This window comes from Xyrauchen texanus, chromosome 47 (genome assembly GCF_025860055.1).
Source record: "Xyrauchen texanus isolate HMW12.3.18 chromosome 47, RBS_HiC_50CHRs, whole genome shotgun sequence".
NCBI classification, from domain to species: Eukaryota; Metazoa; Chordata; class Actinopteri; order Cypriniformes; family Catostomidae; genus Xyrauchen; species Xyrauchen texanus.
The window spans coordinates 12018032-12090120 of NC_068322.1; the positions used below are offsets into that span (position 1 = coordinate 12018032).

A 72089-nucleotide genomic window follows, 5' to 3' on the forward strand; every position below is an offset into this window, starting at 1 on the left:
GTCACATCCTGTGCCACCACCATCTTCATTAAATAATGACGTTGCACAGGATGTGTGTGTGTGTGTGTGTGTGTGGGCGGGTTTGGGTGGTCTACGAGGATTTCTTTTTAGGTTACAAACAGGTAATTACAAAGGTATTATACTATAAATATGGTCTATTAGGGCATTTCTAGTGTCCCATAATTCAAATCGCTTAAAAAACAGTTGTTTTTTTTTTAAATGTAAAAATGCAAAAAGTTTTTTATGAGGGTTAGGTTTAGGGGTTGGGGTAGGGTTAGGGGATAGAATCTATAGTTCGTACAGTATAACACGTGTGTGTGTGTGTGTGTGAGTAAAGTAATCCATAATGGCTGGTGGAAATGGACATTTATATAAAAATGACTTAAATATTGATCTGTTTCTCACTCACATCTCTCATATCGTTTCTGCAGATATGGATTTAACAACTGGAGTCGTATGGATTACTTTAATGCTGCCTTTATGTGCTTTTTGGAGCTTCAAATTTCTGTTCGCTATTCACTTGTATTGAATGGACCAACAGACCTGAGATGTTTTTCTAAAAATATTTGTTTATTTTCAGCAGGAGCAAGTAAGTCACGCATATCTGGGATGGCATGAGGGTGAGTAAATGATGATACATTTTTTGCATGAACTACCTCTTTAACACATTTACTTAATTTCACATTATAACAGTTTCATTCTGTTCTGTTTGATTTCTAAAGACTGGTCGGAACAATTTCAAACCATTCAGGGCTGCAATTCCAAAAAGCATCGTAAGCCTGAGTAGATCGTAGAAACCACTGGCGCCAAAGGTCTCACACACAAGAGTTAAAGTTTGGTGTATGTGCAAGTGTGTTGTGGTGTCAACTGGACTGCAGAGGTGTGTCATAATGCAGCTGTCCTGTTTCAGGTGCTCAATGCAGTATTGCATATTGCAGTACAAATCCTTTTGCTGCAGTCAGAGGTGTGTGTGGGGGTGTTTTGGTGAATGAACATATGGGAATCACAAACTTACAGCCACTGTTATCTCATTCATGAAGCTGCTTTGCCCTAACTACATTATCAGGGGTACTTTACTGTATGTTTTAAAATCTTGCAGTTCATTTTAACAACAGATTGTTCGTAATTTACCATTCCTGTGCAAAAACACATATCGTAGAACCTTGTGGGAGTCATTGTGTTCCTGTAATGTCTGAACTCATAATAAAGTATCTGTTTAATTACAATTTATTCATGCAGAATGTTGTCTTCTATTGTTAGTTTGAAGAGAAAGATTTCTTATTTTGTTACTGCTCATTATATTCATGAGGTGGGCCTTTATAATGGCAGCTTACAGATAAATATTTGTCTGAAAATCTGGTCCTTGAAAAACAGCAAAAAATGAAATAATATCAGGTTGGACAGGGATGTACACACACACAGTTTCCTGACAAACAATCACAATAATAATGTGACATGTAGTAATAATGCGCTACCTGAATACATCCAAATCACAGGCGTGCTGATATTCAGTACTACAGCACTCTTGCTTGTGTGCTACTGTTTATATGCATACACCATTTCTGTGCAAAAGCTAATATCAACAAACTAATGTTTCCCAAAATTTGGCCAGTTTGTATTTTTTTTTCTCAGCCAGTACAAATAGCTCCAAAAGAAACCAAATCATCAAGCTTTGCATGTCGCCAAGCAGTGTACTGTCTGACAGATTCTGGAACGACACAAACACAGACAAGTGGAGGGATATAAAGATTAAATCATCCCAGTGCTGTTGTACTAAATATAAGCACTCTTGCACTGTTTGTCCAATAACATTTGTGGATCAGAACTGTTTCTTAAAATGCATAACATCACACTTACAGAAACAACTGAGAAGAAAATGAAAAAAATCCTTCTTACATCAATAATCAAGGTTAGCATTGATTGCCTTTTCATCACAGATTCTATTCTGTTTTGCCTTTTTCTTTTCAATTGAATTTTCAGCAATTTACATGACCTTTCTCATGCTTGAATTAATATTCTGGGTTCAAGACATATTAAGCTCAATCTATTGCATTTGTGGCATAATAGTGATTTATACAAAAAATGACTATGACTTGTCCCTCCTTTTCTATAAAACAAGAAAAAAATAGAGGTTACAGTGCGGCACATACAACAGAAGTAAATGGGGCAAATTTTTGGAGGGTTTAAAAAGGCAGACATTTTTAACTTGTAATTTTATAAAAGCACAAACGTTAATTCTTTTGTTAAAACTTGTGTATTATTTAAGCTGTAAAAGTCCCAGAAAACGTTAGTAAGTAAGGGATAATGTACAGTCAGCCTGTTGTTATCACACAATAAACCCCAAAAGGGTGATCAGAAATCCAACGTGAAGAGGAGGGGTCTTGTATCACCCTGAAGGGGTTTATTTTGCGATAACAACCGGCTGACTATACATTATCCCACTTATTACACAGCTTCTTACCAAATAAATAAGTACATGGACATAAAATATAAATTTGCATTAAAATTATGTAATTTGAGAAGAATGAAATCAACCTCTGGTTTGCGTCGGAGATCTGTTGGTGTTTATTTTGTGAAAATGACCATCTGACACCTCATTATTTAGCCTATTAGAAGACTACTTGCCAAATAAACAAATAATTGGACATGAAACATTGATTTGCGCTGAAATTCTGTAATTCTGTGAGACGAAAGAAATTGCTGAACAGCTGAAATCCACCATTGGTTTGTGTTGGAGTTATGTTGGTGTTTACTTTGTAAAAATTACCGTCTGACTCCTCAATACTCAGACTACTTAACAATTTAATAAAAAAATAAATGCAGATAAAACATTGATTTGAGTTTAAATTATTTTATTAGCTTATTTGTAAAGATTGCACAGTGAGCTTAGACGCAGGAAAGACTGTTCGCAGAACACAGATGAGCGGTCTGATATGCCTTAATTCCTAGTTGTGCGGTTGTTACAGAGCAATATCTGACCGCTGGATGGCGCCATTGACCAATCAAAATCGAGTATTCCAGACAGCTGCGTAATAAGCAATTTTATCATACTAATATTAACAGTTTGTATACTATTTACGTCTTGTTTCTATACTTTTGAAACACTGTGTATTTTAGAGTTCACGAATTGGTTCTAGTTTTTGCTTTTTTAAAGAAAAGGAGGGACAAGTCGAAAGTACTTTTTGTGGTAATCAACCATATGCCACAAATGCTTGATTGAGCTTAACTTGTTTTATACAAATGATTAGTTCCGGTCCTTGAATCTGATTGGACAAGAGAGGTTCCAAGAGTGCTGATGTCTCAGAACAGCTGCAGTCAGACGCTTTACTGTTTGTTGCACTCCACTTGTGTTTATGGCGTTCTAAACTAAAGTGTAAGAGCAGTGCAGATGTGTAAAAGCTGGTAGTTGTGTCTTTTTATTTATTACTGTGACATTAAAGATTTTAGCTTTGCCACAAAAGACCATTTTTATGTGTTATGAGCCAATTGAATTATTGAGTGAGTGCTGCCAGTCAGCGACCAAGCGGTTTCTTTGAAGTCATCAGCAATGTCTCTCACTTCATGAGCGCTCAAATTCTTACAACACTACAGCTGGGAAATACAGTTAAACTAACAGCTTCAGTATTAAGGCTTATCACAGCTGAGAGACACAACATTCTGAGTAATCACACATACTCAAGGCACTCATTTTACCAGAGTTTCCATGTTGAGAGAAGATGTAAACATGGCTTTCTATTGTAAATGACTCTTGTGTACCAACTACCGCAAAATAACCAGGGAAGACTCCTGCTTGGATGGCTATTGTTACATAGAGAAAATAGGATGTATTTGAACATCTCCCTCAAGGTGACTAACACTACATTACAGCTGAGAATAGAGTTAAACAGCTATAGCTTTTCTATTCATCACTGCGGTTATTACACACATTCAATCATGCTCTCTCTCAAACACACAAAGACACACACACACAAACACACACAGTCTTGATTCTCCAATAACTTGTTAGAAACAACCCAAGCCATCGGTAATCATTCAAAAGAGACAGTTTTGAATTAGTAATGCAGGCTTGGGTGCATCTTTTAGATCCTGATCTGTGGCGAAGAAAGTAGTTCCATGCACAAGTGCATTTTTTTGTTGTTGTTTTTTGTGTGACAGTCCATAGTTTTTCCCCTTTTTTTTCTTTTTTACTTGTTCATTGAACTGTGGTATAAAAGCAATATCGTGATGTATGGTCGTATATCAGCACGGCTGTGATTCGGCCGCAGGACATTTAAGGTTCTTTATATATTCCAGCTTCAAACATAGATCAATCAGAATGTCACTTATGGTTTACAACTGAAGGGATAGAATGTTGATCTTCGATGATTGTATTATTATTGGGTTTAATTGCAAGTATAAAGCAGTATTTTCCCTTATGAAGAGGTTCATAATTTTTTAAGTAATGCTTGGAAAGTTAAAAGAGGGACAGTGTTCATCTCACTCTCTCAGGCCCTGTTTACACCTGGTATTTTATATATCATATATACAGTATATACCGTATGTATATACTACTGTATAAATACACTACTGAGTCCTTCACTGTTGTCTGAATCAAGACATATTGTTTACATGACAAATATGACGTGATCATGTATTTACTTCTGAATGTGGATTAAGTGATTGTCTCAGTAGCTTTTGTACCCTCGTTACACCAGTATTTAGTTGTTCACTTGTGAATGGATCACCCAGGAGGGATTTTAATACAGGTGTAAATGCGGACTCTGTCCATCAGTCTGTCTGTTTCTCTCATTATTCTATTATGAAGGGGAGATCCTTATCCATGGAAGCCAGCTGATCTGAACTATATTAAGGACAGAATGAGTGCAAGAGAGAGAGAACAACTGGTTGATTGAGCTCAAGCCAGCTGTCAAAATCTCATCCAGACCATCCCTCATTAGTGAGCCAACACTGACCTTGTGCCTTCAACTAAAGTAATATTTCAAGATTCTACAACACATGTTGGCAGAGCACACCCACTCATGCTGTATGCGCACTCACAAATTCAGCAACATTTACCCACTTACAAATACATTTCGGCACACACGTTTGCTTTTCTATGGTATTGGCTTGGCATTGACTTCTATATTGTTTTTATACTGAGATAATAATATTTTACATCCCTTAACTCTACCCATAAAACTAACCCTCACAAAAACCTTTCTACATTTTTACTTTTACTTCATGAAGACATATTTAGTTTATTATTATGTATTTATCATCTGCGGACCTTTGGCTTGTCCCAGCAATGTAGGTGATTTCAGCCTTAACTAACTTGCAGATATTTTGGCAAAACCAATCACGTTTACTGTACCAAGGTATCTTAATGAGGACATACAATAGACATATAGACTGTTTTATATACTGTATGTAGAGCTTTTATATAAAAAATTATTATTACAGACTAACCCTAAGTCAAACTCTTACCCTACCCCTAAAAGAAAACACTGAGCACTTATAGAACTTCACTGCGTGAATTGTATGACTGTATGATTTTAAGTACGAATAATTTTTCCATTTAATAATGTCCTCATATGCACCCAAGGGAGGTTTTGTCAGATTTAACACACTTTTGTCAGACTTCATAAACACTGTATTGTCATACACACACACACACACCCTCCCATCATCTTTCCCTCTCTCTATCTCTCTCTCTCCCTCTCTCTCTCTCTCTCTCTCTCTCTCTCTCTCTCTCTCTCTCTCTCTCGCTCACATGCTGTCTGCACGCAGTTTAAGCGCATGGAAGGTAGAGCACAGAACTGCGGGTTTCCTCTCCTCCTCTTTACCTCCGTTCATCATCTCTCTCAGATGACAGCCTGTGACTGTTCACTCACTGGAACAGCAGGATGAGTGTGTACCTGTGTATGTGTGGCAAACTCTACTAGCGCTCATGCAGCAACATTAGGCAAACTGACTCAAGAAATAAAGACAAACAGAAAGAGGTAAGAGCAACTCTCTGCTTCTAATTAACCATAAATGTTTTTCTTCTGTTCAGCCAAATTCCCTGTTTAACTTACGTGTGCTGAAGTTTGACTGGAACAGACCACTGTTTTTTACACTTGCAGGCTGTTATTGATATTTCTGAGCTAACTGAAAAGCATATTGTTAGGGTGAAGAGGTGGAATGAATTGTATTTAGCTTACATGAGAGGCTAATGTGGAGTATTCTTGTGACTTTTTGTGTGGTTAGATGATATCAGAACATCTGAGCTTGAAGCCTTATATAGTTAGACAGGTGAAAGGTGAACTGCTGATGATGTGGGAGCCTGACAGTATTCAGAGTTTGTGTGGCATTAATGAACTGGTTTTAGGCAGAGCTTTAACTGGTATTAGGCAGAGCTTGCATGTCTGAATTTTTCTTCTGCTCTGCAGTCTAAGGGGATGGCGGTAACTTTGAAACAGACAAATCTTCTGTGTGTTAGATCCATGTTCAGATTCATTGTAGCTCTCTCTCTCCATTAGGAAACATATTATTTTTTGTCTGATATTCAAAGGCAGAGGCAGATGCAGGGGAAGAGCGTGAGGGGATGAAATGAAGATAATAAATGAGCAGAGTTTATTGAACAACCTTGGTTGCATTTTTATTTTGTATTTTTTACAGTGTTTTAAGCCTTGAAACCCTTGAATGAAGACAAGCCCTTGAGTCTCTAACTTGAGTCTTGGTTCCTCCCAAGGTTTGTCCCTCAACCACTTTAAACATATAAAGAAGTTTTTCGTTCTACTCAGTGTAGCGTTTCTTAAGCACTTCTCTTTGTAAAGCTGTTATGGAACATGTATTGTGAAAAGCGCTATATAGATCAATTTAATTGAACTAAATGCATTGCATTGAATTGAACAGAAGTTTTACAGCACTAGAAAAACATAGCAAGAAACAATATAAAATAAAAAGTAAAAATGACGACAAAGACATGGACGGACGGATGGACAGACAGATAGATGGGATAGAGAAGCGAAAATGTAATGAACTTCTCAAAGTCTAAAGTAGATGAGCATCCATTCAGCTTCTGTGTGTATTAGTGCTAGCAGCAGCTCAGCAGCAGCTCACTAACTACTAATTGGGTTCACCACCTCTGTTATTTCTCAGACTATGTGCAAGTGAGCATATGTGTTTGAAAGGAGTCTTTTATCTCTGTGAGTGGTTGCGATGTCAGTTGTCAAGCATACTTCAGTCAGTCAAAATACGTCCACAGCTAAACAGTGATGAATGATTCAGGACGGAACCCTCAAGCAATTTGTATGGAGTACCACAGTATGCTGTCAGGACTCTCTCACAGCTAGATCTAGGTGTCAAGCTGTTTAAGAGCATTTCAAATTTCAGGTGTTTTAAAGAGATAGTTCACACAAAAATTCAAGTCATCATTGACATTCTGATCCTTTCTTATGTAGAACGCAAAAAAATTGTTATCTAGCCGAATGTCCTAGCTGATTTTTTTTTTTCTATATAATAATAGTGAATGGTCACCATGGCATTTCTTGGTCCTTAAGCCTATTCACATTATTTTTATGGAAAAGTGCAACTTGGACATTCTGCTAAACATCTTGTTTTGTGTTCCACGTAAGAAAGAGTAATTCAAAACAGAATTATTATTTTTGGGTGAACTACAGTTTACCGAATTGACTAATGAATTGCATATTATCAGCTATGTCTAATTTAACAGGGACTATTGTTGATCTTTAATAGCATGAGGAACAGTTGATGCCTATGTACCCAGAGGAACAGCTCCAGACAAAATTAATGCATTTCCCTCAGGGCTATATTAGATTTTTTTGTGATTTAGAACCTGCACTGCCAACATGGGTCTAATTAGCTCCAGTTCCATTGTTTAATCTCAATTGGCCATATTTATTTAGTATCAGGTCTTTTGGAAATACCATCCATAAAATGTGGTCCCTCTGAATCAGAAGCCAAATTTAGGCTCCTAATTTTAGTCTCGACACATCATCTCTCTAAGGTGAGAAATACATTTGGGAGGAGAACAAAGGGGCTGGTATTAATGAGGGTCATATTTCAGCCCCTTTTGTCCCAACGGCGCTGGTTATCTGCCTTTCACACAGAGAAAGAGAGATACTTTCCTCTCAACTGAAAACCACCGCTGAAAGGACCAGCATGAATTAGCGTTGGTCTGGTGCTTGTCTAGCAAGTGTATCTGCATAGCAATGATGATCACAGCAAAGCAAGTAAAGCTGGTTGACCAAGGAAGTCTTCCTGGTTAATGAAGTTAGGAAGCCTCGTGGGAACATGATCTTTAAGAGCTCAGGAGATTTAATGAGATCTATATGTTTCTTTAATGAATCAACTCTGTCAACTTTCTCCTAAAATCCCATAGGAAACAAAAATCACATATGAGATTTCATTAATACCTCAGTTATTTCTCCTGGAAAGCAATGAGACTGACTTTTGTCAGTTTTTTTCTCCTAAAAGTTCCCAGTAATCTCATATGTTTCTCCTCTAGAGTTTCAGAGGAGATCTCAACAGTGTCTCATACTGTGCTTAGATTTGCCAAGACACAAGTAATTTTATTGTTCTATAGTCTTAATTATTTTAACTAATGCTTCATTTTACTTTTTTAATTCCCCTAAGGGTACCTCTGACCTGTTTGATTTGAACGCATTTATTTAAAAGGCCCACCCATAGTCTATCCAAGTATAATCTAAACCTGATAAAGGTGATTTGAGTGTACACAGAGGGGCATCTCAGTCAGTAAAAGAGAATGTGCGTTAATGTATATATTGAATAAACTGTTCTCCATCATTCTTACATTACAGGGGGAAACTGACACTGAGGAGCCATAAAAAATGTTCTTTAGAGAGATAGCAACCATCGAGAGAGAGAGAGAGAGAGAGAGAGAGAGAGAGAGAGAGAGAGAGAGAGAGAGAGAGAGAGAGAGAGAGAGAGAGAGTGAATTAGGCATAAATGGACAGAAGAAAGGGGGATATAAAAGCTATTTGCAGCTTTTATCTCACATTTAATAAGACATTTAATGCAGTTACCATATTTGAGAAGAAGCAAAAGTGACTTTTTACAGAATATGGTCATTCACAAGCAGTGGGTTACACAGGGCTTGCTGTGAACAGAGGGGCTCAAGCACAAGACTTTCATGAAATTTAAAGTTCAATCCCAGAACTAATAATGGAAAGAAAAGGTGAATTTAGAGAAAGAGTGCTGTTAGAATCATTGAAAGTAGTGTGGAGTACATGTAGTTAAACCAGCACTGACATTTAGGTTCAACTGAAACTTTACAGTCCAAAGACAGCCTGCTGTTTAAAATCAGCAATCAAATGAAACTGTTGCCATTCACGTTTCATGTTTACAACCATAAGACAAAGTGTTGCTATGGTGAATCATCACAATTTCGCTGACTGCACTGAGTGACTCAGACATATTCTGTACACACATAGAAAGGTACTGTAATTTAGGGTGAGAATTGGTGGGATTAAATGGAAATACTCATGCCAAACTTTAATTTTATTGGAGATGTCAGCAACGACAGTCTGTCACCTGGAAACTTTATGATGACCCTTTGTGATCCACATTTGTGACAAGGAGGAGGGTGTGGCGGGGCTGTGATGGAGCACGGCTGGCGCTGAATTAGCTGATCAGCAGGAGAACCAGCTAAGGGGAGGCCGGAGGCGCCAGTTCGAGAGAGTGAGAGTTGCACTCGGCAGTGCTGCACGTTTGTTTATGTTGGTTTTAAGTTAATTTATATAATTACAATTTTCCTTGCTCATCCTTATACTGTTACAACAACAAATAAGAATTATGACTTGCACATTTTAGTTTTTCTATTTTTGTCTAGCAATGCTAATGGTGTTGGTGGACTAGTGGAAACTGATCTTCTGTAAGCAGAGGACTCATTTTATAAAAGCTGTTTTTCCCCAGAACACAATAAAGGCTGTAATCTGATAGGATGTGTTTGTATCCCTGGGCTATTCGGTCTGATTTAAGCTAAGGGGTATTGATAGTAACTATGGGGATGAGCAGAGAACAGATTGTACTAGGAACTGCAGTGCTGATGACGTTAGTTTATGTTATCTAGTGTAAATTAACTCTTATTTATTATATATGCATCAAAATTCCAGTTCTTACAAAAATACATACATAAAATATAAAATATGAAGTAGAGATCCATGTGTTTAGTGCTTGCATTTACATCTTATACTGTTTCTTTCTCTTCTCCACAAATTTCTACAATTAATTCAGCCTGAATCAGTTAACATACAGACTCCATTCAAACGTAATTTTGTGGATAGGTGCGTTATGTTTGGTTTTTATTAAATAATTACATTTTGAAAATCTCTCATTGACTTGCACTGATAGAATGTTCAGTATTCAAAATGATTCTGTCATCGTAATATTTGTATACCGGTACTGAATTCTAATTGACCATCTTTCTGACATCAATTTGCATTACAAATTGCAATTAGTCTTTACATTCTTGCATCTATTTAACTACCTATAGCTGACTATATACTTAAAAGGAGAATACATTTTTAGCAGTTTTTGCCTGAATTGTACAGCCAGGTGAAAGGATGGCAAAAGACCAATAACTGAGGGACATTATTGAAATTTAGAGACACTTTGCATTTGGCCCTGCGGCTGTTTTGAATCTGACCACTGCGGTTGGGTAGTGAGTCTTTGGGCTCTCTGTAAGAAGTTGCTAATTTTCTCTGTGTCGGCTCACTTTCAGAAACCTCAGAGAATATCAGTCAGACTTAATGAGCAAAACCATCCAAAATTATAATACAGGTACTCTGTATTATAGATGGGAACAATGTTTTTATACTGTTCACTGTTAGGAGTTGATTAATTGGTTGATTAATTAAATATATACGTTTTGTCAATTATATATTTTTTTGTTTTATTTTAGGTCTTTTGATAATGAGCCAATCAATTTGTGGACCACTTGGAATTCTGCAGTTTAGTAACATCTGAGTTAGATGCTTGTATGTGTATAAATGTGTCTGTGAGAGATTACCTACATTACCCAATTCTGGAAAAAGTCATTTCACAACCAAATCAACTGAATGCCTCTTGTTCAAACAACATCCATAAATCTCTGAGGATGATGTTTCCTCCTGCAATCTGGCATTTTTTCCCTCTAAACGGACACATTAACTAACAAAGCTTACGGTATTAAATAATTAACAAGCAAAACTCCACAATCAAAAGCAATTAGTAAGTAGCTACTCCATTATTCAATAGTAAGAGGCAGGGGGTATGTGAATGCCTACTGAGCATAGGCATATACAGTATGTTTTAATTGATCTTAGGAGAGGAACAATGATTTAACTGAAGCTCAAACAGAATTTTGGGATTTCTCTTTTGCTCAGAGGCAACAGGGGTGTCTCATAATCTCTCTCGCTTTGTCAGATACACACACAGGCACACGTTCACAAATGCATATTGGTTCAGAGGGAATAGATAAACACACTCTGTAGTGTAGCCTTGGGATAAGACAGTTCTTCACACTTTCTCTGCTTCTGTGAAGCACTATGTGATGTAGTGCCAGGAGTGGCACTGCTGATGGATTCAGGCACATAAGTCTGTGAAATGCAAGCTATATTCGACACAGTTGTGTGTCAGAGCATGCTCCTCGCAGTGTTAGTACATGGTTGTCCTTGTTTTTCACTGTTAACAATGGCTTCAGTCTTCTATAGTTTCTTTCTGAAAATATGTTTCTTTCTTTGATACATAACTGTCTTGTCTCGTCTGGACCTAAATTGAGAGAGCTTACTTGCAAACCAGCTGTAGAATAAAGAGCAGTTTAACTATTAAACAGCTACATTTCTTTCCAAGAAATTTCACTTGACAAAAAACTCATCAAAAATTCACAAAAACATTTGCTGCTGGAAATTAGATGTGATATAGGAGTTACATACAGCACATGCCATTTACGAACCTATACATCTGTCCCTCACAGTAACAGCATCATATTCATTCATGTCAAAAATTTAATATGGCACTACTATGAGGTCAGTAATGGTCTATGATGAAAGAATTTAAATTTTTGGGTGAACTGTACTTTTAAAGATGCTCTCCATACCTGTAGTCCAGGACATTTGTAGTCTGTTTGTGTAGTATTGTGTTTATGGCGTTGTGGGTTTGGAAAGCCATGTGTTTGCAAAGTAGTCTTACTAATGTTATTGGGGGGCCATGGTATTCTTGTTCAAGTATTTTTTTTATTATTATTCATATATTTTTGAGTATTTGTAAATGGTAAAATAATTAATTAGGTAGTCATTCAGTAGCAGTGTATAACCATCGGTTATTATCACTGTACATTGTACAGCCACATTTATGTAAGGGTTGCATAAAGTGTGTGTGTTTTTAAATGTATTCAAATATGCAGAACTTGGGTACGTGAAGCTGCAGATCCCTACAGTTCTGTATGTGTAAATGGTTTATTTGGAGGTGCATAATGCTTGTGCTCAATTTAATGTTTATTGTTCACCCACTTTCTGAATGTCTCTGAGTTTCCAAGGTAACATTGAAGCTGTTTGCATGTGCGTAGGACAGTGTTGTTTGTCATATGCTTTTTGCTTTCTGGTTTTAGCATATAAATGTGCAGCGTTGGTATACATCTGAGACAAGCAGCATATGTTCAGTATAAAAACAGATCACACAATAAACATAATGATGAAGATATAAAGATATAAAATCTAACTTATGGGCAATGAGCAAACAGCCATTACCTCATTTGGACTTAAGAGAAAGTGGTACAGGAATAAGATTTGAATGTTGATTCTCAAAGGCTTTTTTGTTTTTCCACAGTATTTTTCAGCATGAGCGCAAGTGTAACAGCATAGTATGATTATATATGAGTCAATTAAAATTATGAGGTAACGGATAATCAATAGGGTTTAGGTTCTCTGGTTATGCTGATTGTTTTTAATGCTGGATACAGCCAAACTTGTGCAGGGCAAGGGCGTAGGTTTGGTTTGAAAGTTGGTAGGGACATATAGCAGGATAATAGTAAAAATGTTAGTGTTAAGAAAATGCGAGAAAGTCACTCTGGTAATATACGCAAATTAAAATGATTTCCTCATATAACAAGTCTCATCTCTTATTTCTCTGCCCCATCATATTAAATATTAGCCTTTTTTTATATAATTTCTAAAGAATAAAAAAATAAGAACTGAGCACTAGGGCTGCACGGTTAGAAGAAAAACATTTTATTTCCGATAAACTTGGATAATATGCAGTGATATGTGATGCAAAAAACCTAAGATGCTGTAAATGGGAAAATATTACATCGAGAAATTAATATCCAAGGGACATAAACTGACATCCTGTAAAATGTATTATCCACCATTAAACAAATGGAAATCTAAACAAAGGCTAAATTAACAATTTGCATGTGCAAAATGGCATCACAACATAAACCAATTATGAGGAGAATGGAACATTGACATTTTCCCCCACTTTCTGCTTTTCAACTCCCCTCACTCCCACATAATCTTTTCTCATATTTCTTATTTATCTGTACTTACATTTATAGCTTAGCATACAATTAATTACTTTTCTTTATCAAAAGTACCTTATTTTATTGGAAAAAAAAACATTATTTTTAATCCTGATGCTCTTCTCCAATGTGCAAAATGAAACACGTATTGGGAATTACACCAGCATCTTAAAATTCTGCACCTCTGGCATGATCTTTCAAATTTTAAAGTGCCTACCTCAAGAGGGCACTTACCAGCCGAAAAAGCCAAATTCTCCATTGGGCTGCATGCAAAACTAATGAAATTTTTGGCATTTTGACAGGAAACATTTTAGTATGTTTGTTTAAATCTGCTAATTTCAAGGATTGGACATAAGATACAAATGGAAAATTGCCGCCGTAACCAACAAAAAAAATATATTTTTAAATCTTACATATGACTGTGACTGGTGCAAGGGCCAAAGAACTGACAAAAGTAAACAGGTGCCAAGTGACAACAACGTTTATGCACCGCTTCAGAAGAGGTATGGCAATAATTTACATTACAATAATTTATAATTTACAATAATTTAATTAATAATTAACTAAAGACATTTAACATTTGTTCAAAATAAAATAAAAACATAGTATAAAGTATTTTCTGTGTGGTAAAATTGCCAAGTGTTGGTCGGGACACTTTCGGGATTTTCTGAAAGTTTATAGGGACATGTGCTCTCATCCCTACCTAAATTTACACCTATGGTGCAGGGGGACACCCCACACCTTTTGCACGTGGCACCTGGTTGCCAGTATAATTTAGAATAGAATTTCCATAATAATGGTTCTTATTTATTAATGACTCCCTATAAGTGTTCTTTAATATTATATTTTATTTTACATGTAAACAATAATAAATAATCTGATAAATCATGATTTATGAAAAAGTTAAAATGTTTGCACACAGGTTTTATACATAAATATGTGTGTATGCATGGTTAGTAAATGATACACATTACATTTCCATCTGTAAAATACTTTGGGTATGTTTACAAGCATCTAATATTTTAATCAGTGTTTATCTGTGCCATAGGCACATGTGTATGGAATGTGTACTGTATGTGTTTGCCTACTTGGCTTCTGTTGTGTTTCGTGCATGTGTGTGTGTGTGTGTGTGTGTACAGTATAACGTATATGCATATATGTTTGTCTCTATGTATGTGTAACTGTGTGTGGTGTGTTTCCTCTCTGCTGGCAAAGGGGAGTGTTTGTGACTGACAATAAGTCATTCAAAAGACCGCAAGGGTGAGGGAGACAGATTGGCATGGTGGCGTGTTATGACAGACGGCCAGCTCAGAGCGACCAGGCTGTATAGCTGTAAACCATACATAGACACGCTGACTGCTAGGTAAACACAGAGAAAGATAAGAAAGATGATATAAATATATTTATAGAGAGAAAGAGAGGTGTTCTCAGAGTAACATCTCAGTCAGAAGTAGTTTCTCTCACAAAAGAGAACTCCTGTCACAGGGTACACACACAAGCGCATGCTCTCAGAAAACCCTTTAGCACAAAACATGTATAATGCAAAGCAGTTCCATTTAACCAATAGTGGATTGCCCTTCAGGACCATATGTTTCCTCTCCCTGCCTGAAGATCTCAGTCTTATTTATTCAGCATAGGTAGGTCACATGCATCTGTTCCATGTGCTTCTCTTGCCAGTCCCTTTCACCATCCTCTGAGACTCTCGAGGTATGTTCAGAATAGCATAGAATCTACTCTATTTTTGCGTTATGCTCGGAAGGCCTACAACATTTGCAAAACATTTGCAGAATATAACCCAAGCATACAGCATGGGATGCTGTTTTCCACAATACAATGCACTCATTAAAACAATGACAAATATATCAGGAATTATACCATCCATGATTTTTAACGTCTCTTTGTGAATGACTGGACTGACAAAAGTTAAATTAAATTAATAATGCTAATTTATCATATTTCTAAATAGATAACTGTTTGCCTATTGCCGATTAAGCATGCCATTTAGTGAGATTGTGTGGAAAAACAATATGGCATTTAAACAATTTTTTAAATATTGTTGCATTTTATTTCACAAACAATTTTTGGCCTTTTTGCCACTTTTGTTGACAAGAAGAGCAGGGAATGGTATAGGGAAATGAAGCAAGCCAGATTTAAACTTATTTTTATATCGAGTGCCATGGCTCAACATGTTGAGGATACAGCTCCAACCACATAATTTAAAAAACTGTTTGTTGTTCCTTCTATGTTCACATTTAAATGTATTCCGACAATTGTGCCGGTTGTCTAACGAGGATATAAAGGCTTTGAAAAGGCTTCATACAAAGAGCTTTGATGTGATGTGTGGGGACTGGAGACATCAGAGACAGAACATGTAGAGACAGGCAAGGATGGAATTATCAATAAGGAATTATCACATACAATTAAGGTGACCAGATTCCTGCTTGTGTAAAACGGGACAGCCTCCTCCCAGCAAAAATGAAATTGACATATCCTTACCTAGGAGCAGATCAATGCAAAGTAGAGGGTGCATCCGCATCTGTAACTGTTGTCACCTTGTACTTTTTGCTAGCAGCCATTTTTCTCAGTGTGTGCTTGTCTTTCAAGAGTTTTTCATAAAACACAGAGCAGTCGAGTCCAAAATTAAGTCAATATTTGTCCATGCTGCGTTCGTTAATGAGAACACATGCTCCACAGATGCAGATGTCCCAGGCAGGCATAAAACATACTCCACGACCTTGGCTAAGACTCCGAAGTTGATGTCTTGCTCTCCAGCTCACGAAAATGTCTGTCCATCACTCAGACATGGCCATCTTGTTCATGTTCCAACCAGTGATGCGACGAGTGACAATGTTTTTCATGCAAGCCCACTCATCAAAGGGCGTGGCTTTGTCAATCAAACTGAGAGCGGGATTCTGGAGTAGAAGTGTTCGAGGCTGCTCTGAATGTCTTGCCACTCTGGGATGTCTCTCAGTAGGGCCCACTCAAGTTTTTCTGTGTTCTCCAATGAGCAGCTCCATTTTTGGTGGTAATCCAATGATACTGAATAAAATTCTCACAGCACAAAAGAAATCATCCGCTCGCATGTCACCAGATTCAACCAGGGCATCCAACTGCTTTTTAATGTCAAAGGGTATGAATGATTCCTCCAGCCTGGCCAGCAAAACTTTTCTCAGGCCATGAATGTGAAAAACTATGGCCATGCACAACAGAATGATAAGCAAAAGTCCTTCACTTGTGTGCACCATGTGAGATTCTGATCTTTGCTTCACAAAAAAATCACTAACACTTGGTTTGGCACACTTACTTTTAGCAGCATCCACATGCTTTTTTGGATTGTGCGATATCAGTGCGGCCTCCGTGGGCAATGGAAAAACTAGCTCCACAAATCTCACACCTCACTTTACTAGGCTCTGTATGTGACTCCTTTTTTAGAAATGTAATCTCTTTTTGAAGATCCTCACTAAATGTACATGCTCTAGGTACAGTAGATAAGAGAAAATATCACACAATATACACTCATAAAATATAGATGCTACATTTGGCTAAGGATTATATGTAGGGTGGCCAGATGTACTGTTTTTCCCAGGACAGTCCCAGGACCCTTCCTTGCCACAATTCCATCTGTGTGCTCTTTCAAACTGACTCTTCAATCAGTTCACTAACTGGACATCTATTAATTGGGGATTGTGATTGGATAGTTTTATCCAATCATGTACTAACACGGTGTGATTTTATTGGTTTTACAAGCCGTATCCTTGGCTACCTTTGATTAGAATACTCACGTGACTGAGAAAGCCGCATAGACAATAAATACATTTTAGAAGAGGGGAATATTTTTTTTTTTCAGAATAAATTGGGACACTAGAAAAAGTGCTTGAATGTGGGACTTTCCTGGGAAAAGCAGTACATCTGGCCACCCTACATATAATCCTTAGCCACATGTAGCATCTATATTTTATGACTGTATATTGCGTGATATTTTCTCTTATCTACTGTACCTAGAGTCCTCTCATCAAAAAGCTGGCCTCTCCTATGTTTATCATCAACCTAGTAATTTTCCTTTGACAGTCATGATGAAAGATTGCTGTTTGAACAGCTGTAGCTGTATCTTATCTGTAAAGCGGCCTGATATTAAATGGTAGGCACAGAAAGGACAGCTATGATGATGGGTTTGTTTGGCTCAAAGGAGTCTCTTTGGAAGAGAACCATTACAGACCTTCATATTGAGGCTCTGATCATGCCACAGGTCTCTTACTATACAGCTCTCATGAAATGGACTACTTATCTCTCAGTGCTGTGTTTCAAATGCAACAGCAATAGACTGAATGCTATCATGGTTTTGTCATGAGTTCTAGTCTTATTTGTAAAATTTCCATCCAATGGAAGTTAATCTTGGAAGATGCTATATTTAATTTGACAGGAATGAAAAAGAGGATGTGTGGGATAAGGGATCTGTTCAATGGGTTGTACTGTTGTGGCTTAGTGTTGATCGTTCAGCCGAAGAAACATTGACAACAGTGATTGGATTGTATATTTAATTGTCTAGCACATGTTTGCTCATGTGTATTTACACACATTGTTCCAAGTATTTGACATTGTTGTACCTACAACAATGACACCAGCCTTGCTTTGTGGCAATAAAAGCTTCTATTCTATTAAATTTTATTCTTTGTAGTTTAAACACTGTTATATTTGTTTTTGTAGTCTCTTTCAGAGCTTGCAGAATAGATATTATGACAACCTGGCAGAGAGCAATGAGTGTGTGTTGACGGATAAAGCCTCCCCACTCTCTCTCCTCCTACTGTGTCTTCATGAGGACTGAGAGATGACCATGCACGGCCACTGGTCCTTCAACACCCTGACCATCATTTTCATCCTGCTTTCCACTGCAGGTAAGATCATACATACCAGCCTACTAGACCAGAGGTACAGCAATCCAAAACCACACATTATATGTGTGATCCAGTTTCAGAATTATTACGGTACCTCAGTTCTATATTTACTCATTGGCACTCAGTTCTGGACACAATGTTTTTTGAGCCAGTCACCTGAGCCATGGGACAAATTACACTAGAACTGCAGGAAAATAATGTCATGACAACCCGATTGGCTGACGGCACCATAAGAACACACACAGTGCCAAGCCCTTTATACACTTGGTGTATAGTAGTTTTGAGCAGTTCACACTGGTGGCACTGGAATACCACCACATTAAGTCTGTTTTGAGAAAAACTGAAGAAAAAAACACACACACACACACACACACACACACACACACACACACAAAACACAGTTTCAGTCAGATGTGTGCACTCACAAGTAATGACGGACCTGTGGGAAACTGGAGTCATATTTTTAGGGATTTGACTTGGCAAATACTGGGTTAGAACTAGACACTCCAGATGAGTCATCCCAAATTGAAAACTGGGCTGGTGGCTCTTATCTGCTGGGCAAAATGGTATGTGATTTGTTAGACAAGCATCAAACATGTATGAGGAGAAAAACAAAGTCTATGATGTCACTGAAAACAATTAACGGGCCATCTACTGCATACAAAATAAACTACATGCAACATCTTCAAGTAGCATTTGTGGACCAGTTCCAAAAGCAACTGGCTTTAGAGGTCTGCTAACTATCATGGAACAAAAATCAGCCATTAATGTCTAGGACTTTACAGTCATAGAATGATCCGTTAGCCCACCATGAAAAAAAAATGAATTGCTGTTCATTGTATTTATAGGCCTATATATCATGAATAACAATGCAGAACATGTATATTGTGGTTAACACAGTCTTTATTTATTATTCAAGTCAAGATTAGATCATATCCTTGGCTGTTGGACAAGTTCACTCATGGTTCACTCTTGCAAGCGTGACTAGTGAAGAAGTCTTTTTGTTGAACCTCTAGTCCAAAAACTTGAATTCCTTTGCATTCTACTCACATTCAACTGAATTTCAAGCATTTCTCTTCAAAGAAAGTAGATAGAATGACAACTATGTACATTTTCCAATATGTGTCTTGGCAGAAACTTTAGAAATGCAACATCATTGGGAGCCTGTGTAGCTCAGTGAGAAAAGACACTAACTAACACCCCTGGAGTTCACAAGTTGGAATCCCAGGGCGTGCTGAGTGACTCCAGCCAGGTCTCCTAAGCAACCAAATTGGCCCAGTTGCTAGGGAGGGTAGAGTCACATGGGGTAACCTCCTCATGGTCACTATAATGTAGTTTGCTCTCAGTGGGGCACGTGGTGAGTTGTGTGTGGATGCCGCGGTGGATGGCATGAAGCCTCCACACACACTATGTCTCCGCAGTAATGCGCTCAACCAGCCACGTGATAAGATATGTGGATTGACAATCTCAGATGTGGAGGCAACTGAGATTCGTCCTCCGCCACCCGGATTGAGGTGAGTCACTACGCCACCATGAGGACTTAGAGTGCATTGGGAATTGGGCATTCCAAATTGGGGAGAAAAACAATTAAAAAAATAGAAATGCAACATCATACATAGTGTTCATTATAGGAATAGTTTTATTATTTAAAAAAGTGAGATTTGAAAGATGCGACAGTGGGTAAACATTAGCGAGCAACAACATCAATTTCGGTCAGAAGAAGAAAGAAATAAAATAATATAGAATTGAACATGGGGATGAATAAATTATGACAATTTTCATATTGAGGTGAACTATTCCTTTGAGATGGGAGGGTTGGCTGCTGGTTATTAAATATTTGAGGGCAGATGTCCCCTGCATGCCAAGTCCTTAACAAGAATTTGCACCATGTTTGTCTCATACTTTCATCGAAACTTGCTAGCATGACTCCACCAAATGCTCTCTTGCTGTTTGTCTGGCAGATACATTCAAATAGATTCTACAATATACAACAGAAATACTACTTCTATCTCCTCTCAGTGTCCCAATATAAAACTCCACACAAGACTCTACATTTGTTCATTCAGATCTCCAGAACCTTTATTCAAATCTTTTGGAAAATGGTTGTCAAATTCATTCAACAACTACATTTTACATAGGAAACTCAGCTATAACCTCAGGCCTAATTCTGCCATTACATTAAAAGCCAGGGTGATTAAAATGTGTGCTTTGGAATGAGCTCTAAAGACTAAAATGGGAAGAGAATGAGAAAGATATAAAAAAAAGGAAGGGTATTAAAGCAAATACCTTTTCATTTTTGGTCATTCTCACATATTATCAAAACTGTTCAACAGACAAGCAGAGTCAGCAGATTCTCTCTCAGACTTTTAAGATTGTTTATTTAACGCCTCAGCCTCTTAAATGGAAGATATTAATATATCAAATGAACCAAAACCTGTGCTTAAAATGCAAGTAAGGAAGGAATGAAGAATCCTTTGTTTGTCATAAGCTTAATGGCTAAACATCAAGGAGAAATGGTGCACAATGTTATTCATAAAACATTTTGCTGCCATTCTCGAGTGAATGTAGACATGTTCATTGTAACATAGACACAATAACCAGAATGTAACTTGTAGGACAAGGCCCTTTATCAAACATCTGTGAATATTTAATATTTCGTTCATGGAATGTTTTTTGCAGTCATGTAGCTAGTTATAATGAGCGAAAGCTACGGCCCACCATTATTATAAAATACAACCAGGAGTTCTGCCAGAAAACACAGACTGGCTCGCTTCATCTGCCAAAACTCAAGAAGGTGAACTTTCACCTTTATGAGTCCTCACAGCTAGTCCATGCCTCATGTTTGGCTTCATAAGGCATTAGACCCCATCCAGAATCTGCCTTTCCCTGATATTAATAGGCATAAACCTATCAATTTATGGTAACTTCAGTATCATTATGGCATTCGGTAGGCTCCCTTTACTAAGCTCACATTAACAAACACGAAAGGACAAAAACACTCTAGATTCACTCTTCATCTTGAGCATACCCTGAGCAAAAGTCTTATGTGCCTTTTGCATGTAACTAGAGACATCATGGTTCACTATTTAGCACTTATTTTTCTTCTTGCAGAATGCATGGCTTCTGAAGAATAAAAGTCTGTAATGTAAATTGTGTCAATTTTTTTTAATGAAACGCAATCCATAATGAGCCTAATTTACATAGAAAGGAGGCGTGATTGCAGAGAAAGGAATGACAATGACTTTATTTAAATACGCAAGACCAAGCACAATTTCAGTGCTGATTACACCTGCTTAAACTAGATTGCAGGTGTTTTGTGAATAAGATGCAGGTTTTTTTGCGCAGAAATAGCATGTGCAAAAGTGGCGTAACAGTTAAGTGAATTCACCCCTCTGTGAGAAAGACACAGCTACTTCATTTTAGAGTTAATGTCAGGGTTTCAACCCAATCAGACAGTTGTCTGTCTACCTGGATATAGTGCATGACCACACACACTCTATTTCATTCTCAATTTACTTCTGGTAAAATGAGCATGAACTGAGGTGTTAGCTGTCAGCGCTGAAACCTTAGTGGGTGTTGATAATACACTGAGTTTACTAAAATCAAAACAACTCAATGCTCATGCTGCCATGGTGAAAAAGAGAAGAGGAAAAAACTCCAACAGGTGGTTTTCATTTCACAACCCAGCTATTTACTTTTGTTCTTTTTCCCCCTAAAATATGAGAGACCTGCCATATTGCCTGACTTTTTGCCTATTTGGTTGATGGATGCATATCCTGAGTACTGCCAAATAACTTCCTCTCCAATACTGGGCTCTTTATGGGGTCAGAGGTGGTGCTGGAGGGCTCTTTGGCCCATGCTGCTGTCAGCACTGATTTATTCCGATCATTACCAGCCTCTCTGTATGCCTGCACACTCAAATAATTGGACTTTTTGGTCATTAACAAGGGGTCAAATATTTCAAACATTAAATTCTTTCCTGTATCATAATATTTTTGTCTTTTTTATTCAACTTTGATTTGCGCCAATTAATTTTAAAGGGTTTTGTTTCTTATCCAGTTAAGATTCTTTTCCAGGTCTGAACCCCTTCTTTTCACATTCATTGCTGGAATTTGCGTTGTAACTCATGTTGTGAAATGGCTCTTAATGAGAATTGTTGCCCTGATATAACCTGAGAACCTAGACTCTGACAGCCAGACGTTCTTCTAAATGGCAAAAATTGTAATCCAAATTGTAGTTTATTCTAGCCAAGACAACATAAACAGGAAGATTCGTCTGATTGAAGCAATCAATCAAATCACAGTTCATCATTTTTTTCAATCATGATAATCGGTGCAACCGGATATTGTATATGGTACTACCTCTAAATGGTATATGAAACACAGACAAATTACAGTAAAGCACAGAATATTTAACAGGACTTAACAGGATAAGAAATTATCTGAAAATACAGTTTAAAAACCTTACTCCTGGAAATTACTGTTAGAGTAAGTTGAAATTTTACATGTCTATATGTGCTAAAAGTGAATTTTGTCAACATTGAGGAGTACACTACCATATAGCCTCAGAGCTATCAGACTTACCAAAGGCCACAAAACTCTTTTGATTTCATGTGGTATTTAAGCTGGCGCAGAGCATCACAGCACAGCATGGTACAACAGTACTGACACTCAGTTAACAGCAACAATGACTCCATCACAAATATTAATTTACTGTAAAAATGGACAGCAAAGTTCATCAAATCCCAGAGAGGACCTGATAGAAGACTCTAGAGTTCCTGTCTATTCCACTTACCAATCCTGCTCTCTCATATATCTCTCATCTATATGCAAATGATGGCACAGTGCTTTCTTCTTCAGTAAAGCTGAATATGAAGCTTTAGAGATGAGCAGCTGCATTTTTTGAATGAGTCTATGGGCATTGATGACTAGCAAAGAGAAATTGTTTCATGATTTTTCATAGGAAAGTAAAGTAGTGAGGAACGACTATAGATACTTCCTCATTTGCCTTCATTAGAATTTTTCAGAGACTGTGCGAACTTCATTATCTGAGCAATTATTGATGGCATGATTGTTAAATGGAGAATTAGTTCATGAGCTGAGGAGCTGTCTGCATTGGTGTGAGACGAACATGTTTGTTGTGTCCTTTATGATATTAACATCCCTCTCTTTCAGTGTGTATGGTTCTGGAACAGTTGAAATGTGCCATATCAGTGACTTCAGAAAGTCAGAAAGGACATATTTAATTAATTTGGCTGTGCTACCACAAAGCTCTAATTGTTGAAGACATGAAAAATCTGCCCTGTGAAACTCTCTCCCTTTTTCACACACTTCCCAACTCTGTTCTTGTTCTGTTCCACCCCAGTAATCCAACACACTCTCACTGCGAAATCATAAGGATTCGTACTACTTTTTTAAATTTGGCTAATTCATATGATATCGTACCACTGCACTCGACATCCCTGGACATCGTTTTCATCTAATAGGTGACAATTACTAGCTTTTGTTACACATTACAGCTTCCTTTCATATATACACACTCTGCAGATAGGTTAGGTTTAGGTAAGGACATAATATTAATAAGCATGTCCTTGACACCTCGTGCGCAGAACTTGTGCTTCCGCATTACACATCTGGGCATTTGCACATGATGAAATCGTACGTATTCATACAAACGGAATTTGTATGACAAGAGAGGAGTGGACTATTTTATTTATATAAATTCTGCACCTTGCATTCCAATCTACATCTTGATCTAATCCTTCCTCACGCAGCGTGTTTTCATGAGCTGAATGGTAGGCTAAACAAAAAGTTCAAATATGACGAGACTGCAGTATACAAAACAGACTCGTGAAGCGCATGCAAGCTATTTCCGCATCACGAGCCGGCAGTGCTTCACTTTGCATTGGTGTAAGACAAACATGTATGTTGTGTCACTTATGATATTACAGTCCCTCACTTACAGTGTGTATGGTTCTGGAACAGTTGAAATGTGCCATATCAATGACTTCAGAAAGTCAGAAAGGACATATTTAATCTACATCTTGATGTAATTCTTCCTCATGATCACGGTGTGTTTTCATGAGCTGAATGGAAGGCTAAACAAAAAGTTAAAATATGACGAGATTGTAGTATAACCCAAAAGACTTGTGCAGCACGTGCAAGCCATTTGCGTATCATGAGCCGCCAGTGCTTCAATTTCGAGTAAACACGCAAACGTCGCGGATGAAAGCCTACATTCTGTGTTTTATTTGTTTCTTTTTGCTTTCAGAACAACAGGTGATGTAACAAGAGAAACACCACTATTAATTCTTGAGACTTCCAATCCAGCATGCAGGTACACCCTGTCAAGTCAACCTTTATTTATAGAGCACATTTAAAAACAACAGAAGTTGACCAAAAGTGCTTTACAGGTCAAACAAACAAAATGAATGAGTGATATAAAAACAGATCGATTACATCAACATGCAGATTGGAATGCAGATGCGAAAAACTTAGTATAAATAAAATAGCCTGCTCCTCTCTCGCTGCTACTTGTGTGCTAGTGATTACATGATTACAATGACATAATATAAGAAATATTTACGATTCCACACAATTTCGTGATCATTAATCAAATAAGCAAATTTGTGATATTAACTGTTTTCAAAACAAAACTTCATTTTGTGTAGGAGCCACTGTCTGAGTGCCACCAGTAAAATGGTTAACTTGAAGACCTTGAAATGGTTAACTTGAACTGAAGTGTGGTATTTGGGTGTCCACATACTTTTGGCAATGAGCACTTGAAGTCACTCATCCTACCTAGAATTTGATCACAAGTTATGTTTGAAATCCGTCTATCGACCTGTGAAAGTCGTGCTTAATTTCCCTCATCCTGTTTTATCTCTTTACAGCTCTCTCTGCACACTTCCGGGTGTGTGAGCCGTACTCTGACCACAAGGGGCGCTATCACTTCGGTTTCCACTGCCCTCGACTCTCAGACAACAAGACCTACATATTTTGCTGTCACCATAACAATACGGCCTTCAAGTACTGTTGCAACGAAACAGAGTTTCAGATTGTGATGCAGCTCAACCTCACAACCAATTCAGACAGCTTTGCCCACAAGTAAGTGGCTATTTTGATGCAGTAAAACATATGTTCCTAACATCCACTTTGCTTTTGTTGGGCTCTTACACAATTATCTAAAAAGGCAGCAAATGCTATAAGCTTACACTTCAATGTAAGGTGACAATTACTTGCTTCTGTCATGTATTTGCTGGAAAAATGGTACAGGACCAGCCTGATCTCACATAAAAATCGGCAAGTGTGTGCCAATTTTTCATTAGCCAAAATCTGTATACTTTGGCCAAACACTGCCCACAGAGGCCTAAAGGGTAAGTGTATTAGAGCATAAAAACAAGTGTGAGATCCATTTATATCCAGGAGAGTTAACCAGAATCCAGCTGTAAAGATAATTGTTTTCATCTGTATAGGGTGTAAAACTTTGAAGAGAAATCTAACCCTAATCTAATCAAAAACCCAAATCTATCCCTAACCATTAGTAGACACAAAATGCAATGTTATGAATAAAAATCTAACCTCATTATCATGCTCATGACCGTTTATACAAACGTGATTATCTCCTAGTTTGAATGGCGATTGAACTGTAGTCTCTCGTGCAACTGACGCAACGCACTATCAGTTGCGCCACGACGGATAGTAACTGTTGTGGATGTTAATTAAGAGATTCTCTGAATATTTCTGGTTCACACTAGTGATGGGTCGTTCATGAACGATCCGTTAATTTTGAATGAATCGTTTATGTGACTTAGAAGACCTTGTAGTCTCAGAGAGTGATTCAGTCATTTTGTGTTGGCCGCACATGCGCATTGCGCAACCAATGTTCATTTGTTAATGTGAAAACCGCATAGGCGCTGTACAGGAAACAGATAATGATTAGTTCACCTTTCAGCTCTTTTGGTCTGAATCGTTCGTTCTTTTGTCATGTGACAGACGTATACGCTATGCATTACTCACACAGGCAACATAAATTATTAGTTCACCTCTCCAGTCTTCTTGTCCAAGTCGTTTGTTCTTTTGTCACTTGACAGCCTTAAACGCTATGTATATGGCTGTCACGTGACAAAAGAACAAACGGCTTGAACCAAATGACTCAGGAGGTGAACTAATCATTTCTGTTTCCTGTGTGTGTATGCATAGCATATATGGCTCTCACATGACAAAAGAATGAACAACTCGGACAAGAAGATATAACAGGTGAACTAAACATGTCTGTTCTTGTAATTTGTCCTTGGCTGCATTATAATTTTTTCCTTTTTGGGACAATAATAAAGGTTTGCTTAAGTTTTGAAAATGTAACATTTTTATTTAATTCTGCTCAAATGAATGAAATGACTGGAATAAAGATTTGTTCATTTTGATGAACGAGACTCAAAGATCCAAGTCAGTAAAATGATCCGATCTTCCCATCTCTAGTTCACACTGTCTCTCATACTTTTTTAATCAATTGCTGAGAACAGAGAGAGAGGCACAGTCCAATCTGCTCACATACACTTCACAAATGGGTCTAAATGACTCCCTCCTACACATTTGTCCATCCACCGTGACGTTAAAGCTGACCACACCACAGATGCTAGTCTGTTTGAGAATACAGCAGTCTAAACCTTCCTCTGACAAGATTTTGACACTTACACTTATTATTGCAGCATAGGAAGGGCTTTAAAAACCACAGAAGGCTACCAGCCTGTTCAAATATCCCTGTCGACTGTTAAAATAAAGTCTGAAAAATTATTCCCGGTCCCTGGAGCAGTGAGTTGGACCGGAGATCAGTAGAGTGATGCATTTCTTCTGAATATCATCATAGCCTGTTTATCCCTCCAGCTGACTGAGAGGGGTGTTCGAATAAATGTGGCAATCTGATCAAGACTTTTTGATGCGGCAAGCCTTGTCTGCCACACTTACTGATATGTAAACACAGTCCAAAATGCCAAATACAACAGACACACACATACACGCACACGTGCTTGCAGCATGTAATAGGCACATACAATAATCTGACAGAATGGGTAAAGGTTGTCAATTTAGACAAACACACATCACGATACCATACACATCACAATACATTGTCACAATTTAATATATGTGCATCAAGATATTACGATGCTTCAAGATATCAAGAGAGTGAATCCATGGGATCAGTTTAAATTTCACTGAAGCAGTTCATTTCACTTTTGTCTAGTACAACCACTGTGCCTATAAAAAGCAGCAATGACCAGACGAAGAAATGCTAGTTTCAGAGACAAGACAGGGCTATAACATTGACATAACATTCACCACAGACATTGAGAGGGACACGTCACCCCAATATGTGGGCAATAGTGCACAATGAAATGTGTTTTCCAATGATTGATACTTAAATGTTTACATTTTATCAAACAACCAATTCTACAATATTTGATTACATCCAGGACTGTAGGAAAATATATGAATGCACACATAACTAAATATATGTAGTGGCACATGCCTAGTCAGCAATATTTACAATGTCTCTGTAGAGGTCTGCACTGCAGTCTGTGCTATTTCCTAATGATTTATTATTCCCAAGTGGTTTGAGATCAGATCAAACTTTCTATTCAGATGATGAAAGAATCCCTGTGAAATGCCTTTTCTCTAGTCGTTGTGTGTGCAATGACGAAGGAGCTACACAGACTTCAATATTGTCATTGCCTCACAGTTAGTGATTCCCAGCATGAATTGACATCAGATGTGAGAATTAAAATCTTAGGCCCTCTTGTTTTAATCCACCATGTCATTAAGTCTGATATCCCTCAGAGAAACATCACAGAACTAATCTAAAACAAATCAATTAATCATCAGTCCCACAAAGGGGGACATGGACAATGGCCCAGTGACATAAAAGCACAGCTTGTCACCATGACTTGGCTCTGGTAAACCATGGAAATGTTATTTCACCCCTCAAGCTCAAAGTTATATTTCTGTGACTGTAGCATCCCTGACCACTGACTGTTCACTGGGTTCAGTTATGCTCTACCTGACCAACCTACACAGTATCTTGCCAAAGCAATCCCATAGGCCAGTGGAAAGCAATTCCAGCACTTTACTGCCACTGCATGGGCACTGACCTCTCTTTTCTTTGCATCAGTTGATTTAAGTGGGAAAAAAATCAGGGCCATTTTCCCTAGTAATTATATGACTTTCTGTTTCTTGCTCAAAATGCTTTTTTTCCTTTGCTTTCTTGCTCTCCTTTTTATAGATATATAGTAAGAAATCTTATATCAAGGTATGACACATTTTACATCACATTAACAGTATATATCACAATTTAGTTTTGCTTTCTTTCGATAAGTTCAATGGAAAAAAAAAAAATTCAGGCCAGTCTTGTTACATACCTACATTTGTGTAATAGGAAGATCCACATACATGAACAGGCAAATCTTGTTACAAAACATTGGTGTTTGGCTGGACTTTGCATGGTCAAATACTATCACCACTGTTAAAAAATATATATATATATATATATATATATATATATATATATATATATATATATATATATATATATATATATATATACACACTCACCTAAAGGATTATTAGGAACACCTGTTCAATTTCTCATTAATGCAATTATCTAATCAACCAATCACATGGCAGTTGCTTCAATGCATTTAGGGGTGTGGTCCTGATCAAGACAATCTCCTGAACTCCAAACTGAATGTCAGAATGGGACAGAAAGGTGATTTAAGCAATTTTGAGCGTGGCATGGTTGTTGGTGCCAGACGGGCCGGTCTGAGTATTTCACAATCTGCTCAGTTACTGGGATTTTCACGCACAACCATTTCTAGGGTTTACAAAGAATGGTGTGAAAAGGGAAAAACATCCAGTATGCGGCAGTCCTGTGGGCGAAAATGCCTTGTTGATGGTAGAGGTCCAACACATTCTCACACCCCAACTCATCACATACGGACGCTCGGGCAGGACCCCTTGGCGTCACTTATCAACGCGCTGGGTGTACCTTTGGCGTCATTTTACGACGCGTCCGGTTTTGCAACATAAAAAAACCAGTTGGAGGGCCATTGTAGCCTATTCCTTTTTATTTTTATTTATTGCGGTCTCGACTCTCGACCCGTTCGCGGCGTGAGCTTACCCAAGACGTGAAATTTCAACGCTACAACGCTCCGGTTCAGAGATACGTAGAATGGCGTCATTTGACGACGCGTCCGGGTTTTGATACATCAAAAACCAGTTGGAGGGCCATTGTAGCCTATTCCTTTTTATTTTTATTTAATGTCGTCTCGACTCTCGACCCATTCGCGGCGTGAGCTTTTACCCAAGACGTGAAATTTCAACGCTACAACGCTCCGGCTCAGCGATACATAGAAGTCTATCGGACTACCCTGCGCGTCGAAAAACGACGCCAAATAAACGGCGTCAATAAGCGACGAAACTGCCCGGAGCGTCCGTATGTGACGAGTTGGGGTGAGAATGTGTTGAGAGGTCAGAGGAGAATGGGCCGACTGATTCAAGCTGATAGAAGAGCAACTTTGCCTGAAATAACCACTCGTTACAACCGAAGTATGCAGCAAAGCATTTGTGAAGCCACAACACGCACAACCTTGAGGCGGATGGGCTACAACAGCAGAAGACCCCACCGGGTACCACTCATCTCCACTACAAATAGGAAAAAGAGGCTACAATTTGCAAGAGCTCACCAAAATTGGACAGTTGAAGACTGGAAAAATGTTGCCTGGTCTGATGAGTCTCGATTTCTGTTGAGACATTCAGATGGTAGAGTCAGAATTTGGCGTAAACAGAATGAGAACATGGATCCATCATGCCTTGTTACCACTGTGCAGGCTGGTGGTGGTGGTGTAATGGTGTGGGGATGTTTTCTTGGCACACTTTAGGCCCCTTAGTGCCAATTGGGCATCGCTTAAATGCCACGGCCTACCTGAGCATTGTTTCTGACCATGTCCATCCCTTTATGGCCACCATGTACCCATCCACTGATGGCTACTTCCAGCAGGATAATGCACCATGTCACAAAGCTCGAATCATTTCAAATTGGTTTCTTGAACATGACAATGAGTTCACTGTACTAAAATGGCCCCCACAGTCACCAGATCTCAACCCAATAGAGCATCTTTGGGATGTGGTGGAACGGGAGCTTCGTGCCCTGGATGTGCATTCCACAAATCTCCATCAACTGCAAGATGCTATCCTATCAATATGGGCCAACATTTCTAAAGAATGCTTTCAGCACCTTGTTGAATCAATGCCACGTAGAATTAAGGCAGTTCTGAAGGCGAAAGGGGGTCAAACACAGTATTAGTATGGTGTTCCTAATAATCATTTAGGTGAGTGTATATTCTACATGTGATTTCCACATAAATTATTAGTCTATTGAGTCTATTTGTAACGGTTACCCTGTCTTGTTTCACTGTTGCCCTCTTGTTTTCCATCTTGTCACTTTTGCACTTCTTAGTTTTCACTTTAGTCCCTTATGTAACTCCATAGTCCTCTGTTAGCGTTCGTGTTCCCTGTCATTGTTTTCACCTGCCCTCATTAGTTTGCCGTTTGCTTCTGTTAATCACCTTATTATCTTGTTTGAGTTCTGTTCGTTCATTGGCCCCTTTCCCCCTTGTTTATGTATTTATACCCTGTGTCTTTGTTCAGTCTCCATCGATCGTCGTTTGATGTCAACCTGGTGTGTGTTTCCTCCTCGAGTCCCCTGTTGCTTACCTCGTGTTTAATTCGCTATTTTATGTTTCATTTCCCCATCGTGGGTTGTTCCTTTGTGTTTTCCTGTTTGGTTCACGTAATAAAGTTCAAACTGCATTTGGATCCGCATCTCCTCGTCTGCCTCGTTACTCAAGCATAACAGAACGATCGACCCACCCATGGATCCAGCAGTCCAACGTGCGAACTACCATCTGCTCTGCTTAAAGCAAGAGGACCACCCCATTGAAGACCACATCCACGATTTCCTGAACCTGGCGAGTGTCTCAGACTTCCCGGACTCAGCCTTGTTGGCCTTCTTTAGGGGCAATCTGAACGCGGCGCTGAGGGAGCGGTTGCCACAGGCAACGCACGGCTGGACGCTCTGCGACTTCCTGGAGGCGACCCTACTAGTTTGCGGCTCACAGCTCACCGTGGGCGTCGTGGAGGAGGACCCTACCCCTCCACCCACTGTGGAGACCCTTCAGCTGTCCGGGACCCCCCCTGTCACACCTACCCCGGTCTGCAAGCCAGAGCCCACGCCTGCCCCGGTCTGCGAGCCAGAACCCACGCCTGCCCCGGTCTGCAAGCCAGGGCCCACGCCTGTCACAGTGAGCGAGCCAGCGGCCACGCATGTCACAGTGAGCGAGCCAGAAGCCACGCATGTCACAGTGAGCGAGCCAGCAGCCACGCATGTCACAGTGAGCGAGCCAGCGGCCACGTATGTCACAGTGAGCAAGCCAGCAGCCACGTATGTCACAGTGAGCGAACCAGCGCCTACGGCCTCTACCATCAGCAAGCCTGAGTCGTCGTCAACCACGGCCAGCGAGCCTGAACCCACGCTGACCAGGAACAGCATCCCAGCCTCGCCAGTCGCATCAGCCCGGAGGAAGAGGAGAAAGGGAGTGGTATCTGTGCTCCAGCCTCCGCCTGCCGCAGCCTCATGCCCTAAACCCCCCTTGACTCTGCCCTCAGCGCCCGGCGAACCTAAGCCGGCACATACCACGGTAACCCAGAGCCAGCGCCTGTAGCCTCAACCGTCCCAGAGCCAGCGCCTGTAGCCTCGACCGTCCCAGGGCCAGCGCCTGTAGCCTCGACCATCCCAGAGCCAGCGCCTGTAGCCTCGACCGTCCCAGAGCCAGCGCCTGTAGCCTCGACCGTCCAAGAGCCAGCGCCTGTAGCCTCGACCGTCCAAGAGCCAGTGCCAGTAGCCGTGACTGTCCAAGAGCCAGAGCCAGTAGCCGTGACCGTCCAAGAGCCAGTGCCTAAAGCCATGACCGTCCAAGAGCCAGTGCCAGTAGCCATGACCGTCCACGAGCCAGTGCCAGTAGCCATGACCGTCCAAGAGCCAGCACCAGAAGCCTCGATCGTCCAAGAGCCAGCACCTCTCGAGTCTCCCAGGGCTCCTCCTCCCGAAGCTTTCCAGAGCTCCGCCATCCGAGTTTCCCGAAGCTTTCCAGAGCTTCGCCATCCGAAGTTTCCCGAGCTTTCCAGAGCTCCGCCATCCGAGTTTCCCGAGCTTTCCAGAGCTCCGCCATCCGAGTTTCCCGAGATTTCCAGAGCTCCGCCATCCGAGTCTCCCGAGCTTTCCAGAGCTCCGCCTTCCGAGTTTCCCGAGCTTTCCAGAGCTCCGCCATCCGAGTTTCCCAAGCCTTCCAGAGCTCCGCCGTCCGAATTTCCCGAGCTTTCCAGAGCTCCGCCCTCCGAGCTTCCCAGAGCTCCACCTCTCAAGCCTCTCGAGCCTTCTAGGGCTCCGCCTCCCAAGCCTCTCGAGCCTACCAGGGCTCCGCCCCTCAAGCCCCTCGAGCCTTCCAGGGCTCCGCCTCTCAAGTCTCTCGAGTCTTCCAGGGCTCCGTCTCTCAAGCCTCCCAAGCTTTCCAGAGCTCCGCCCTCCGATCTTACCAGGGCTCCGCCCCTCAAGCCCCTCGAGCCTTCCAGGGCTCCGCCTCTCAAGTCTCTCGAGTCTTCCAGGGCTCCGCCTCTCAAGTCTCTCGAGCCTTCCAGGGCTCCGTCCCCAGAGCCTCCTATTGCTCCGCCTCTCGATCCACTCAAACCTTTGACGGCTCCGCCCCAGAGCCTCTTGAGCCTCCTATGGCTCCGCCTCTCGAGCCACTCAAGCCTTTGACGGCCCCGCCCTCAGAGCCTCCCGAGCCTCCTATGACTCCGCCTCCCGAGACTCCTCCGGCTCCGCCTCTCGATCCACTCAAGCCTTCGACGGCTCCGCCCTCAGAGCCTCCCGAGCCTCCCACGGCTCCGCCTCTCGAGCCACTCAAGCCTTCGACGGCACCGCCCTCCGAACCTCCTGAGCCTCCTACGGCTCCGCAGCTCGAGCCACTCAAGCCTTCGATGGCTCCGCCCTCAGAGCCTCCCGAGCCTCCTATGGCTCCGCCTCCTGAGCCTCCTCCGGCACCACCTCTCAAGCCACTCAAGCCTTCGACGGCTCCACCCTCAGAGCCTCCTACGTCTCTGCCCCCAGAGACTCCAGAGTCTTCCTGGTCTCCACTCCAAGAGCCTCCCACGGCGCCGCCTACCCCGGCTCCGCCTCCTGAGCCTCCTTCGGTTCCACCTCCTGAGCCTCCCTCAGCTCCGCCTTCTGGGCCTTCCGAGCCATCACCTCCCTCGGCTCCGCCTCAGAGGTCCTCCTTGTCTCCGCCTCACGCGGCTCCGCCGGCCTCCCCTGTGGCCACTCCATCTCCTAGGCCACCAAAACCGGCCTCTGTCCTGTGGTCTTCTCCCAGGTCCCCTGAACCAGCCCTTGGCCCACGACCACCTCCCAGGCCACCAAAGCTGGCCTCTATCCTGTGGCCTCCTCCCAGGCCTCTGACCCGCCCTGTCTTGTGGCCTCCTCAGGCTCTGACCCTGTCCGCCCTGTGGCCTCTTCCCAGGCCCCTGACCCAGTCCCTGTCCTGGGGCTTCTCCCCAGACCTCCTGACCCAGCCCCAGTCCCGTGGCCTCTTCCCAGGCCCCCTGATCCAGTCCCTGTCCTGTGGCCTCCACCCAGGCCTCCTGACCCTGTTCCCATCCTGAGTCCTCCCTCCTGGCCTCCTGACCCAGTCCCCGTCCAGTGGCCTCCTCCCAGGTTCCCCAAACCTGTCCTAGCCCGGTGGCCCGCTCCCAGACCATCAAAACCTGTCCCTGCCCGGTCGATACCTCCCTGGGCCCCTAACCCTCATCTCCACTTGTGCCCCCGTGGACTGACTCATTTCCCCCCCGGACTTCCTGTCTGCCCCTGGCACCTCCCGGACCTGCCTGTCTTGCCCTCTGTGCCCCCCGGACTTCCTGCCTGCCCAGTGTGCCCCCTGGTCTGCCTGTCTGCCCATGTGCCCACTTGTACTGTCTGTTTGCCCCTGGTGCCCTCATGTTGTCCTTGTGGATTTTTGTCTTTTGTTGTTTGTTGTCAAGGATCGTCTGGTATCCGATCCTTGAGGGGGCTATGTAACGGTTACCCTGTCTTGTTTCACTGTTGCCCTCTTGTTTTCCATCTTGTCACTTTTGCACTTCTTAGTTTTCACTTTAGTCCCTTATGTAACTCCATAGTCCTCTGTTAGCGTTCGTGTTCCCTGTCATTGTTTTCACCTGCCCTCATTAGTTTGCCGTTTGCTTCTGTTAATCACCTTATTATCTTGTTTGAGTTCTGTTCGTTCATTGGCCCCTTTCCCCCTTGTTTATGTATTTATACCCTGTGTCTTTGTTCAGTCTCCGTCGATCGTCGTTTGATGTCAACCTGGTGTGTGTTTCCTCCTCGAGTCCCCTGTTGCTTACCTCGTGTTTAATTCGCTATTTTATGTTTCATTTCCCCATCGTGGGTTGTTCCTTTGTGTTTTCCTGTTTGGTTCACGTAATAAAGTTCAAACTGCGTTTGGATCCGCATCTCCTCGTCTGCCTCGTTACTCAAGCATAACACTATTGTGTGTATGGCCATAAATCAGTGTGTCAAAAACAGTTTTACTGTTACAGTTTAAATGTTGCATTTTGTACCAAGTACAAATTATATCTGAAAAAAAGAAATCTGATATTAAGTATATAGTCCTACAATTAACTTCCACAAGCCTATCAGTCTAGAGACAGAGAATCAAAAACTAAAACATGTTAGCACACCATTACACAGCAGCAAGCATTTAATGACTTCATACTCACTCTTTTTTATTTATTATGCCCTATAAAGTGTGTCAAGATGTATTAAGTGTATGTTTTTCAGTCTCACCATGCATAAAAAAATACTGAATGCATCTTTAAACACAGCTTGTTAAGGTATACATGTAGTTACACATAAAGTACACTTAAGTACAGTCTAGATACACTTTATTTTACAATGATTAATGCTATTTAATATTGTGTAATTTAAATGTAAATATAATTTTATTGCATGTAAAAACATTTGTCTGTTCCATGTATGTAACTAGATCTTCCAATTACACAAATAGGTATGTAACAAGACTGGCTCGTTACACACATGCAATAATTCTTGTCTATTACACATACATAATTACAATCTACAAGTACATGCTGTTCCATAATTAATTACATATTAAGTACATGTTGTTTCATGTTATTACATTATTTAGTACACTGTAATTACTTGGGTAATTACACTGTAACAGGGACACAAATAAAGTGTTACCTGATATTCTTCCCAACCGCTCCCGTTCCCACAACCCTGCATTTGTTTTCCATATAGGGCAAAAGCCGTACAAATAGACAAGTGAACACAAATAACATTCTATTTTTCTGTTATTGCTATTATCAGATGACACCTGACATGATGCCTATCTGACTTGCCTGAGGTTGGTTTCTTAACACTTAAATTGACTAGTCTCAGTTTCACTTCCTTTAATGGCACAGTGTGTCCACGCTTTGCCATTCTTGTAAAAATAGATATCCACATCAGTTTTTTCAGGCTCTCATCTGACCGCCTGCTTCCGCATACAACTCATAAATTTACCATCTTTTACCGCCTTCAGCTTGGAAATGTAATCCCGTGCCGCAAGAAATTCGCAAGTCGGTTCAAATGTAAATAATGTCAAGCAGTCTTGCCCACAGATAACTTTGTAAGAATAATCACAGTAATATAAATGACATGGCAAAATTTCTACATCTCTACCCTCACATGGTATATATAATGTCATACTGCCCATCCCTAGTAAGTAATTGTATTCATGGTCAGTGACTAGCTGCCATCAACTTGCTTTTGTGTCTTTTTGTCCTTGTTCCTGTTGCTTTAGTAACTACACTGCCCTCATTGGTGTGTGGGTTTACGGATTTTTCGTAATGGTCCTTCTTGCTTTGGACTTCCTGTACTACTCAGCCATGAACTACGAACTGTGCCGGGTCTATCTGGAGAAATGGGGGCTGGGAGGACGATGGCTCAAACAGGCCAGGAGTCAGTGGCACAGTGCAGCTCAGGAAGGTGAACAGAACATGGGATCAGGCCTAAGTCCCCGCCAACATCCGAGGCACAGCTTGAGAGGGGAGTCACAAAGCCCGGCACTCCTGACCTTCCAGACCTCTACAGCCTGGTGAGTCTGTTAGATCATAGAATTAACAAATACTATGTGTTGAATTTCATGTAAATGCTATTTCAAAGGCAAGCACTTTAACCTATTTCTTATAAGAAGGGATAGGGAATTAAACCAACCCCTAATCCTAAATATGAATCTTCATTGCATAACTCATCCCACACCGTTTGTGCTGTGGACATGAATAATACCTTAAATTATGTGGCTTGTTAATCCCATATACCAGGACCATATCTAGAGACAACAAAATCATAGAGACATGAGGGATGGCTCTTTTGACTGGAAATTTTTACACTACTAGGCAGTTTAATTGCCAGTTAATTTCATTAAAGTTGTAAATGGATCATGTAGGGATTAATAGGATACATTTAGGCACATCAGCCATGTGAAGGGACAGGATATCTGAATAAAGACCTTCAGCAGCCTTAAGGAAACTCCCCTACATTAAGTACCTCATTCCGGAGTCATTCATATATTTCCCATTCTGCAGAATGCGAGACAAACTGTTTGTTCATATGTGATCTCTGTACTGCACCAAGTTTGAAGAAACATCTTAAAACCCTGTGTAACAGATGTTTAAGGAACTATAGTGCTTCAATACTCAACATCTGGCAGACATTCCTTGTTCACAATGACTATTTTAGGATTCAAGCAGATACCAGATGCTGTACACCAGAATGCACAACACAGCTGATCAGACATGGTTAATACAAGAAGGGTGAAAGCTAATTTTTTTATAACTGTTCCAAGAACAGTGTCTCCAGTGCAAATTCTCGGCTCAACCAGAGGAACTACTCAGACATACCAGAAACTGTTTCAGATGAGAGTGAAGGGGCAACTTCTACCAATGGCAGGCATTGGCCACATGGGCCTGTCTCATATGGCTAACCTGGCTCAGCATGAGGTAGCATTTGGTCTGCCATCTGTAGCATCTTTTGCTGTCACTTGCTGTTGCCTGACATAACCTTCACACAGCAACTCTTGGCATCCAATTCAAACCCATGCCAAACCAAACCCGTCACAGCTTTGCCCACAGTCAAGAGGGCAGATCTGCTCTCAGGGCATGTTTTAGGGTTGCCATTATTTTTGGTACTAATTGTCTGATTACTGACTGCTTGTCATTTTGAAAAGTAGAGCAACTTGAAATGAGCCAATGAGCTCTCTGTTCACTCATTCTCACAGCTCCACTTCAACACCTATCCCATCATGTTGCCCTGAATCTGAGACTGGAATGTCTGCAAGCGAGTGGAATCTAGCGTGTAATATAATGATGATTTGTCTCGCACGTTGTAGAAGCTGGAGAAATGGAGCTCTCGCAGCTCAGAGATAAGACGGATGCATGGCTGCAATACATTTGTCTGGTTTTTCATCTGCAGACTCCAAAAGTATTTTAGGGGATAAGGTTATTTAAATATTGGCAGATCTAACATTTGAAATTCTCTGATGTCTACATTCATGATGAAGTTTTTTATACCCAATAAAATATCTAGTGTAGCAACTACAGTACACTTAATCAGGAGTTACTTTATCAGGTTCTTCACTTTACAGGTTCCTAAAGTTCAGTTGGAGCATGGTGCTAGTAACAGCAAGGTCATGGGTTTGATTCCCAAGTAAAATGCATACTGATAAATTATATACGTTGAATACTCTGCAAGTCACTTTGAGTAAAGTCATCTGCCAAATATAATGTAATCAATGTCTTGAACTTCAGCAATAAATAACATAGCATGAACACTCTCAGTACTATATAGCAATCTCAGTGCAACACTTCACACATGAAACCGAACAATATCATTTCAAATGTGTATGAGATAATGTGATTCTCGCTCTCACTTTCTGCCTGGTTGATCTTAATATATGTGTGTTCTATGTTGTGCAGGTGCTTCTAATTAAAGTCCTGCACCTGCATGCTGTTGGCAGGAGATCATTTTAAAGCTAAAGCCTCCCCCTGCCCTCCTTGATACTGTCTACTGAGTCAAGATTTTCTTCCAGCTAGTTGACGCTTTTCAAATTACTTTCCAAATGATTATCCCCAAACCCAATAATGTAATATTGGAATATTGAGTTTTGTGAGTTTTGAGTCTCAAACTCAGTTTTCCTAAACTGAACTTAAACCTATATCCTTTTGGGTTGGCTGCATGTATGCTTGTATGCTATTTCAAACATAGTGAGTGTCTTAAGTCACAGGATCAAAATCAGTGGAGATACTTGTATGCTTGATCAAAATAGTCATGAGTGTTTTAATCTCCAAACTGGTGGACTCTGTATGGATAAAGTTCAGCTATGTGTGACAACTATAACCTACTGTACACATTTTCAAGATTAGCTAATCTTAATTTGAAAAGTGTATTTATAAAGGTCTATTTTATGTGATCTGTTTAAATTTGCTCAATTAATTGGTCACAATTAAATTTGCCATTATATGTCTTGCCAACGCAAAATAAAGTACATAAAGTACATAAAATCCCCCACTTCAGCATTAGTGATTTTTGAACTGAATCTTGGAATAGTTACTGGTACATTGTTATAATAGTGCAATATATGCAATTTCTGGGGCTTAGTCATTGCAATAATGCCACAGTTTGTCACAGAATTTGGTGTCGAAAGGTCACATTCCTTATTTATATATTATTGATTATAACGGAACAACAGTAACTGACTATCCTGCTGGCTACACTCAATCAAAAACACTTGTTCTGCATGGGATGATCAGAATTATGTTTTGCCCCACTGTGTTGCTGCAGTCCTCTATCAGACAGTTGGGAGTATGTCTACATGCAGGTTCTGGCTTCTTAATGGCAGCATACCAAATAGGCAATTCTTCTGCAAAGGATCATTGAATAAATTGTCTCTAATGTAATTTTTAATGGCATTGCATAATTTATTAGATCTGGTAATAATTACACATAAACTCTCAACCAGTCTTGTGGATCTTGTGGCTTTCATGATTGAACTGTTTGACTCTTTTGGAGTTTTGTCATCATGGATCCAGATAACATAGATGGAAAACTAATGTGGAAGGGTTTGATGAAATTACATATAAAATTACGATTGCTGGGTTTTGAATTATGCATCGTTGCATCTTTTACTGGAATTTAACAAAAATAATAAGGTGGTAAGCTATGTTTTTGAGCTAGAATCTTCACCTTTACTTTTAAAAACACAAGCTAATTAGACTGTGTAAAAAAAAAAAAAAAACAGAATTTGACACATTACACAAAGCCAAGACTTCATTTTCATTTTGTAATGTAGTGTAGTAGTGAGCATTGTTATAAAATGAACCAAGCCATTCAGTTTGCCTTTCATACCAAGAACCTTAGCATTCTGAATTTAAAATATATTAAGCTATTTCTCTCTGAAAGAACTCCTGTCACAGAAAAGTGATATTTGTACCTGAAGGTCACCATGTGCTTGCGTCATTTCCCAAAACAATCATCTCTTAGGGGTTGTGGAGTGGATGCAGTTAATATTTCTAAAGCATACAGAAGGCAGCTCTCATCTTGTGTAAATATCTCAGTGTGAAGTGACATTGTCATGGCTCCTATACCCACAGGGTTTGGTTTGGATTGGATTTGGATTGAGACAAAGGACACAAACACTTATTTTCTTGCACACAGGCACATAACAATGCTTTTGTCTGTCTTTCAGAGTAGCTTTTAATTTATATTTACATTTATGCATTTGGCAGACGCTTTTATCCAAAGCGACTTACAGTGCACTTATTACAGGGACAATCCCCCCAGAGCACCTGGAGTTAAGTGCTCAAGGACACAATGGTGGTGGCTGTGGGAATCGAACCAGCAACCTTCTGACTAACAGTTATGTGCTTTAGCCCACTATGCCACCACCACTCCAATAGTCTAATAATATATTTTTGTGCCAATGAAATTAAAATTGGCTATTAGTCTATGCTGTTTACTTTGAGGCCATCTAATAATAATAATAATAATAATTATTATTATTATTATTATTATTGTTGCAATTTAATCTTTTATAAATACTATTCTGATGCAAGTGAAACTTTGTAATATGGCACATTTTGTACCATTGTCTCAGTAAGATGATTCGCTTATGTTTTCCTCTTTTGTAGGTTGTTTTGGATAAAAGCATCTGCCAAATGCATAAATGTAAATGTAAAATGTAAATACGCTAGTGTACTCCTAAAATTAGAATTTAACTTATGAACATATCAGATGTGACACTACCCTCCTCAGCAACCGGGCAATTTGGTTGCTAAGGAGACCTGGCTGGAGTCACTCAGCCCACCCTGGATTGCAACTTGCGACTCCAGCAGTGGTAGTCAGCGTCAATACTCGCTGAGCTACCCAGGCCCCCAATAATCTCTTTTTTTGGGGGGGAAAATGAGAGATGACTCAAAATTATTTTGTAGTAATCAACATAATGCCACAAATGCTGTTGTCTAAGCCTTACTTGAATTGCACCCGGAATATTCCTTTAATGTTCAGGTTTAGAGGTGCTACTACTAAACCTAGATTTCTCAATTTTGAGTATTTTCCAGGATGCCTGTGGAGCTAGGGAAGACCTGTGTGTGAACCAAAGACATTACAACTCTCAGTCTGAACAGTGGTGTGTTCCTTAGAGGCGTGTTCTCCAAGACCAACAAACCTGTCTGTGCTCCTGCCCTAAATAGCTAAACGCATTCTGTAATACCTTATAAATGAGCATAGGGCTCTGTGCAGACAGCTTCTTTTCTAAAGTAGGCCAAAGCTTTGGACATTACCTAAACTTTTGCCAACTTACTTCTTGAAAATCTGACCACGTCTTGAGGAGGGCAGGTATCAACGAGGTGAAAGGAGCCAGGCATTCATCATTACAAACAGGAATAGTTTGTTGGAATGGATTGATTTAATGTTCTGTCTTTACCTGAAATTTCCATTTATGAGACTCGTGAATCTTAAGGCCACACCAAAGCGACGTCAAAGAACTAACACGACTAAAAAAAAGAAACCGCACTAAATGTGTGAAATCGTGGATACTCCAGAGACAGGCTCAAGGGGCAATCCCGAACCTGTGTCGAGAGCTGGAGTTGACTGAAACCTCAGATTTATAAAATTTCGCTTGACTTTTTCCTGTTCAGTTCCATATGCTGAAGGAACTTAGACAAAGAGGCAAAACACAAACTTCCTGGATTGGATCTCCATAGGAAAACATCTGATGATTACACTACGTTGCTTGGCAACAGGTAGGCAAGCTAAAGTTTTTTCTTAGTTTAACATTACAACACCTTTTCATTTGTGTATATTGGCTTTGAAAAGTGCTAAGATTCTGAAGACATTTATGATGGCAAGTCTACTTAAAAAAAGAGACAAAGTATAAAACATAATTCTGGTTGTTTTTAGCACAATAGCATTAAAAATGTATAACAATAATCAAATTTAATGTAATGAAGAAGTGCAATAATCAGTATACTATGTATATTGTATGTAAATCGATATGTAATTTACCGCAGTTGTAAGGTGCTTGAAAATGCATGAAAATTGTTTGTTTTGACTCTGGAAAGGGTGTAGGAACTTGGGAAACCTTGCAATATTGATAATGGAGTTTTGTGCTTGTAATATTTACAGGAGAAAGCTTCAAGAGCCTTTCTTACCATTTCCGAGTGGGAATGTCACAATTCGGCAAATAGTTCCTGAAACCTGTGCAGCAATCTACCAGGTCTTAAAAGAGGTATGCATGTTATATTTGTTTTATTTTTTATATACTTGTTTGTACACATTTGGACAGTGAAACATGGCCAAATGACTATGAGTTATCAAGGGTTTGACATATGAAACTAATTTTTGTTTTAAAAAAAATGTTTCTTGTTTTTCAGTTCCCAGAGACAGTGGAAGAGTGGCCGCAAGTAGCCACAAGTAGCCAATGAGTTCCAGGCTCATTGGAACTCCCCAAACTGCCTGGGTGCTCTGGAAGTGAAACACATTTACATTTACATTTACATTTATGCATTTGGCAGACGCTTTTATCCAAAGCGACTTACAGTGCACTTATACTTACAGGAACAATCCCCCCAGAGCAACCTGGATTTAAGTGCCTTGCTCAAGGGCCCAACAGTGGCATCTTGGTGGTGCTGGGGCTTGAACCTTCTGGTCAGTAACCCTGAGCCTCAACCACTGAGCCACCACTGCCCCGCACGTCAACATTCTCCCCCCACCAGGAACTGGATCAACATTCTACAACTACAAGCACACACTTTCCATAGTTCTAATGGCACTGGTTTGTGTTGCACTGGTCGACAGCAATTACAGATTCCTGTGTGCAGATGTGGGTTTCAATGGGCGGATTTCAGATGGTGGAGTATTTGGTGGATGCTCACTGCAGGATGCCCAGAAGAACAGAACATCGAACATTCTTGCCCCTGCACCACTTCCTGAATCTGACCTGCTAGCTCCTTATTGCATTGTGGCAGATGAGGCATTTCCCTTAAAGGAGTAGCTCATGAAGCCATATCCGAACCGCAGGCTATATGTAGAGCAATGCATCTTCAATTACAGGCTTTCATGAGCTCAGAGGGTAGTAGAAAATGTATTTGCATCCTAGCAAACTGTTTTCGAATCTTTCTAACCACCATTAATATTCAAAACACTGTCAAAGTGGAGGACATTCTTTTGGCTTGCTATGCTCTGCACAACTTTCTGCGTACAGAGTGCTGTGAACTATACATGGAGTGAATCGACCAGGAAGAACCAGATCATGACACTGTCCCAAGAAGATGGAGACAAAACCCTGACCTACAGCAGGCCACCTTGTCACACACAACCAACCGTACAACACAAGCCAAACAGCTCAGGGATAAACTATGCCAGCACTATAATTCAGACTTTGGTGCAGTGTCATTTCAGTGGGGGAAACTATAGCATGTGTATATGTATGCAAAGTATAGGAAAAGTGTGAATATAGTACACTGACAAACTTGTTTGTTTCCAGTATTGGCCTTGGTATCAGTTTTATGACTATGGTCTGAAATTGCTAAATAAAGTTTTGAATTATCCATCATACTGTTTTGTGGTCCTTTATGAAAAATAAATGTGAGTGCTAGTATCTTTTACCCAAAGTCAAAGCATTTTATTTTCCAATGTGCAGTACAATGGGCAATAAAATTCTTATAAGGCAAATAAATAAATAATTAAGTATATTAGATACTTAAAATACTAAATATAATTGTGCAGGAAATATTATATAAAATACAAGTGTGCATGAATTATTTACAATACAATTTACAATATGCACAACTGTTTATGTATTACATATTGGAATGAGAAATGCAAAGAAATAAGAAGAGGGTTCTGTGTGTTCCCTCTTGATTTCGTCGTTTGCTTGTGTAGTGAGACAGACTAATGTCTTGTAGCAGTATCCCCCTTCCTAATGTTGTAATTTGGGTGTAACCATGATTTTCCCGGATATGCATAATAACTTTTTAATGCGATTTTGTATTATGCGGCGTGCATAAGAACAGCGCATCTGTCTGTTTTATTATATCCCGCCCCTTATTCGGTGGTTTCGTTTATAGCCTATCAGCGTGCATTCGTGGGGTATATTAGGGTGGCTATGTGCCGCCTAGATGCGTGTCATGGTCTAATGGCCCCCCCTCTTCTCCGGTATTGGGCGTTTCCGCTCAATAGGTATGTGTTGTCGTCATTGATTGTTTTTGTTCAACGTTAGGCTAACTGTGTGGTTCTGTTACCTTGTGTTAATGTTAGTTTCGTTATATGTGATTCAGCGTTTGTTTGCGCGAGGCTCGTATCGGGCTCCGCTGGCCAATTGCTGCCTTCATTCAGTCAGCTGTTCCATACAGCCGTGTGTGTGTGTGTGTGTGTGTGTGTGTGTGTGTGTGTGTGTGCGTGTGTGCGTGTGTGCGTGTGTGTGCGTGTTTTTGTGATTTACGAGGACAATTTTGTAAGTTACAAACTGGTAATTACAAGGGTATTATGCTATAAATGTGATTTATGAGGACATTTCTAGTGTCCCCATAATTCAAATCGCTTAAAAATCATACTAAACAATGTTTTATTGAAAAAGTAAAAATGCAGAAAGTTTTCTGTGAGGGTTAGGTTTACGGGTTGTGTTAGGTTTAGAGGATAGAATCTATAGTTTGTACAGTATAAAAGTCATTATGTCTATGGAAAGTCCCCATAAAACATGGAAACACAACATGTGTGTGTGTGTGTGTGTGTGTGTGTGATTATGGCTGTAACTTCAACACTTTTGGTAAGTGAATGCCTTAAATATGATGGTGAGTGAAACTCGTGTGGGTTTCATGTTAATTGTTTGTTCTTCTATAGATGATCTAATCTGCTCACCAGAAGGTGTCTGTCTGGATTGAAGCTGCAGGGCTGAACTACGCTGCTGTTTTGTTTTCCGTTTTGTTATACATTTTGTTTTTGTATGTTTACATTTATAAACTCTGTCTCTGGCTTCAGAAGTGCTTTTTCCTCTCTCACAGAGAAGTGAGATTCGTCCTCTGTGTGTACCCTGAGCCACAGAGATTATCAGAGTTTGGAAATGGTGTTTTGTATTCATTGAAACCATTTTAATTTGTTATTGTTTGTGTGAAGTTGGTTCTGTTATGGTGATTTGTCATTATCTCTGCCCTTCACTGACATATGTGTTGTATGTTGAAAATCAGTTTGTCTTTTTGTTTTTAGGTGTATTTAGTTAATTTCCTCTTGTGTTTTCAGGAGCTGAAGGCCTAGTGCAGGGAGCTAGCTGTTCCGTGCGTTAAATGGTGGTAGTGCCCCTTTTCACCTGTGGAGTGCTGTGCGTCTACAACTGACTCACCTGTGTTTGTGTGTGTATGTGCGTGTGAGAGAGTGTACACTTGGGGGTGACGTGTCTTTATCGGGGAATTGCTGCCCCCGGCTAGCCTTCCTGCTCCTGGTAAGCCTCAGCCTTTTGCGTCAGTGTATAAGTTTATGGGTGTGTGAAGCCTACTACAAACCACACAGCTGATTGTGGTACTCATAATTTTAATACACTTTTAAAGCACGAAATGAGCATTCAGTGCCCATTATGATTAATCTGTATAGATGAATAAAATATTTTGTACCTTGGTATTCACGTCTCTTGCCCTCTTGTCTTGAAACAACGAACCTGTGTGCCCTTTTCGATTTGGGTTATTATTTCCCTGTTAAATACAGGGTGGCGTAGTCTGCTCATTTTATTGTCGCTTTCGTGGCGGCATCGGCGGCTAGCTTCACCCCTCGGCCGGTGCCGCCGCCCTATCTATCATCGACCGGCCGTACCCCGCTACACTTGCTTCATCACTTCTGTTTTTCTTCTCATGCACTGGTTCGCTATGCTGAACAGCCAATCAGAATGATCTGACTCACCGATTCAACATGCTCAATCGGCCCAAAAAAAGCAGATGGGGACTGACTTCAGCTGACAGATGCTCACCGATGGCTGGACATTGGACGACCGCCGGCTTGGTGTGTCAGGGCCTTTACTCAAGTGGCTGAGGGATTCAAGTGTTTATACGCTTTGCAAGATGTACAACTCAAATCGAGGATCACAGAAGGGACTGTAGTTCCACCAAGACGGACATTCACTGAGCAGTCCTACCAATCAAAGATTACTCAGGCGCCCTTTTTCCAAGAGTGTTTGCTCAACATTGTTCAATCACATAAGTGCATCAGCTTATATTTGTGATGGAGAAAATTAAGCTTACAGAGGTGAAGTGGTGAAGTGAAGTTTTAAAAATATAGTATATTGACCTTTTCAAATCAAATCCCTTTATTGTCACTCAAACATATACACAAGACCTTTTTGTTTACCAAGTTTATCTCTTGTTTTGTGCGCATATGGCTTCTACAGATAAGCCGCCTGTAGCTCAACATTTATAGACACTTGCAATGCCAAGGTTATGTGTTTTATTCCCAAGGAATACACATATGAATAATATGCATTTTTGTGCAATTCAGTTTGTGAACAGGTGGAGATGTGATCTAAGATTGTTTGTGAATGCAAGGGTTGATCATGCTCTGACTTGCCCATGGCTCTTACAGAGCTGTTGACTGATTATCGCATAACATCCACAAGGGCAACACATCTGTTCTGACTGGGAGCTCCTGTTTTTCCTTTAAAGATTAGATTACCATACATCACTGATGTATTCAGATTATACTCTGCATGTAATAAATATTTAAATGATTTATTATTAGAAGTTTAATTAGAAGTTCCAATGACTTAGCCACTCTAAAAATGTGTTACAGCTATAGATCTTTATAATGAGAATATACTGATTGGATGTTCAAGCCAAAAAGAGTTTTTTGAAGAGAATATTAAAGTTTTAATCTTAATCCTCTCTCTAGATATTCAGCTTTGATCACATGGATATTCTTAGTGTGACAGAGGAAGCTGGGGAGGAACAGCCAGAAGAAATGGAGATTTCGTATGGATAGTTTTTTCCTGGCCCCATCTGTATTTGTGACACGAACTGTGGTTGCTACCTCCTGCAGCTGTGCTGGATGGCATTTTCTACACATGCTGATGCTGAGACTGTGCATCCACCATTGACAGCTGGAAACAAGCTCCTCTGACCAATCAGAGGAGGCGTATTCTACTAGCTGAATTTACTATTCATCAACTATCAAAGGATTTTAACTGACTGTTGTCTTCTACGCCCACTACCTTGCCTTGTCATTTTGGAAGTTAGGATTTAGAAGCAGCGAATATGACTTTACCAAAAGAGACAGAAAAGAAGTGTATGCACATGTGTCTTGTTTGCACTGCTGTGAAGCCATTGGTTGGTTTCTCTTGAAGTAGTGAAAAAGGATTATTTATTGTGGTCACCACAGTTAACACCATGATTTCAATCACATTACATGGGAGAGCTCATCAAAGAAAAGGCAAATTACTAGTCTGGCATAAGTGAAAGTTAACCCAATGAGATTACATGATTACATTTTAAACCGCAATTCCTTTGAATCACATAAGATGATGTAAAGTTGATTTGCTTTGATTAGAATTTGCACTTGAAACTACTGAAATATAAGTGTGTGTATGGGGGGGGGGGGTGATTACAAATGCAATAGATAATATAGGAACATTTTTAGGACAAATTTGGTCAAAATATGTAAGGTCCCGCTTTGTGCCTGACAAGCTGATCAGCCTTACAGACTCAAAAAGCGTATAGTGTTAAGACCCGGGTCTACTTCGGTCGACCACGTTCCATATCGGATCGCACACAGTCGACCGTGTTGCTATCCAGTCGACTGTGTGCAGACAGACACGTTCGAAGCATGTGTACTACAACTGCTTCATGATACTCTTTTGTAAGTCGCTTTGGATAAAAGCGTCTGCCAAATGAATAAATGTAAATGTACTCTTTAAGTAGGGTCAATGGCCCGCGCATGCACCAACGATGCGCACAGATGATGACTGCGTCTGCGGCTCAAGAACATCTGGGCAACGAGCGGTCAGAACGTGCAGACTGACTTATGACTAAATTTACGTCACACATACTGTGCGTGGAGCCATCAACAACGCGGACAACCGAAGTATACTAGGACCTTTAGGGGAAGATTTATGGCCTTTTTAACCTGTCATGCACAAAACTGGCCACCTTTCACCAATTTATATAAATGTGCAACCTAAAGAACCAAAAAATAAAACACTTGATGAAGTGGCTTCACTTTATGGAGTGTGGATCCTAAGACTCATGCCTCACTTCTTTGTAGAAATACAGTAAAATAAGGTAACATTGGTAACAGTAGCCACTGTTAGATCGTGAGTATTCACCTGCAATAATGCAGCATTGTGCTGAGTTGTGTTGTGTATAGAAGAGACATTGTCGTGATCATGTTTAATTATTTAAGGTGAATCTAATAGTTTTCCCCTCGTGGAGGGAAGAGAGATGCATATAAGTTATACCAGATATAAATTGCCTTACAGTAAATCTGTAGTACATGCCTAGCACCTTGTTCTGTGATAGTGGTTGGTACTTCAGTTGAAGTGTAATTTGGCAGTCCACCTGTTAAACTTCTCTCTGAATTTATTATGGTTTTTAAAGGTGTGCAGCTGAGTTGTAATTGAATTTGTTAACTTTGTACTGTTACAATCTGGGAGAAATAAAGATTTATCTTTTGCAGTGTTTTTGGGTGTCTATTGGATTTTTCTCTTTGTCTCTCTTTATCTTTATTAAAACCTCCTCAAAGATAATTACTTCTGTTATTTTGCACATGCAGTCCACCATAGCATAAACTGTATAAAAGGAGAAACCAGCTTCTTCCTACACTCAAATTTCTGGTCTGTTATTTTCCTTAAAAGGGGTCATATCATAATTGTTTATTTATATACAATTTATTTACTTATTATTTATTGTTTAGGTTCTCTTATTATGTTAGTGAAGTTTTGTGTTATTTTTTTCAAGACCATGTTATATCCTATGTCTATTTTTAGTGCAGCTGTTGATTGAAAGGTGAGTGGGTGGTACTTTCCTGCTATCCAGGAAACATCAGGATGGATTAATGTTTACACCTCAAATGCAACATCGTCATAAGTGTTCTGGACCACATCCATATGTGGTTTCAATGATCCGATTACAAAATGAGTTGGACCCCAGTTTCACCTGTATATAAGGCACTGTTTTTAGGTGTAAACTGAGTCTATATGATGTTCACGTAGGTTTATGTTTCAGTAGTCTGACTTCAGAAATGCCATTTTAGAGCTTGGGAGGATGGTTTGAGTTCTGAAAGTTTGAGTATGCTTTCATAGTACAATAATTCTTATCTCAAAATATAAAAAAGTATGAGATTTCTCAAGACTTGACTCATTTAAACTTCTTTCACACACAAAACAGTCTGATATAGATGAGTGTTACCCAGCACTCTGAAAAGCTTTCCATCTCACCTTAGAACAGAGATGCTGCTGATTACTTCTCCAGAGAAATGACAGCAGCACCTGCCTCGCTCTCCCTGCTCAAGGCGCCTCTGGTGGACTGGTGAAGGCAGTCCTCCTGCTTTAATTGGTTCCAGGGCAGAAAGTTTGTCTCTAAGGGTGAAAGAGAGCTCAAATGAGTTTGTGTGACCAACTATTTCTGAACTTCCTGTCTCAACATAGAACCCAAGGCCACAGACCAGCCCTGTCTGAGTGCTTGAAAGAATGACTCACATTATTAAAGCCTGAGAGATGACAGGAGAACAAGCAAACTGCTTTGAAAAACATGTGGCACAGGTGAGAAACTTCAGATATATAAAAGACTTGGTGTCTCTTAACTTGTAATTGAAAAGAGTAAACAGAAAAGAGAGGGTGGGGTGGGGGGCAAACAAGAGCAACAGGCAACAATATAATTGTTTTAAATCATAATAATAACCTTAATTTGTCACTAGTTCTAGAAGTCCTGGATAAGACTTCAACATCAGCACGGCAACAAATCATATAAAACGCATTAATCTATTAAAGCCCTATTTATATCAGCTGCCGCCGTCTAGTGTCTGAGGGGAGGCTAGAGGCTATTCTTTGGATGGTGTGAAGTTAGCAGTAAACGGATTAGCTCATTAAGCCGAGGCAGGGCTCTTTATGTATGCGCTAAAACTTCATCATGGTCTCAGAAGAGCTATTAAATATCAAGAAGCCCACTAGACACACTGAAGTTACATTCACCCCATATAGGTAATGGCCATATTGGGACAGTGTTTGATTGTATGTGTATTTATTTCTAATCTTTCATCGGAATTAATGACTGTAAAGGGATTAAAGGGAAAGGAGGAGGCGAGAACCAGCTTGATAATATAAATAACATTTTAATATAAAACTTAACCAAAAGACAAACACATACAGGTGTCGGGCGGCTGCCCATAAATATCTTTCTCTCTCTCTCTCTCTCTCTCTCTCTCTCTCTCTCTCTCTCTCTCTCTCTCTCTGTCGCACTGCTGTCTCCGGTCAGCCTTTATCCTTCTCAGAGGCTTAATTAGTCTGATTTGTGACCGGGTGTGTAGCATAACGTCCTGGCCCCGCCCTCCGCCCTGCCACAATGACTTCCTAAAAAAGAGATACACTATTTGCCCCAGTTTGAGTGCCATTAAATTACCTTTCAGGAGCATCCCTTAACAGCAGTACTCTTTATCTTTTTGAAACAGATTGCCACAAATGGCCTTCTCCTCTGTAATAGAGTTCAGAGGATATTCACAAAGCTACTCCACACCTGTTGAAATGCTCTTGCAATGATCCATCAAACATATGCAACTAGGGCAACAATCTACATCAGAGCCACCAAATGTTTCTTCCAGTACAGTGAGTGCACAGTGACTGTGTCAAGGTGTGTTTATATCTCTCATTCATTTGAGGTTGAGGCACTGATTGCATGTTTCCTGCTGAACAGATTGACACATGACTGCAGTGGTTACCAGATCAGGCAATGTGTGTTGTCTACATGAGCTTCATGTCATATGCAGTTTAAATCATTGTTATTCTGACGGCAGGTGTTCCAGATTGCATATAATCACCAATTTAAAGTGCATATGCACTGAATCATAAAAAATATTTTAAGACATAATAAATGTATAAGCAACCATCTAAATTGTAAGTCTTTACATTTAATGTCATAAAGTGTTTAGAATATTTAATATTGAATTCATGTAATTAGTATTGTTACAATTCACATAAACGATTCAGCCTCACTCTTGTTCTCATCTTCAATAACAAATCCCTGGTAAACCAGAGAGCATCAGAAAATCCTTTCTCTAAAACAAAGCTGCAAAGCACGCTTGAGAGCTGTTCAAACAGACTTATCAACCTGAGAGATGGAGGAGTTTGTCAGATGAGGAAATTTGTCCCAGCCAGGGGCTCAGCCCTTCAGAATTCAATCACCACGGGCTAATCTGGTTTATTTGGGCTTGAATGGGTGCAGAGGCATTTCCCAGCTAAAGGCATTAAGGACTTTCTTCAGCCATGTAATTGATTGTTTGAAATGTGAGGTGAAATTAGATAACACAAATAGAGTGGGATGCCGCTTTGTGAAGCTAATGAGCAGACCACTCAAACGTAAGTTACAAACCAGTGTCAAATTAAACTGGACTAACACTTAAATTGCCTTTTTGCCACATAACAGATACAATTGAGGTTTCTGGACTTTTATATTTAGCTGTCTTTAATTAAAACTCATTGTATTAGTATGGAAGACTCAGGGCCGCCAGGGCCGGGGGGTAGGGGTTCGCGTGATTTGAGCATGAAGCGATCGCCTGTGTTCCGCAACTGCTTTCGGGTCCTTGAATAACGTATAATGTGCAATGGCGAAGTAGTAGACACCAAGAGATGAATCGCTGTCTTGAAGGAAGACAATTCTGAGGAATGGTGTTTACACACCCTTTTTTCTCCAAGGACTAATGGACTTCCAGAATGAATACATCTGCACATTAATTAATTGAACAATGGAAGTTCCCTTACGATTCAGTACACTTGACATTGCATCACTAAGCTGACTCTATGGGGAGTGTCCTTCTCCATGACCTATTTGAATCTATTCTTCAAAAACGCCAGGATGGGTTATGGTTTAAGCCCTGCCATTTTAGGCGCAAAGCTGTCCGGTATAGAAGAGGGTGTGCAAACATCATTCCTCAGAGTCATCTTCCTTCAAGACAGCAATTCATCTCTTGTCTAGATGCTTTCTACTACTTCGCTGTTGACATACACAAGTCAGCGGCGGGATATGCATGGCAACGAGAAGACTCTCGATTCCACTGCAGTGTTCCGGTGAACATTTACTCTGCCTTGCCGCTTGATGCTTCGCTGGTGAACGGGCTGCTTCAGCATCCTGATTCTCTGCAGTGCTTTGGCAAGAGTTGTATATCCTTATAAGCTATTGTTGATATTGTGTGGATACAGTATATTTAACTAAAAGAGCTACTTACGTGTCTGCGTCTTTTTACAGATGTTGTTATGTAAGTGTTCCTTATGCGAGGGACACATCCCATCATCAGATCAGTGTGAGAGCTGCATTCACTGTCTGGGCTGCCCTACGCAGAGACAGCCCTCATGGAGACAGACTACCCTCACTGTGAGGGCATGATTCTCAAGATGTTTTGCTCACGAAATCGGCATGATTCAGCCTCCCACACCCTCCCACCCACCTCTTCTGTGATTCCCGAGGGATCACACAAGGAGGCAAGGAGGGGCTGCGAGGTCAAGCGGACTGAATTTGAGGTGGACCTTGTGTCGGCACGAGCTTCGCAAGCCCCTCAATCTCAATATACTGCATCTATGCCGATACAGTATGCGTGTGATAACCTTGTCACGTTCAATGGTTCTGATACTGGGGAAGATGATGTTATGTCTCTCGCTTCATCTTGCGAGTGGTCAATGGAGGACATTTATGCCACTTCCCCCGGCGAGTAGCATGCATGTGCCACTGACATGGTGATGCTTCGTGTCATTTCAAGGGTGGTCGAAGAGCTCAGTCTTGAGTGATCTTTTCCAGAGGAACCTGAAGAATATCATCTTGATAAATGGTTCTTACCGTCCGGATGCCTTCAAGCGACCGTTTCTGCAGATCTGCCCCGCTCTTCCCAGAAGTTCATAATGAACTGACAAAATCCAGACGCATGTCCTTTTCAGCTCACTCGCACAGCGATTCTACTCTCCTCACCAAATTGGACCATGGGGAAGACAAATGTTATGCCCAACTAGAACACTGCCCCTGTGGATGAGGCGGTAGCAGCAGATTTCTGCCTGGGGAGTAGCAGGGTGTGGAAATCATGCCCTGTTCATCCTTACAAGTCGTGTGGACTGACGTCCATTCTGGCTGGAAAAGCATACTCAGCGGTGGGCCAAGCAGGTTCAGCACTCCACATGATGGCGGTGCTCCAACTTTTCCAAGCTAAGCTCCTCAAGCAAATGGACAAGCAAGGCTACGATCCAAAGATGTTCAAAGAGCTACACAATGCTATGGACATAGCACTGCACAGGCCATTGTCAAGTCAGTGGGCAACCTGGTAGTTTTGGATTGTCACATCTGGCTGACCCTCACGGAAATGCGTGACGGGGAAGTCAAAGGTTATGCCCAACAACCCCCAGTGGAAGAGGCGGTAGTGGCACATCTCTCCTGGCAAGTAGCTGGGCAGAAATGTGTGATGCAGAAAAAGCCGCTCTATTTGGTGCTCCGATGTCTCCAACCGGCCTTTTTGGCAGCTCTGTGGATAGATTTGCTGAGCACTAAGTCACGACTCAGCAACCCTAACAGGCTATGAGATATTTTATGCCAAAACTAAGCAATACTTCATCACAACCGGCTTGTCTCGGGCCAGCGACTGGCTAAAAACCCCACACCTGCTGCCTCAGAAACCCCAATAGTCACAGCTGAGCCACTGGTAAAGCCACGCAAGCCGTGGCCCAAACTAATGTAGCCGCCTTAGCACGAGCGTCACACGAAAAATGTAGCAAAAGCGCTTCTGACGAGCACAGCCCTATTAAGCGGAATGCAGAGCTCACCATTCCTTCCGGACCTGTCACGAAGAAGGCTCGATTGGTGACACACAATCCTGTTCCCTCTTCCCCACTGCTGTTTGTTGGGAAAGGAATACTGTTGTCAAAATGTTGTTTCTGTGTCTCACATTAAATCACATGCAATAAATAATGCAATAAAAAAAAAGAGTACGATGCTAGTTTCACATACACGAGACACGGACACGCACAGAGCTCTTTTCAACTTCAAAGCTCACACATTATGCACAACCACTTCCCAATGGTGAGTAGTGCATTATATCATACAATGTACAAACCAAATTGCCCTCTGTCCCATTACGTGGACGCATGGCAAACCCTTACTGGCATTTCTGGCTGGGTGCTAAAAACTTTCAAACATGGTTATACGATCCAATTTGCACATCGGCCGCACCGTTTCAATGGTGTTCTGTCTTCAACAGTCCAGTCCGAAGACATGCCGGTGTTACAAGCTAAAATGCACAATCTTCTTGCAAAGAACGTGATAGAGGTTTTTCCAAATTGTCTAGCCCACAAAGGATTTTACAGCCGCTATTTTCTTGTCCTGAAGAAAGATGGCATGCTTCGGCCAATTTTAGATCTGAGACATTTGAATTGCGCACTTACAAAGCGCCTGTTCAAAATGTCGCCCACATGACTGGTTTACGCTGATAAATCTGAAAGACGCGTACTTTCATGTTCAAATTGTACAACATCACAGGCATCACGTTGGGATGGTGTTCTTCGACTTGCAATCCTCACCCTTTTTTCTCCAAACCTAACGATGGTCATTATGGCCAAAAATTTCAATTTCAATACTCCAAAACTGCCATAAAAAAGCCAGACTACAGTTTGCAAGTGCACGTGGGGACAAAGATGTTACTTTTTGTAGAAATGTCCTCTGGTTCTAATGAAAAACAAATTGAAATTTTTGGCCATAATGACCATCGTTAGGTTTGGAGAAAAAAGGGTGAGGATTGCAAGTCGAAGAACACCATCCCAATGTGATGCATGGGGGTGGCAGCATCATATTGTGCGGGTGCTTTGCTGCAGGAGGGACTGGTGCACTTCACAAAATAGATGGCATCATGAGGAAGGAATATTATGTGGATATATTGAAGCCTCATCTCAAGACATCAGCCATAAAGTTAAAGATCAGCCATAAATGGGTCTTCCAAATGGACAATGACCCAAAGCATTCCTCCAAATTGGTGGCAAAATAGCTTCAGGGCAACAAAGTCAAGGTACTGGAGTGGCCATCACAAAGCCCTGACCTCAATCCGATAAAAAGCGTGTGCGAGCAAGGAGGCCTACAAACCTGACTCAGTTACACCAGTTCTGTTGGGAGGAATGGGCCAAAATTCCAGCAACTTATTGTGAGAAGCTTGTGGAAGGCACCCCAAAATGTTTGACCCAAGTTAAACAATTTAAAGGCAATGCTACCAAATACTTACAAAGTGTATGTAAACTTCTGACCCACTGGTAATATGATGAAAAGCAATAAGAGCTGGAATAAATCATTCTCTCTACTATTATTCTGACATTTCACATTTTTAAAATAAAGTAGTGATCCTTACTGACCTAAAACAGGGAATGTTTTCTACGATTAAATGTCAGGAATTGTGAAAAACTGAGTTTAAATGTATTTGTCTAAGGTGATTGTAAAGGTGTATTCTGATTTCAACTGTATATGCGCCATTATAATTTTCCCTTTTGATTGAAGGCCTGCAGCAAAATAGCTATAAGAAAAACACTGGAATGGGATCTGGACTAAAACATAAATTGTGACCTAGAGTGTCAAACATAAATGTGACAGCTCAACAATAAATTACAGCATTTCACTAATAATCTTGTTGTTCCTGTAAAGACAATAAAGAGATTCAGTCTTTTGATCGACTATCCGCCTGTCCTCCATGACAAACATCCTAATAAATGAGAACAGAATACCCTTTCCAACAACTGACCAGAGACATTATGAATTTTTTAATCTGTCTGATTTATAAGCAGACATATTACTTGCTCGAGCAGAGTTTACTTAAAATGTTTTCACTGCAGTCCATGGTTCAGTGATTTATACCCTTCACAAACAGCCTATAGATGTAGAGCTGATGTAGAGGTACATTTGTCTCAGAAATCAACTCAAATTCATACGGATCCTTAAAAGCAGAGTGTGCCTCTGGCAGTACTAAATGACTATGTCCTTCCTACTGTATGGGGAAGGTCAGTCCACAGCAGCTGGGCAGGTGGCACCCTCTCCCATCCCAGCTGGAAACACTTACAGAGTGAATGAACCGAGGGACTCGAAACAACCACCCACATGGGTCTGCTCTTTGCTGCTTCATGTTCTAATATGTCTGTATTGATTGTATGTTTCTCTGTGAGGAAAAAGCAGAGAAAGGTAAAAATATCATTTTGGGGACTCATAAAAGCTTGCATTTTGCTTGTGGAACAAAGGGGAAAGAGAGAAAAAATGGGTAGAGAAACATTGAATTGTTTAATGTGCACTCACTCACTGTAGTGTATTTTTAGGCAAACATCACCCTTATATTCTGTTTGAAGTCTGAGGGACCCCAAAAACAACTAAAAAAAAGAATATGTAAAATATCAAGGAAAAGACCTTTTGACCTTTCCTAATTTGACATGTTTAATGTTTAAAAGGCCATCCTTGAAAAATTTTACTTTTCCTTTTATTATTGTCTCAAGATATCCTAGGTATAAAGCATGAATAAATGCAATGTGCTTTCTCCAGCTGTGATTCTTTGGTATACACGATGCAATACACTACTGCCAGGTGTATGTGGATGTTATATTGTATTTTCAGCCATTAAGTTTTCAACACAAACACTCAAGATTAAAATTCGAACTTTATGGTTCAAGTACACGGAAATACCATGTACTTTGGTACATGGCTGCTAATTACTGTTTTAATACCGGTTCCCTTCTGTCTGCCGTGTTAATAAAAGCAACTGAAGATTATGAAAACTGCACCTGTGACATTATGGAACACGAGGGACACGTGTAAAAGATATTGTGCTGGTGACATCTGGCGGACAGAACCCGCACTGCAGAAAACACGAACGAAGGTTTTCACTTCATCTCACAATTTTGGTTATCGCTCGTACAAAGACACAGTTCACTTAAAAATGAAAATCCTCTCATCATTTACTCACCCTCATGACATCCCAGATGTGTATGACTTTCTTTCTTCTGCTGAAAACAAAGGTTTTTAGAAGAATATCTCAGCTCTGTAGGTCCTTTCAATGCAAGTGAATGGGTACCAACATTTTAAAGGGGTCATGACATGGTTTTTTTTATTGTATTATTATGTTCCCTTAGGTGCAATTATAGTATTAATATATTTTTTTTTAAGAAAAACTTTTAAAATCTAGTGATTTATGACCTTTTCCCACCCTGTTTCTCATCCTCTGATTCAAACAGTCTGTTTTGGGGGCGTTTTCCATTTAAGACTTCAGTGTTAACGCCCACTGTTATGATTGGCTAACGTCAGTGCCTATGTATCAATTATTGACGCCCCCAGCCAGAACAATATGCAAGTAAACTAAGTAAAAACACTGTGATTATTCATAATGAATGAAATTGCGCTTTAAAAAGTAGTTTAAAGTTTAAAATAGATTACTTACAGTTTGCGTCGTCGTTGTTCCCAGAATAGTCGGCACGGACTTATCTTTGAGCAACAGTTTTCTGGCAAAGCCAGCATCATATTGAGATTTGTTCTCAAAACAGTCATCCTTAAAATGTACAGAACAAACGCTTAAGTTAACACTGCCGTGACTGGAACGTCCGCAAAAAATAAACTGCATCCATTTTTCCCTGACGTCTGGATCTTTCGGCAGCTTATTCAGAGGTTTTGTTTGACCACAGCCAGGAACAGCACATCTGTGTGGCATCGTAATTTTCCTGTGCACAAGTAGTCTCTGTCAGAGCTCGCTGTCCATCGACTGAACACTTGTGAGGCGCACGGCGATACGAAATGAGCGTAGTTGTATTGTGCTGGAGGCGGTCATATGCAAACGCTGTTACGTCACTTCTAACCGACACGTCACTTCTAACCATGAATCCAGAACGAGCTGTATTTTGAGCTTGATTAAATAAATGATTCGTTTAGAATGGGGAGGACGTCTTAAAATATTAAACTTGCAGGACGTTTTAATGATACAAAGACCTCTTATATACCAAAAGATCAAGGCAAATTTGGTTTCTCATGTCATGACCCCTTTAAAGACCCAAAAGCACATAAAGGCAGCATGCAATAATCCATATGACTACAGAAGTTAAATCCTTATCTTCAAGAAGCAAAATGATAAGTGTGGGTGAGAAACAGCTCAATATTTAATTCTGAACATTATATGTAAAAACTATACATACTTATTGCGTGCGTTAACGCAACAATTTTGAATGTGTTTATTTAATATGTGTAGACACACAAATTCTTATTGCATATCTTTTAGTCAAAAAAAAAAAAAAAATGTAAATGTCATGTGTACAGAAGACATAATGTGTGTGTATGCATAATTGTATCTAAACACAATTTTGTGTACAGGCGTCCATATTTTGGCCAATGGCAATTTGACAGGACCTTATTAGATTCCTCATTGGTATGTTGCTTTGGATAAGTGTCTGCTAAATTGATGGAAGTTTAAAGAATTTGTTGCAAACAATCATCAGCCCATTTAATAATTTTTTTAATATATTATTTATTACACTCCTTGAATATGAATATACTGTATACATAACAGTTTCAAGCCAGACACTTTAGTGCTACCCGTCCTGTGCTGAACCTAAATCCGTCACGGCAGATCAGTCAGTGTTTGTTTTCTTTATTGCAGATAAAGTGGAATTCAGATGAATTTTAGATAAAATAATCAGAAACATTGTTCATTTGAAAGGGTTATGTGCTGCTTCTTACAGGGCATGCTGTGTGTACAAGAAGAAATTCCTATAAATGCCTATATTATTTGAATACCAGTAAAGAAGTATTTTTAATCATTTTGCATGTTTTTTAATTAATGATAAAAATACAAATATAAACATGATGTATTGTTTTAACACAGAAATTTGATAAGATTATTGAAACTGGAGGTGTCCGAATAAACACCTTGTTAATGGCATACTACAATACAACTCTTACAATTTCCGCCATAGTTTAATATAGCACTAGTAAGAGTGTGTAATATTCATTTGCGAAAGTAACCCATGAAACACGTCACCGTCATGAATACGCTTTTTCATCATCAGAGATTGTGCAGCTCCCCAAGAACAAGTGCAGTGGATGAGCCAGACAGCGGCTCTTAACTCGCTCTCGCGGTACTTTGATAGAACACGTCACAGTGATGCAACGGTGGTGTTGTCACAAGGCGGCAAAAATTTGAACCGACATGCATATGGAGCCATAAATATGACAAAACTATTTTAATTAGAATTGTGTAAATTTGAAATATAGACTTTTGAATTTGAATTAGGCCTATAAGTGTGATTTTGTCAAATGTAATATTACGTTGTATTTTAAATAGGTTTGAATTAGATTTTTTTTTTTTTACTCCAATCCTAAATATTTCATATTTAACCAAATTTAATTTTTTGTTTTTAAGGCACAATTTTATAAATACGTATTTTCAAACAGCAAATTTTTGGTTCTGAGTTCTTTTGATCATTACCCAAAATCGAATCTTTTTATGCTGCTTGTTTAAACTTATTTTGCAGCTTTGAAGATTTATGACAAGAACACGTGAAATGTTCAGTTTAAAATGATTCTGACAGTCAAACTAAAAATAAATGGCATAATGACTAAACATCAATAGGGATGTGAACTCACCATGTGACACAGTCATCCTGTGTTTGTAACGTTTGTTGGAGTTCGGTGTGTAAATTAGCCATTAAATGCCTTACAATAAACCTACAATTTGCATGAAACGAATCGTATAATGTAATCACGGCTGCTAAATCACACACATCTGAATGATCATTCGTGATGTTCATGTCTTGAGCTCAAAACGCACTTACAAACACCAAAAAGTGTTTGAAATAACATCCAACTTCTTCATCTTGAAAACTTGAAGCTGTATTTTTTAAAACAGAATATTTACAGTGTAAGAATTCAGAACCAAAAATTAGCTGTTTGAAAATACATATTTATAAAATTGTGCCATAAAAAAAAAAAAAAACAATTCAATTTGGTTAAATATGAAATGTTCAGGATTGAATTAAAAAAATTTAAACTCCAAACCTATTTAAAATACAACGTAATATCATATTTGTCATTTGACACAATTCTAATTCAAATTGTTTTGTCATATTTCTGTCTCCATACATGCACTGCTTCAAGTTCGATTCTGGTCGATCTGTGTGATGCTTCATTAAGACGAACACATCTAATATGACATTAATCTTTACACGTTACACTTAAAGACAATTTAGTCCCTTCGGCCTTCCATACATTGGCGTTCTATACAGATGTAACTTGCTTTCAGTGAGATGAGTGAATGATGCAAAATAATATTTTTGAACCCAAAGACACAACATGCGTGTGTAACAGTGTTGAGTGGATTCTTGCTGTGGCAGTGGACATGCAAGGTGAGTCAAACGTCACATGACTTATGTTCGCAAGTGTCTCACTGGTACCAAATCAACAACTCCTTTAGTTTATTTGCTTATTAAAATTATTAAAAGGCTGTTAAAAAGTAGTTAGACCAGTAATTATCATTCTGAAAATAAAATCGACAACACAGTTGTAATTCATATGTTCTTTTATTCTGGCACTCTGGAGTACTGATAATGACTTGGTCGTGTGTGTGTGTGTGTGTGTGTGTGTGTGTGTGTGTGTGTGTGTGTGTGTGTGTGTGTGTGTGTGTGTGTGTGTGTGAGAGAGAAAGACAGAGAGAGATAACAGACATAACAAAAAAATAATGTAATCACTTGTAGCCTTGTAATACTGTGAACCTTTTACATTTAGTAATTACAATGCCTGTAATTGCACACAATGCCTGCAATAGCACTAAAAGGTATCAACTGTCCTGCTTTCAGGTTTCTTTTCTTGGTGAATATGCAGGTGCACCTTTAGATTATATGACTGTCTAAATTTTTTTCCACACTCGGAGCACTGGAAGGGTTTCTCTCCAGTGTGAATTCGCAGGTGTCTCTTGAGGCGGTAAGAACTAAAGAAGCTCTTATTGCACTCTGAGCAGGAGTAGGGTCGTACACCTGTGTGGTGCCTCATGTGGACTTGCAGGTAGCAGGCTTGCGTGAAACTCTTTTTGCAGTCCGGGCACTGGAAAGGTTTGTGGCCTGTGTGGTAGCGCTGGTGCTTGAGCAACTCTCCGAAAGAAAAAAAAGCCTTTCCGCAGTCGGCACAGAGAAAAGGCCTCTCTCCGGTGTGTGTAAGTTTATGTCGAGTCAGACTGGCCTTGAAGGCGAATGACTTGTCACACAAGGTGCATTTGTAACTCTTCTCTGTGGTGTGGCCGGCTGAGTGTGAACAAAGAGAATTCTCTGTGTTACTATTCTCCCCACAGTGTCCACAAGGGAATGGTTTCTCTTTGGAGTGGGTCCTCTGGTGTTGCGCCAAAGCCCCGCGGTAAAGAAACCCTTTTCCACAGTCCATGCAATGGAACGGTCTGTCCTCAGATTGGATGTGGATGCGCTGGTGAGCCAAAAGAGCCCCCCTATATGTAAACCCCTTCCCACAGGTACAAAGGAATGGTCTCTCAGGCTGGTGGGTCAACATGTGCCTTTTATAGGTGGTCGAGCAGATGAAGGTGGAGTCACATTCTGTGCACTTATAGGGTCGATCTTCGGCATGGATACGCTTGTGTCTGATAAGAGCTGCCTGACAGCTAAGCTGCTTCCCACAGGAGTTGCAGCGATGCACCTTATCTTCAGGGTGGGTCTTGTGATGGTCTCTTCTAGCAGCGATGGTGCTAAAGTTCTCTCCACAGTATAGACAGTTGTAGGTCTGAGGTTTTTTCTTTTTCTTTTTTGATTTCTTTTTTTTCTGGGAAGCATCTTTCGTTTGAACGTCTTCAGAGGAATGAATGAGTTGATGGCGGCGCAGGGCTCGGGAATGGGAAAAACTGCGGCTGCACTCAGACACCGGACAGAGAAAAGGACGCTCTCCTGTGTGGGTGCGCTGATGGGCCTTCAGCAAGTATGGGAAACGGTAGCTTTTACCACAAATGCGGCAACTGTTGGGCAACGAGGGATCAACAGCCTCACCATCATGTTCACTTCCTTTAACCTCAGTGGAGTGGACTTCTCTTATATGACTCCTGAGGTTTTCTTCCTTGGAGTCACTGAATGGGCACTGCAAGCATGAGAAGCTGTGAGAGGGTCCATCTGCAAAAGGAAATAGTCATTAGCCATTTATGTAAATAAATGAAGAGGTTAGGTTGCCTTTTGTATTCTGCCATGAAAAAGATGATGAGAGAAATGTGACTCACCTCTGTTCTTCTCATCTAAAGTAAAATCAGACTCGTTAAAGCCTTTGGAGTCATCACTTAAAAAAAAAAAAAAAAACATTTAACGATGGTACTGCAATTATTGCCGTGTTATCAATACCAGGTCTCAAAAGGTCACAGTATAAATTCAAATAGAATCTACCTCCACTCCATGTACTCCGTTTACTTTTAGATAAAGACATGTACAGGCTGTATATCCATTCAAAAATATCTGTTTATCTTATGAATGCCACCAATGTAAAGCGTTAATGAAATTGTGACTACAAACATCACCATCAACTTACATGTTTGAGGGAACATTATCTAACTCAGCTTGATTCTGCAGGTTTCTTGCATACATTCTTTTAGGAGTTGCTGACTTTCTCTTGTGCTTTTGAAGGTTCACTATTTTAATCTTCCATGTGGTCTTAGGCTTCCTTGCAGATCTACGTGTGTCTAAAGGTATTTTTGAAACGGCAATTTCCTCAGACACTGACTGTGTAACCAAAGAGGTGCTACTTCGAGACGGGATCTCTGACTGCTCAGCATTAGGGTCTGATTTCTCTGAAACCACCATATCTGCCCCATCTTCAGATCTCTGGTCTTCTTGAAGTGTTAGCACTGTATCATCCAAATCACAGCCAGATTTATCTTCCCTCTTCTGCCCAGAGTCGGTAATGAGGGGTATTCGCTCTTCATCCTGATGTCCTTCTTGAGTCTCAGTCCATTCAGACACCCCTTCTACTGTCTCCATGGCACTTTCCTCAACATGGTCTGAAGTCCGTCTGTTGAACATCTGAATGTGACCTAAGCTTTGCTGATGGATGTCAACTGGTTTACCAGAGAGTGTGGACAGGATGCAATTTCCTGCACTTAGAGGCTGATGCGAGGCTAAAAAAACAAATGTGGTACACGTAAATAAAACAGTGAATAAACCGCATTTGTTATTGTATTTATCAACAGAGATAGATAATGATACTCAAATGCAAAAATGCCTTTATAAAATGTAGCTTCTGTACCTGCAGTCAATGACAACTGACTAAAATACTTTTAATTAGAAACTTACTGTTGGTATCTAGATGTCCGCGTTTCTTGTGGTGGTCAAGGAGTGATTTCAGATGATCTGACTGACTCATGAACTCCTCGCAATCTTTAGAAACAGGCAACGTGAGGTCAAGCCAAGTTAAAGTCTGAAAACAGAGTTTTTGAAAGCACTCTTAGAGCGTATAAAATTACATTTAGCCTAATTCATTACAACATTTGTTCTATGGACAACGAAAAGCATAATATCCATGCAATAGGCTGAAAAAGAATCTTCTGAATCAGTCTAGATCATAGTGGAAAAACAAATAAACATACACATGTTGCAAAATATGAGGAAAGTACACCAGTTAAAACATATATACAATTGTTTCATTAGCATGCAGTTAAAACTAAAATATATATCCAACCAGGGATGTGAGAATCCTGTTTGCACAGGATTTTAAATGCAACGCAAATTGTTTTTATAAACAAAAGTAACTTCAGTAAAAGGAAAAAATATATTGCAAAACTGAATTTACAAGCTTATTGATTGACCCATTATCCTTCAAACCTGTAATATTTAATACTGTACGTTTTTACATGTTTTATATAGGATTTCTTTATTGTATTTATAAGCCTCCCCACAAAGACATTTCAGCACCACTACCCCAAAACATCTTCTCATGCCCCTGTATCAAACACATAACTTAAGAAACTAGTGTTTGCGATTTGCCTTGGCCAAATCCCATTTTCACACCGTAAAAATACCATGTTTAATGTTATTTTTCAGGTTAACATAGACAGTAGTTCACTGGGAAAAATGGATTCTAGATTCACCATGACTGCCCACCTGTTGGAGGTCAGGGACTGGAAGGAAATGCTCCAGCCTGGACAGGAAATGCCACATCAGAACCTGAATGGCTGAGTCAAAGTCAGTCCCAAATTCCACTGGAAACACATGCTGTAGAAATCAGAGAGCGTTTCAGGCAAATGTATGGGCTCTGCTTTCAATGGACAATCAAAACCACCTTTAATAAACACACATTATACTGATTCTAGAGTAAAGAATATTTACACACAGTTTATTAGATCTGACCTGAAAGAAATGCTCCCTCTCATCAACATCTTTAATAAGTCTTTGGACAAGCTCCACAAAACAAACACCTGCATCTCCCATCCCAGCTTGATCCACCTGTTTGACATAACAGAAAGCTCATTTGCATGTTCCTTAACACTTTAAGTACATAAAAAATACAAATCTGCAATATAAAATGCTGAAAATGTGAAAGTTTAAAGCATCTTGAAATATAGTACAACAGAAGTTTTTGAAAGAAAAATTTTTTTAATGAGATTTACGAGCTGAATACTGTTGAGGTGTGGCTGGATGGCGAGGATGTCATCAGGGTCATCACTCTCGCACAACTTCAATATGAGCTGGAGGGAAGAGTAAAGAGAGTACACATCATCAGACACCCACTGGATGTAAAGCAGATAGGGTTTGCATTTCAAATACATTTATAGGGAAGGGGGTGTGGGGGTGGACACATATCCCACAAACTTTTCAGCTATTCTGATCTGACTGGTGCTCTCCCTCATACCCATCAACAGGCTTTAATGGTGGGCATGACTGCAGCCAAAAAGGTAATTCTTCTTGATTGGAAATCTCCACAAGCACCTTGTTTTAAGAGATGGTTAAATGAGATTCTCTACATTATTCAAATGGAGCGGCTACATTTTGGTGAGCTCAGCTCACAAAAAAGATTTGTAGCCACATGGGGAACTTTCTTGAATCTTTTAGAAGTTTAATTACGATATATGATGTAATATAATATCCTTTTTTTCAAATTTTCCTCTCATTGTTGGTTTTTCTATTTTCTCCCACTGTGTAAAATTATCTGGTTTATAAAGGGGTCATGAATATTGTCATTCATGTTCATATTTTCAGTTTCTCTGTATGTGCTGTCAACTGAGGCAGTCCAGTTGTTGTTGATTTTTTTTATTATTATTTGCTTTTGCCTCAAGTATTGTTTTTTATTATTAAGTTAAAAAAAAAAATATATATATATATATATATATATATATATATATATATATATATATATAAAGAATTAGATTTCAATGTGTGTAAAATTGCTAGATTTCTATAGGTGAAATCCCTTAATCAATCTTGACACTTTCAAAAATGGCCATGACAAGTGTACAGTTCCAACATGTTCGTTATTCATTAAAAAAAAAAATCATATTTTCACCCATAAAACATTTGAGTTTCTACACAACTGTTTAAGCATCCTTCATAGAAACAGACCAAACTTCCTTCACTAGATCGGTTATTGGAGTAAAATGCATGTCTGTGACGGTGGGAGAGCATGATCATAACAGGGATTCTTTTCAATAGAATTCATCATAAAATACAATTACAGAGGTGCATATTATGGCCATGTGTCCTAACTAAGGGTCAATTAAGTGACGCTCATTTTTGAACAGATCGATTAAATTAAAAATACATAATGCAATTCACACAAACCATTTAATTGAATACATCTCTTCTATGATGAGCATATTTTCAATTGTGGGGTAAAAAAAAATGTCATGTGGTGTCTGTCTACTGACAGTAAAAAAAAGTCAAAGTCTCATTACAATCCAGAACAAATAAATGTTGGCACGACTAGTGCAGAATAATCTTTTATTGTTATTTCTTAAATTAAACAGTGAAACAAATGTTTTTTAAAATATGATTCATATTTAAAAACACTATTGTCCACCAAATCAAAGTTGTGGTGTAACCAACATATAGGTAGACATTTTGTTGTTTATGTTGACCATAAAACAGAGCAGACACCTTTAGATTCTCAAGACAGAGCGTGAAGTTTTAAAAAACATCTTATATTTATTTTGACGTTTTTATGAAAAGGCACATTTTGTTCAAGGCATGAACCAACCCTGACCAATTTGGGTTTGTGGTGGAGATAATATCCAGTATAAACATTTTAGATGGATATTTAACAGTGCTAATTCACAAATTTCTATTTTCAAACACAAGTATTATTTGAATCAAGCAAATAATCTTGTCAGCAAAGTCACCATAGCATTTATATATATAAGAAAAAAAAAGTGCCAGGTTGTTCAGTGACATTTCTGCTCTCAGGTAGTTTTAGGAAGTCTTAACTTGCTAACTGATATTTACACAGGGTCCGAAATTACAGTTACAGATTTCCAGATACTAGATATATTTTGGTTACAATTTCCATTTAACTTAAATATAAAATAAATTATTTCTCAGCTTATGCTGTTAATTATGAAGGAACCTTCAAAACATCTACATAAAACTTCTAGGTACAACTTGAAAATATTACATTTACAAATTATATTTTGCCAGTTTTCATCATATTGGTTGCATTTTAGGTTTTGAAAAATGGTCTTGAAACTGCATTTATTATTTTGCATATACTGTATATTTGTTACATGTTTACTGGTTACATGGATAAATTGTTCAGTTTACAATTATTTAAATTGATACTCAGAACACATGCTAAATCAGTACGGTCTCTATTAATGAAAAATGACAATGGCATCTCATCGAAACAACAGGTGATTTTGTTCCTCGCATATTATTTTGGTGGCTTAATGTGAGAAATTTCACATGTATCTCATGGAGTTCTGGAAAAATTAATAGTAAAATAAAAATATATAAACATTTGATGGTAATAGTTTGCACTGAAGTAAAATATGATTTGAATTGTATGTATGTATATGTATATATATATATATATATATACATATATATGTATATGTATGTATATATATATATGTATGTATATATATATATATATATATATATATATGTATGTGTGTATATATATATATGTATGTGTGTATATATATATGTATGTGTGTATATATATATATGTATGTGTGTATATATATATATATATATATATATATATATATATATATATATATATATATATATATATATATATATATATATATATATATACACACACACACACACACACACATATACACACACAGTACTGAGAAAAAGTTTAAGGCACATACGATGTTACACAAAAGCATTTGTCTTAAGATGTTTATTTATATCTTCAGCTTTAGTGTGTCAATAGGAAATATAAATGTTAGACTCCCAAACATTCTTTTGCAAATAGAAAAATTAGAATAGAAGAACAGGGAGCCCTGCAACAGATTTCATGGCCCCCACAAATCCCCCCCACTGAAAACCAAGTCAATCTGAGAATACAAGAGACAGAAGCAGTTGAGACAGCCTAAATAGATCAAGAAGCTTGGAACATATCTGCCAACAACCAAGAAAAACTGTGTACCTATGAGAAGTGTACCTATGAGAGAATTGGTTCCATTTTAAAGGTAAAGGTGGCCACACCAAACATTGATTTAGCTTGTTTATGTTTACTGGATTTTATATGATGTTAATTCATAAATTAAAACTATGTAATTATTTTTGAAGACATCCTCACTATACAACATTTTTCACAAGAGCCTAAAACTTTTGCACAGTACTGTGTGTGGCATGTATATATATATATATATGCATATAACGTATATTACATATATAACGCGCGCACACACACTCACGAAAAAAAAAGAAACATCATCTCACTTTCAACTGCTTTAATTTTCAGCAAACTTAACATGTGTAAATATTTGTCTGAACATTAAAAGATTCAACAACTATGACATAAACTGAACAAGTTTCACAGACATGTGACTAACAGAAATGAAATAATGTGTCCCTCAACAAAGGGGTGGGGTAGGGGATTGTAACAGTCAGTATCTGGTGTAGCCAACCAGCTGCATGAAGTACTGCAGTGCATCTCCTCTTCATGGACTGCACCAGATTTGCCAGTTATTGCTGTGAGATGTTAACCCACACTTCCACCAAGGCACTTGCAAGTTCCTGGACATTTCTGGGTGTAATGACACTAGCCCTCACCCTCCGATTCAACAGGTCCCAAATGTGCTTAATGGGATTGAGATCCGGGCTCTTCACTGGCCATGGCAGAACACTGACCATGGCAGAACACTGACATTCCTGTTTTGCAGGAAATCACGGACAGAACGTGCAGTATGGCTGGTGGTATTGTCATGCTGGAGGGTCATGTCAAGATGAACATGCAGGAACGGTACCACATGGGGGAGGAGGATGTCTTCCCTGTAACGCACTGCGTTGAGATTTCCTGCATTGCAGTCCAATGATGCTGTGACACACCGCCCCAGTCCATGATGGACCCTCTACCTCCAAATCGATCCCACTCCAGAGTACAGGCCATGGTGTAGCACTCATTCCTTCGACGATAAACGTAAGTCTGACCATCAGCCCTGGTGAGACAAAACCACTGACTCGTCAGTGAAGAGCACTTTTTGCCAGTCCTGTCTGGTCCAGTGAAGGTGGGTTTGTGCCCATAGGCGATGTTCTTGCTGGTGATGTCTGGTAAGGACCTGCCTCACAACAGGCCTACAAGCCCTCAGTCCAGCCTCTCTCAGCATATTGTGGGACAGTCTTAGCTTTGATGGAGGGATTGTGCTTTCCTGGTGTAACTCGTGCAGTTGTTGTTGCCATCCTGTACCTGTCTCACAGGTGTGATGTTCGGATGTACCGATCCTGTGCAGGTGTTGTTACACGTGGTCTGCCACTGCGAGGACGATCAGCTGTCCTTCTTGTCGCCCTGTAGCGCTGTCTTAGGCATCTCACAGTACGGACATTGCAATTTATTGCCCTGGCCACGTCTGCAGTCCTCATATCTCCATGCAGCACATTCACGCAGATGAGCAGGGACCCTGGGCATCTTGGTGTTTTTCAGAGTCAGTAGAAAAATCTCTTTAGTGTCCTAAGTTTTTATAACAGTGACCTTAATTGTCTACCATCTGTAAGCTGTTATTGTCTTGTTCCACATGTGTGTGTTCATTAATTGTTTATGGTTCATTGAACAAGCATGGAAAATATTGTTTAACTCATTTACAATAAAGATCTGTAAAGTTAATTGGATTTAAAAAAAAAAAATTGTCTTTAAAATACAATGTCCTGAAAAAGAGACGTTTCTTTTTTGCTGAGATATATATATATATACACACACATATACACACACAATATCGGTCAAAAGCTTTGAAACACTGGACTGAAATGTTTCTCATGATCTTATAAATCTTTTGATCGTAAGGCATATGTTAAATGTTTGAAATTAGTTTTGTAGACAAAGATAGAATTGTGCCACAATATTAATTTTATTATAAACAAAAATGTAATACAAATCTTTTTTGAAATTGGAGACTTGGACCAAATAATAAAGAAAACAAGCCAAAGAGTGCCCAGAATAGATGGGAACTCCTTCAATACAGTTTGATTCCTCAAGAAGTTGTTTGAGAAAATGTCAAGTGTACATGTCTGCAAATTCTAGGCAAAGGGTGACTACTGTGAAGATGCTAAAATATAACACAGTTTTGATTTATTTTTGATTTTGTTTAGTCACAACATAATTCCCATAGTTCCATGTTATTCCATAGTTTGATGGCTTTACTTTTATTCTAAAATGTGAAGAAAAAAGAAAAAGGAATAAGTATACAAGTATATACACTCACCTAAAGGATTATTAGGAACACCTGTTCAATTTCTCATTAATGCAATTATCTAATCAACCAATCACATGGCAGTTGCTTCAATGCATTTAGGGGTGTGGTCCTGGTCAAGACAATCTCCTGAACTCCAAACTGAATGTCAGAATGGGAAAGAAAGGTGGTTTAAGCAATTTTGAGCGTGGCATGGTTGTTGGTGCCAGACGGGCCGGTCTGAGTATTTCACAATCTGCTCAGTTACTGGGATTTTCACGCACAACCATTTCTAGGGTTTACAAAGAAAAACATCCAGTATGCGGCAGTCCTGTGGGCGAAAATGCCTTGTTGATGCTAGAGGTCAGAGGAGAATGGGCCAACTGATTCAAGTTGATAGAAGAGCAACTTTGACTGAAATAAACACTTGCTACAACCGAGGTATGCAGCAAAGCATTTGTGAAGTCACAACACGCACAACCTTGAGGCGGATGGGCTACAACAGCAGAAGACCCCACCGGGTACCACTCATCTCCACTACAAATAGGAAAAAGAGGCTACAATTTGCAAGAGCTCACCAAAATTGGACAGTTGAAGACTGGAAAAATGTTGCCTGGTCTGATGAGTCTCGATTTCTGTTGAGACATTCAGATGGTAGAGTCAGAATTTGGCGTAAACAGAATGAGAACATGGATCCATCATGCCTTGTTACCACTGTGCAGGCTGGTGGTGGTGGTGTAATGGTGTGGGGGATGATTTCTTGGCACACTTTAGGCCCCTTAGTGCCAATTGGGCATCGCTTAAATGCCACGGCCTACCTGAGCATTGTTTCTGACCATGTCCATCCCTTTATGGCCACCATGTACCCATCCTCTGATGGCTACTTCCAGCAGGATAATGCACCATGTCACAAAGCTCGAATCATTTCAAATTGGTTTCTTGAACATGACAATGAGTTCACTGTACTAAAATGGCCCCCACAGTCACCAGATCTCAACCCAATAGAGCATCTTTGGGATGTGGTGGAACGGGAGCTTCGTGCCCTGGATGTGCATCCCACAAATCTCCATCAACTGCAAGATGCTATCCTATCAATATGGGCCAACATTTCTAATGTTTCAGCACCTTGTTGAATCAATGCCACGTAGAATTAAGGCAGTTCTGAAGGCGAAAGAGGGTCAAACACAGTATTAGTATGGTGTTCCTAATAATCCTTTAGGTGAGTGTATATAAAAAGTATATATATATATATGTATAAAAAAAATGGTAATATAATTTAATATCAGTAAAGCCTTTCTGTGGGCCCCCCTCCAGTGAGAGCTAATGTTACATTAATGAAAAGTGTTTTAAAATAGATATTTAAAAGGTTTCTCATTTTAACACCTTGTACAAAGTCAATGATCCATAAGTATTAGAACTTCGACTCATAAACTAAAGTTTAGCTAAGGTAATATTGCCATACAGGCTAATGTACTGAATGGAGACACTACAGGTGAATACAGTAAAATATATGTCTAAAAACGTCATCACAATCGCCACATTGATTTGCAAATTAGGTGTTAACTACGGTAATTCAAATGCACTAATTTGCATACACAGAAGTGTAATGTATTCCAATAACACCAAAAGAATTAAAACTATTTATTGCCTTGTGCAAAATGAACAAATTATTTGTGAAAATGTGTCCATCTCCTTGATGCAGTAATTTATTCTAAATATATACTTGAAACTAGTAGCATAGAAAACATGCACATTGTGGCATAGTTTCCTTTGCTGTTGCCTGCTCTTGTGATAAACCTAGTGAATTATAAAGACGACCATGTTCTCTGTGCAAACGTATTATATTGTAGAAATCTGTTGAGTATGACTCTGACAACTGCGTGAGTGTGAGGGAATTAAAATAAATTGGTAAGGAAGTCAGAGTTGTGTTAATATATTTAATATATATTTTTTTTTTA

At 39.7% G+C, this 72089-nt stretch overlaps 2 protein-coding genes across 3 annotated transcripts in view; one reads left to right on the forward strand and one right to left on the reverse strand.

Moving 5' to 3' along the window:
* The first annotated feature begins 5801 nt into the window (after positions 1 to 5801).
* LOC127638809 (protein shisa-like-1a) lies at positions 5802 to 48745 on the forward strand. 2 transcript variants are annotated; one of them, XM_052120554.1, is made up of 5 exons: positions 5802 to 5978; positions 18203 to 18390; positions 25283 to 25496; positions 36353 to 36646; positions 46975 to 48745. In XM_052120554.1, coding segments are annotated over exons 2-5 (576 nt in total). In that variant the 5' UTR covers positions 5802 to 5978; positions 18203 to 18323; the 3' UTR covers positions 46976 to 48745. The 2 variants fall into 2 exon arrangements, with proteins under 2 accessions (XP_051976514.1, XP_051976512.1); XM_052120552.1 differs by lacking the exon at positions 46975 to 48745 and adding an exon at positions 41745 to 41817.
* An 11688-nt stretch (positions 48746 to 60433) lies between these two features.
* Positions 60434 to 72089, reverse strand: part of LOC127638795 (zinc finger protein 184-like) — a 13136-nt gene continuing 1480 nt past the window's right edge. Inside the window, exons 3-9 of the mRNA XM_052120536.1 lie at positions 64909 to 64986; positions 64649 to 64744; positions 64403 to 64513; positions 63596 to 63719; positions 62835 to 63420; positions 62533 to 62588; positions 60434 to 62428 (exon numbers count right to left, since the gene is read on the reverse strand). Coding sequence (XP_051976496.1) covers positions 61092 to 62428; positions 62533 to 62588; positions 62835 to 63420; positions 63596 to 63719; positions 64403 to 64513; positions 64649 to 64744; positions 64909 to 64986 — 2388 coding nt within the window. The 3' untranslated portion in view covers positions 60434 to 61091. The remainder of the gene's footprint in view (positions 62429 to 62532; positions 62589 to 62834; positions 63421 to 63595; positions 63720 to 64402; positions 64514 to 64648; positions 64745 to 64908; positions 64987 to 72089) is intronic.

Coding starts and splice junctions, on each gene's coding strand:
- LOC127638809 (XM_052120552.1), top strand. CDS start 18,324: ATGACCATGCACGGCCACTGGTCCTTCAACACCCTGACCATCATTTTC. Junction 18,391..25,282: donor CATCCTGCTTTCCACTGCAG/GTAAGATCATAC, acceptor ATCTCTTTACAG/CTCTCTCTGCACACTTCCGG. Junction 25,497..36,352: donor TCAGACAGCTTTGCCCACAA/GTAAGTGGCTAT, acceptor CTGTTGCTTTAG/TAACTACACTGCCCTCATTG.